The sequence below is a fragment of the Callithrix jacchus genome, chromosome 3 (genome assembly GCF_049354715.1).
Source record: "Callithrix jacchus isolate 240 chromosome 3, calJac240_pri, whole genome shotgun sequence".
Taxonomy (NCBI): domain Eukaryota; kingdom Metazoa; phylum Chordata; class Mammalia; order Primates; family Cebidae; genus Callithrix; species Callithrix jacchus.
In genome coordinates, this window is record NC_133504.1 from 163945934 (window position 1) to 164018022 (window position 72089).

Genomic DNA, 72089 nt, shown 5'->3' on the forward strand with positions numbered 1-72089 from the left:
AGGGCTGATGGTAGGAAACACCCCTACAAAACTGAGCTTCTAATAGCAATGGAGATAATAGTATCTTAAACTAATAAAGTCCAGGTGGGGGCAATTAACCACAATTACACTTTTTAAATAAACAGAAAGATTGAATTTGCAGGCAAAGGGTCTTAACCTGCAAAGAGACATGGAGATGGTAAATAGAGCACAGTATAACTAGATGCCAGATGAATAGCAGCCAACAAAAGCTGATTAAAAAGAATCACAATGTATAAAGGATGAATTATAAGGATGATGAGAAAAGTTGTTCTATTACACATTAAAATATCTTTTCCAGTTCTCAGAATTGATCCAGCTATCAGTCCCAGAATCCAGTCCCGGACCTCAAGAAGAAATCAGGTCTCCAAGAAGATGCACCTGAATTGCCCAAGAATATGTACATCTGGATGATTTTAACAGTCTACTTAAAAGTCTATAGCCATTTGTTGTAGATTGACCTTAAAAGGCTGGCTCCTTTCTCTACACCTTCTCCCACCACTCTGACGGATATCCTACGTCTCCCCCTTTTCTGTTTTTTGCACTGCCAGTTCTGTCCTGCAGACCTTGGCTGAGCGAAGGATGAAAGTAGTACTCAACACAAGTATACAGTGTAAAAGCAGCTAGGGAGCTACCAGTTCTAATGGTCAAAGAGAGCAACCTCGAACAGCTGGAGCTGCTTGCTTTTATTTAGTACAGACAGAATGCCAAAAGCCTGGAGCCAACACTATTGGTGGGTAATTAACATTAATGTTCCCCCTTACAGGGAGCAGTCTTGCGCAGGGATGATCAAAGGTCAGTTTCCAGACAACGTAAATAAACAAATCTATTTGGGTAAATTCTCCTACACTCCCTTGTACCTATTCTTCACTCTCTGCCTCAGGTTAAGAGAAAAGCTGCCTTTGGTTCATTCTCCCCCGAAGCTTTGCAGAGCCTTCTGAGCTTTTGAAAAACCTGCTCCTTTCCCTATAGCTTCTCCCACCACTCTGACTGATCTACAATTTATTAAGGTAACAAAATGCAGGGTAAAGAGCAATGCCCAGATAGTTTGAGGAAATGGGGTCTAAGTTATTGTTATCAGGCTATTTGAAGTACCATTATGACTCTCATGTGAGATTGGGGTGGGTAGTGGGAGAGGAGGATGTGCTGGTAAGGTAATAAACAAGTACCTGCCAACATTTGCCTTGTAACAGATCCTCCAGGTCAATGGCCAATATGGTAATGATTTTCTTCATTCTGAATATATATTTGAATGGATATATCTGGCACTTGGTAGAAAATTTGTATTAGTTTTTTAGCCTGTGATGTACAAAATATTGTAGTAAGATAGGCTGTAGAATTGTCCTCTGCCACTCCAGCTGCAATAGCAAATAAAATTTATTTGTGTTTGTATCTCACAAAGATTATACACTAGTCTATGTTTTATGCATAGGTATATGTATACCAATTATATACACACACATATATATATCTAAAAACATTGAGCTTGTTATGAAAATGCCTTCTGGGAACTGGTATTTGTGTATCTAAACATATCAAATTCCAGGTTAAAGCAATTCTCCTCTCTCAGCATCCAGAGTTGCTGTGATTAGAGGCACATGCCGGACAAATTTTTGTATTTTTAGTAGAGACAGAATTTCACCATGTTGGCCAGGGTGGTCCCAAACTTCTGACCTCAGGTGAGAATAAAACATATAAATGGTACAGCAAAGTAGGAATACAATATTATAATCTTTTGGAACCATCATATATGCAGTCCATCGTTGACTGAAACATGTTATATAGTGCATGATTGCCAATGTGTGCAATGCATGGCTGTCTAGGGTTTTGCCATGAGAAGAAAAAGGAGAAGGGAAACTTATTGATGTCATATTAAGCCAACTGATAATTAATGTATTTGTTCTCTGATTAAAGGGAGAGTTTAAGTTTCCTGTATTCTGGTCAGCAGTCCTAAAAGGAAGGAGACCATTACAGGCAATAGTATTTATCTTGGCACTAAGATGCTCTCTCCATTGACTGAGTTCTCAGTTCACAGTCAGGTCCCAAAAGACATTTTTCTTTATCTTTGATCTTTGTGAGTTTGATTATTAAATGTCTCAAGGTAGTCTGGTTTTGGATAAATTCACCTGTTAGTCCATAATTCTTGTACTTGGGATGTACTCTTGAAGAGGGAGACCCAGGCTTCTCAGATCAACCTCCCCTTTGACTATCATGCTGCATTTCAATAGAATAAAAGGTTTACAGACTGGTGCCTCCGGTTTTACCTGCCTATAGGTGCCAGGCTAGGCCTTGGGAAAACTCCAGAAGGCACTATTTTTACTTAAAACAAGATCAAACCAGAAATCTTTTCACATGCCAGAACCCTTTCATATGTGATTTCCAAAGCTATAAACCTAAGATTCTTCCACATGTGACATCTAAAGTATAAGCCTATATAAAGGCTGAACCTCCCTCTGTTAGAAAAGCTTGGCTGTTAGGCAACTATGCCACCTTGCTCCCTGCCAAATAAACCTTCCTCCTGTATTTGGTGTCCGAGAGATCTGTTTCCCATGGCCGCTCCTGCTACACTCTATTGTCATTCCCTTAAACAAATTTTGTATACATATCTCTCTCTCCCCTCTTTAAGACCAGTAATGAATAATTCTTAGATTTGTCCTTTTGAGGCTATTTTGTAGATTTTGAAGCCATGCTTCATTCTTTTTTACTTTTTCTTCTGTCTCCTCTGACTGTGTGTTTTCTAATAGCCTGTCTTCAAAACACTAATTTGTTCTTCTGCATGTTCAGTTCTGCTGTTGAGTCTCTGATGCATTCTTCAGCAAGACAATTGCATTTTTCAACTCCAGAATTTCTACCTGATTCTTTTTAATTATTTCAGTAACTTTAATATAGAGATGCAAGCAACTCTGTGGTCACCACTATTGGGACTATGCTGGGTCAGAACTCAGTCCAGTCCAGCAAAGCACTGGATCTCACCCAAGTCCTGTAGTAACTACTGCCCAGCTATCATCAGTGTATTGTCAACTGTTAGGGCTTTACAAACAGCAGATGATAAAATCAGCCAGCCTTGTGTCTTTCTCTTCCCAGTGGTGAGATTCCTCCTGTTCTGGCCAGGTCCTAAGATGTCATTCAGGAGCCATGGCCTGGAGTCAGAAATATTAGGAATCTACATGGTATGCTATTCTCCTGTGGCTGAGCAGGTGCTCAAGCCACAGAGTCTTTCCCACTCTTCTTTCCCTTTTCCACAAGCCAAGGAGTCTCTCTCCATATCCACCACTCCCCCACTCCAGACCCTTGGCAAGTATTGCCTGGGTACTGCTGATACTCACTCAAGGTCCAAGATCTTTCAATCAGCTTCTGGTGAATTCTGGGAAGCCTACAACTCTCCCTTCAATGCAGTATGCTACCCTCTGGGCCAGAGAATGTCCAGAAATGCCGTCCAAGAGTTAAAGCCTTGGAATTAGGGACTCCAAGATCTCACTGTGGCCAAGATAGTACCTAAGCTGATATTCGATTCTTATGAAAGAGCTTTTTGGTATATATAGTTGTTCAATTTGGTGTTCCTGCAGGGAGAATGATCTGTGGAGGCTTCTATCAGGCCATCCTGCTTTGCCTCCTCTTGATGTATTTTTTCGTTAAACACTCTAGACTTGTTAAAATACCTTGTGCTTTTCCCCACAGAGGTAAATTGCCTTCTTGATGAGCCAATAATCATTGCTTGCATGTCAAATACCATGATTGTAAAAATTTGCATATTTCCTCTTTCTCTCTGGCACCATATTATTCTGAGAGAGTCATCTGAGTAAGTGAATCTGAGGATGTAATATTTGTTTAAATAATCAATTCTTCAGGCCATACAGAAGGGCTAAAGAATCAGCATGACTATTTTGGCTCTCATGTTAACTGACATTATTTTGCCTAGATTTTATCTGTAATAAAGTTAATTTTTTACCTGTTGTCTGTTTTTCAATTTGTTCACAGCAAGTATGTAAAAGGAATGCTATTTATTGTGCTTTATAAAAATTTAATGATGTAAATTCTGCTTTGTATAACAAATTCAGAAAGGAAAATTAGCCATAATTAAGTATAAAAACACTGTTATTAATGTTGCCCAATATAATATAGAAAATCTAGTTAAATTAGAATTTCAGAAAAATAAGGCATTTTACTATAATTGTGTCATATAACATGAAGAACATCTGCTAAAAAGTACCTTTCACTGAAATTCAGATTTAATTGTATACCATATATTTTTATCTGCAAAACTGCCAATCTAAATTACCTTATATGTTATAATAATTGCTATAATTTTATAATTTCCTCAGAAAAAATCAAAATCTGAAAAAAAATTTCCTGAAAACTCTTTGGTACATTAATCTAATGAATATTATTTCTATTAAGCCCTTGCTCAAAGAGAACATTAATGTTAAAGTTTTATAAACAAAGCATAAATTCTTTTTATAAAGACAAACATCAAAATTAATATGCATTAACTGAAAATGCACTTTGCAGATAAGTTAGAGTTTTAAAAAATCAATATTAGAAAAATTACATACTTTGATAAAATACATGTCAATCATATAATTATAAAGGTTATGAGACCATATGTTAAAATGAGAAGCAAAAGATAGATAGAGCTATAAGTTGACAATAACAAGAAGTGAGAAGCAAAAAACAGAGTTGTACATTGACATTAATGAAATAGAGTGAAAAGAATTGTCAACCGCTTAGATGATACTAATTTTCTTCATCTGATTTTCAAAGTTTTTGTCTCTTTAAAATAGCATTAAAAGAGACAAAAATTTGGAAAATCTCATGAAGAAAATTAAAAATCAGAAAACAAAATTATAATGCAATTATGAAAGAGAAAATGAAATAGCTAAAATATCTTATAGACTTAAATAAAGTTAAAGACAGGTATTTGCAACTCAATTATAATACAGTAGTTTACTCTTATTTATGTGGGGAGTTATATTTAGAGACCCCCAATGAATGCCTGAAGGCACAGTTAGTACCAAACCCTATATGTACTATGTTTTCTCCTGTATATACATATCCATGTTAAAATTTAATTTATAAATTTGGCACAGTAAAAGATGAACATCAATAACTTACAGTAAAATAGAATATTAATAATTATGAAAATATGCCAGCATCACTATTCTTGCACTTTGAGGTCAAATTAAGTAAAAAAAAAAAAAAAAAAAATGTATTGCTTGAATACAAGTCTTGAGATACTGCGACAGTGGTTCTGATTACTGGTAAGTCAGCTAAGTGCCTAACGAGCAAAAGGGACAATTCACGTCCCAGGCAGAATGGAGTAAAATAGCACTAGATTTCATCATGCTACTCAGAATGGAGTGTGTTTTAAAACTTATGAATTGTTTATTCGGAATTTTTCACTTAATATGTTTAGACTGCATTTGACCAAGGGTAACTGAAATCATAAAAATGAGGGGATTACTGAATAATGCTGAAAAATTAATGACCACATACATTTCTCAGGCAATTCATAATGCCAAGATTTTCCTGAATAGTGTCAGAAAACGTTAACAAAATATTCACTCAGAATTGGCTATTTCAATTAAGTAAAAGGCACTATTTTCAGATTACTTTTATCAAACCATTTTATGTTATATTATTTCTATATTACTTTTGATATTGCAGACCATGGACATCTTTCCCTCAAATATATGAATCTAAATTCCTGAAGTTGTTAAACAAATTAACAACAAATACCACATTCAACTATATAAATCTTAGATTAAAATTAAAATATTTAAGAAATTTGAAACAAATTATTAGCAATTATTTGAAATATTTAAACTGAGAAAATGACTTCATGCAGGAAACAGAAGAAGAAAAAAGAACAATAAATACTAAAAAGAAATGTTCAATTAACCTCTCAGGAAATCCTTCCATCTGTTCTCTCATATTGAGTTCTGGATGTGGTTGATGAAAGTGATAAAACTCACAGAGCCTACTGGACATTTGAGATGCCTGCATCCTTCCACCTTTGGAGCCCTTAGTGGTAGCAAGTCTCATGGAGTTTCTTGTGCCACCACAGAATGGCAGAAGCCATCCAGAAGTGGTACTGTGGTGTGGAGAGACCATTCGAGAGAGCCTGTCACAATCCTTCACAATTTCAAAAGATCCAGCACAGTGGGAAAAACATTTTCACAGAAAGAAAACACAGAGATTTATGTTGACTCAGAGGACAAAATTTTACTCCTTACTGAATCTTCCCTATTGAGTAAACTCATAGCTACTGAAATTTATAAAAATTTCTTCCAGCTGACTGGGATCTTGATTACATTCAGTATATAAAAACAGAGAAACTTACATGTTCACACATTTTCTTTTATTTATTTTCTTAAGTTCTGGTACATGTGCAGATCTTGCAGGATTGTTACATAGGTATACACGTGCCATGGTGGTTTGTTGCCTCCATCCCCCCATCACTTACATTAGGTATTTCTCCTAATGTTATCTCTCCCCAATCTCCCCATTCCCTGCTATCCCTCCCCAGTCCCACAACCTCTGACAGACCCCAGTGTGTGACATTCCCCTCCCTGTGCCCATGTGTTCTCATTATTCAACACCCACCTATGAGTGAGAACATGCAGTGTTTGGTTTTCTGTTTTTGTGTCAGTTTGCTGAGAATAATGGTTTCCAGATTTATCCATGTCCCTGCAAAGGACATAAACTCATCTTTTTTATGGCTGCATAGTATTCCATGGTGTATATGTGCCACATTTTCTTTATCCAGTCTATCATTGATGAGCATTTCGATTGGTTCCGAGTCTTTGATATTATAAACAGTGCTACAATGAACATACATTATAGTTATAGATATAATTTGCAAAATTAGAATGAAGTAAACATGTATTATACAACTGATAATTTGCTAATTGGTACACCTCTGTTTTGTTTTATTTTTTCTTACAAGGTGCCATGTTCTCTACAATATGAAATTTAAATGCTTGCTTAAAAAGTCATTTTTATTTAGCAAAAATCTTATCACAATTTTTACTAGGATTGTTTTCATGTGTCAAAATTTCCTAAGCTCCAAATATGGTTTAACTATCTTCACATACAGTGTTCATTATCATACATTAGAAAAATTAAACACTACTATTGATAATGAAACAAATTCATGAATTAAATTAGCAATAATACAATGCTCTAAAAACAAAATGTCTTTTCATTTATAGATTGTGGTTTTGATGACAAAGGATACATTCACACTGAGTTAGATTTTCAGTTATTTTAAATGTTAGATATATACACACAAACACACACATTGAGGAGCTATAGGTGTGTGTAACTTCTTTGTAAACTGAGCTACACAAGATAGTGATGCATATTCCAAGGCACATTTTTATGTATGTAGAGGAAAGGACTATCTGTTATGCACTTTACTATTAGGTTTCCCTTTGATGTTAAACTAATAGCACACAGCTGAATCTTACCAAACATAAAATTACATCACTCACTGAGAGAGCTAGCCCTCTCCTTTCAAACCTCCTCCTCCAGAACTATAAGGTATGTGCAGACAAGTAAAACATATTCATTTCCCACTTTGTTCCAGGAACTGATACTTCTTATATATTTATGGAAAAAATTCCTTTATATAAATACAGTAAGATATTTGGGAAGCTAGATTTGATTTTAAAATATGTATTTATTGATAAAGGCTTTATTTTGTCATTTTCCTGCCTGAGATTTTATTTATATTATTTATATAGACTTTTGCATTTTCACTGAATAAAGCAAACAGTAAAAGAAACTGCATACCAACAGAGATAATTGCTTATAATATTTTCATTGCCTTTCCATATATAGTCTAAAATATTATCAATGTGAGGTACTAAATATGTGTATGTATATATCTCAAAAGGTAATCATGTATATATGTATTAACATGTAAAATATATATGAGATATATGTGCATTATGTAAAACTCGTAAAATAACTCATTGTATTGCTTTAATGAAAATAATAAAAATGCTTCAGAAGAAACATTCTACAGTTTCATACTCAATAAAGACAAAATACTTGTCTTTGGGCTACATGGCACTCCCCACTCCGGCAATTAGTTTCATTTCCCCATGAGAAAACAGAGAGAGTAAAGCAGAAGGCACCAAAGTTTCAAAATCCACAAGATAGGGCAATTGGTAAAGCAAAAATTATAGCAAATCACTTGACTTAAAAAAATAATTTTAAAAAGTAAGAATTGCTCTGTATCTCCTGGTCCTTTAATGATAGACCCAAATGCTCTATTTCTGTACTGTCTCATCTGTCAGGAAGCTTCTGCATTTATAGACATTATTTTAAAACTTTCTAAAAGACCTAGACCTGACCTAGTCCTCGCCATCTGAATAGTAAAACATGCCAACTTTGTGTCCCCTTTTTTCAGATCAGGCAATGTAATTAAAAATGAGTCACACTTTGGGAAACACAGAAAGACACCTTTTCTTGAAATTTAGGTACAGTGCTATTTCTGGTAGATTCCAGTGGTCTAATTTATTCAAATGTCCAACAATAACCCAGCAGGGACAGTGCCTGGGGTCCTATCATAAAGTTTCTGTCTCTCAAACTATTTTCTTGAAATAAAAAAAGCTATGAAAATTATTTTCCTGTGGGCTTCTTTGTCCTTCAATAGAAGCAAAAATGAAATAATCTCTTCCAGCAGTCTGTATGGCCCCATAGCTCCTCAATCCATTGTAACGCTCCTGCCTCTTTGTCTAGAATGAGACCATGCTCAAACTGCAGAAAGGTCAGCACAAAAAAATCAAAAGAGTTTGAAAATCAAAACTGTAGAATAAAAACCCTATAAATTTCCACAATTAATGTAGTACATAAACATGTTTCTGCTCGATCTGTCGAGATATGTATATATACACACACATACACCTTTATATCAGATGAATATGATATATGTAAGTAATTACCTTAACTATATCTTCATATACTATGTAAAATAAGTACTAAATACATAGCTATAGTCCCTAGAGGCATATTTGGTTTTCTTCCCAAGTATATTTTCGAAAATGTCAAGTACTGATTCTTCTTTGAAGGAACTCAACAAATAATAATGCTGAGATTAATGGGAACTCCTTAAAATATAACATGGGTGACAAAACAAAACCCCAAAACAAAGAGATTCTCAAGAACACAAAGAAAGCAAGTGTATTGATGCCTGCATTCAATTACTGTACTATAAAGCTTTCATTTCTTTGAAAGAACCTATTATTTTTCAAAATAATGCACAGTCCCAGCAGGTGCCATCATAGTGGGTTGTGCACGCTGTATCTTCGCCAAACTGCAGTAATTATTTAGACCAGTCAGACTCTGTGTATACTCTACACAGAATCACCATTCATTACATCACTTCAAATTGTTTGTTGGATCTTATTGTTGGTATCGTGACATTTATTACTAGGGACTAAACCCATCATTACACAGTTTGTCAAAGTCTTCAAGCAATGCAGTATTTGAAAAAGAAGAAGTAGAATTAGTTTCCTATTGGGAGTTCCAAGAAGAAACAAAAAAAAAAAAGAAAGGAAAAGATTTTGAAAATACATGTTAGTTTGTCACCAAATAGTGACAGCTTTACTTTCAACTGAATGTCAATCAGATTAGCAAAAGTCCACTACATTTAAGAATAATCAATCTATGCAGCTTTAGCTGTAGTATAGCTTTGAAAGTTTACTTTTCCAAAATACTATATTTTCTACAACTAAATAATACCTATTACATACAGTAGGGTTTTGTTTGTTTGCAACAGATAAATGACATTAGGAAATAAGAGGGAATGTTGAATGAGACAATACGTTACATTACATGATGAGATAATACTTTAATATAAGTCCCACATAATAACTATTTTATTTCAATGTGTCTTTCAGTAACATTGTCATAACCCTACTGAAGTTAGAAGAGTGTAAACTATTATAAACATTAGATCAACTATTGACTACTCCAACTTCCCTATTTTCAAAAGAAATTCCAGAGATTATTTCTTATTTCTTAGCCACATTCACTATACATTATAATGCAACACTTTTTGCAAACTGCATAGAACTTTGTTCATGGTTTTATTTTATTTTAGTTTAATTTGTAATAAATCCAAGTTTCTCTTCAATGGAGCAAAAATGCAAAGAAGGCTGGTGGTCTCTGCAAGTTGGAATATTTAATTCCTGTGAAATGCATTTACTATCAAGGAAACCAACCTATATTACAGACAATGGCTTAGGACTTCACTTTCTTCAGATGACCACTTACTCTTCAGTATGTCTACTTAGCTTGAACTCTCTCTGTTAGATTTACTGATTGTTGTTTCTTTTCCTTTAATTAACTTAATCCGCTGTAAGCTGAACCCAGGAATGTGAAGTGCCTTTGGTGCCCTTTTCCAGATACTGTTTATTCTTTGTAAAGATAGACTTCATCTCCTATCTTCCTTTCCAAATTTTGTTTTTTCTTGTGGGGCTATACTACTGGAGGTAATTTTTCTTAAAATTCAACTTCTCCAGTTACCTTGGCTTTTACCATTTATCTTGCTAGAATTTTGATGAAACAATGTATGTATAAATTGTGTATTATTAGTAATTCTGAGACTGACAAGAGAGAATATTAAAGTCAAGGACCTACAAATGATACCATATCTGAGACCAAATTGTGAATTTGAATTTATAAGGTCACCTGACTGTAGAATGATGTGTGCGTTGTGTGTAACAACAATGTCCTCGTCGCTGCCTTCTCCTTCTTCTTCTCCTCCTTTCCCTCCTCCTCACCTTCTTTTCTCCTCCTCCTCCTCCTTTTCCTCTTTCTTTTTCTACTTTCCTAGACATTTAAAGCCTGAGATTTCTCTAAAATAGTTATATTTTTTTCTATCCTGGTGTTATTGATTCCTGAGATTTCATTTTGAATAATATAAAATGAACCATTCTTGTTTGGGACTTGACTTTCACAATTCAGCTATTTCTGCTGCACAGGTATGTAGATTTAACAAATTGTCTTGGCTCCCTGCAGTTTTCAATTATTACCGTTTACATGTTTTAAATTAAACTGTGGGCCTCAGGCTGCTCTGGGGAGGAAGTCAGTATAGGATTCCTTGTTTGGCATTCTGAGACTACAGAAGAATGGGTCCCCAGCCCAATGAAACTTTGGAAGGGAAACACATCATCAGAGCTCAAGAAAGTTGCTTCAGCCCCAGGAGAAATCCCCTTGTAATGGAGCCAGCATTTCAACAGTAAGAATAAGCTTTAGGGAGGATGATTCTGTCTTACACTTTAAGTGGACTGTACACTATAAAGTGTCAGCAGATATGATGCAAAGCCTCAGGACAGGAATTTAAGAGTTGAACAGAAGAGACTCTCAGGCTACCTGGCATTGAGTGTCTATCTTTTATAATAAGACATAAGTATACCTGAATGTTTCAGTATAATATTTTCTATTGAAACACACTCATCTAATAATTTAACATTCTCTGCAGTTTTATTTTGGTAGTCTGATAGCAAAAAGCAGAATTCCCCTCCTGCTCACTAATCGACAAATGACATGTTTGAATTATGGTAACCGAAATTTGGAGAAATATTAAAAATGTTAAGCTTGAACACTCTTTTCTTCTGCCTTAGTTTTAATCCTTAGATCCTGTTCAGAACAATTTCAGCATGTAATTTTCCAGCTGGATCATGATGTGTACATGTATGCATATTGCCTTTTCCCTAGTGGCACATGGTAACACCAGGTGTCCTGCTCCTTCAAGAGAAGAAAGGTGGAGAAGATGTGGCTGGAAAACACCACTGATGACTTGTTTGGAATGTCTTATTATTAAAATAACTTAAAGATTGTGGTAGCTATGGGTAATAGGCTTTTCATCATTAAAAAAGTAGTCACCATTCTGATTCAGTTGAGAGTTGGAAACCTGTTTGCTCTGCCCTCACCAGTGCTCCCTTCTCTTGCCCTATCTCACTGCAAGGACAGTCTTAGAGGATATTCTTGCTTAGGGTCTGTATTAGTTTTTTCTTTGAGTTCCTACATTTTCTTTCCCAAGACAATTTATGATGAAGTTAGTGCAGTTATATTTTCCAACAACAAAATTATTTTATTTTCTTATGTAATTTAGCATCTCAGATACTCCCATATTATTGACTAACTTGTCCCCCTCCTTTTTTTGTAAACAGTCTTATCCTGTCACTCAGGTTGGAGCACAGCAGAGTGATCAAAGATCACTCCAACCTCAAACTCCTTCCAGGCTCAAGTGATCTTCCCACCTCAGCCTCCTGAGCACCTGGGACCACAGGTATAAGCCACCATAACTGGCTAATTCTTAAAAATATTAATAGAGATGAATTCTCTCTATATTGCTTAGTCTTGTCTCAAACAGGGCTGAAAACCCTCCCATCTCTGTCTTCTAAGGTGCTGGGGTTATAGGTATGAGCCACTGTGCCTTGCCTAACTATGTTTCAAAGTCACTCCTTTACAGATTGATATGTGGAAATGGTTTGACTGTTGTTTTCATCGATAGAAGATTCACAGGAAAGTGGGCAAAGATTAAGGATTAAAAGGAAGATGTTGGCATTAGTAGGTACCATATTAGACAACGTTCTGAAAGAAGTATTTCTGGCATAAGGAACTAGAGAAAAAGGTTAAAAGTATAACAAAATATGCAAAGTATAAGAAAAAAAATTAAAAGAGAAGAACCAGGGACAAGCAATCTGAAAATTTATGAATAAATGCTGCGCAAATCTCTGGCTGACTCCCAAATAAGGTAAGAACCAAGAAAGACTACATGCATCCTAGTTAAGTAAAGGAACAGTTCAGATTTTGCCTGCCATCTGATAGCGAGTACAATCAAGTTAACTCTCTGCTAAACCCAATGAACAAAGAAATAAAGGTAACACTCTTTAGAAGAAGAGAATATAGCTGGGTGTGGTGGCTCACACCTGTAATTCCAGCACTTTGGGAGGCCAAGGCAGGTTGGCTGCTTGAGCCCAGGAATTAGAGACCTGCCTACACAATATGGTGACACCTTGTTTCTACAAAAAAATACAAGAAAACAAAATGGCCAGGTGTGGTGGCACATGTCTGTAGGTCCAGCTACTTGAGGGGCTGAGGCAGAAGGATTGATTGAGCCCCAGAAGTTGAGGCTAAACTGAGCCATGATCATGCCACAGAACTCTAGCCTTGGTGACAAAGTGAGACCTTTCTTAAAATATATAAATAAGAGAATATGGAGTCTCCAATATGGTCATCACAATGTTTAGGAAATGATAAAAACAGATGGACACATCTACACAGGGAGGCGAGCATCTTACACCAGGGCCTGTTGGGGGGATGGCTAGGAGAGGGATAGCATCAGGAGAAATACCTAATGTTGATGCAGCAGACCACCATGGCATGTGTATAACTATGTAACAAACTTGCACATTCTGCACATGTACTGCAGAACTTAAAGTATAATAATAAAAAAAACTAATAATAAAAAGAAAAAAAAATGTTATGCTTTCCAAGATAAAGGACATTTAAGGAAACCAATTTTGGAATGACCCAGATGTGAAAATTGTCAAATATGGATTTTATTTAGCTCAGCCATTATAACCGTGCTTGGTGATATAAAAGGGACTATGTATAGAATGAATGAAAGTATATTTGACCAATTCACTCGAGAATAAGAATCAAGGAAAAAAATTAAACAGACTATCAAAGGAAGAAAAATATGAAGGCAGTGTGTGAACTTGAGGGATTAGATAGTGAGGAAGAATTAAATACACACGCGCACGCACACACACGCACACACACAATTCCAGTTGTATGAGACGGAAGCACAACTTGCATAGAAAAAATAGAGTAAGCTTTTGAAAAGAGAGAATATGCATTTCCTGGAAGAACAGCCAAAAATTGTATGATAAAATAAATTAATATCCCACTGTTTGACATATATATGCAAAAAGAAATCCATAGCCAAATACTTAGAAAGGTGTATAGCTCTGGGTGAAGTAAACTAAAAGAAAGAGGAGGTATATTTATATAATTTTCTCTTAGCTTTTGTATCTTGTGCCAGCTGATGGGATGGGGGCCAGGGACTGTTTTACTATGAGTTGGGTTACTAATGTAAAATATTATAAAAATAAGATAGCTATCTCATGTAGCAACTAAGACTTATATATCCTTTGATCTGCTGTGATACTTCTTTCACTGAGGGAGCAACGCTTACTGGAATTGCTTCCTACATCTTGAAAGGAACAAAGAATGGCATTATGACTGGCTCTCCAGAGATTCAATTATTATGAAAATCAATTTGAGTTTAGAAATAATCATTAGATAGTATAAGCACGTAAGTGTTGAATTGCAAAGTAAAAACAAAAAATACATCCCACTATCCCACTGTCTGTTTTTTAGTATAGAGATGAATAGATTGTCATAGCCTGTGTTCCCCCATAAGCAAAACCTGATTAAAAAATTTATTGTCACAACTTTATTAGGAATGCAATTCCAGAAACAAGAGCAAAGCAAAAGGGCAGTGAGGTAGGAATGACAACAAACAAACACAAATGTATGTTATTGAGCAGCTATCCCAAGCTTATATGACTGCTCAATTTTACAATCCTGTCCTTCAAATGAGCTTCACCTACTTTTCTGTAAATATGGCAAATTATATTGCAATTGTACAATATCTGAGTATACCTATTTTGCAAGTACATAGGCTCCCTAGAGAATGTCTACAGATGCTTAGGGAAGGATGGGGTCATGATTATCATATATAAATAATGGTGCTGTACAAACCTTCTCCAAGATGAACAGGCTTACTCTTGAAAAAATTAGTTCTGTGTCTATGAACAGTTTTAAAACTAGAAACTGAACTAGAAATCGCAGTTTTTAAAAATTATTTAAATTGACCTGCTTTCTGAATGCTATCTCACCCTTTGTAATACTATGATTTATTAGCCATAGATTTCAGAAGATCAATGTACTCTGATTACAATTTCAGGTTTGTTTTTCCCTGCTGATGATATGGTTAGGCAGACATGAGCACAACAAAAGACCCCCAGCAGGAATGTCATGGCCAGGTATTTGTTAAACTGTCTCTCTAAAATAATAATGGTTACAGCTGGGGCCAGGGAAATGCAGTCTTCCAATAGATAGAAAGCACCTGGTACTGGTGATCGCTGCTTCCCAATAAGACCTCAGGAGCCGGGCATGTGGACTCAAGCATGCACACTAACAGGCAGAATAGTGAAGTGTAGCTGGTGTATGATCTTTCTCCAGGAACACTTAACTGGTAAGGGAAGAACACCTCAAGTAAGCGTGTCACAACTTCCACAAACACACTGTGCATGTGGTCCCTTCTAAGCACTGGCAGGCCACTGCACATGTAGACAGCCCACCCCGAGAAAAGAATCAGGAGAGAAGGAACAAAATCCCCTGGAAGCAGGACAACAAATAAAATCCCAAGTCAAAGATCAAATCACACACATGAATCTCTCAAGTTCCCCACTTGGGCCTCTCCTAAGTATACTTTACTTCCTTTCATTTCTGCTCTAAAACTTTGTGTGTGTGTGCGTGTGTGTGTGTGTGTGTGTAAGAAAATCACTTTATTCTAATTAACTCACAAATAAAAAAATCATAACAGCTACTTTAAGGAGAGGCCACACCAACATTTGCTCAGGCCAAATTCTACTCCCTTCCATTTCAAATCTGAAGCAAGGAATCTAGGAATGACACGATGGGTTTAACTGATGATTACACTTTATAGCTTCCCTATCAATTATATTTTATACTAAATTAACTTGGTTATAAGAGCTGGTTTTCCATTTCTCCAGTTTGAACTTCTTGATTAGGCCAGCCTGTTTGCAAGTTAGCACTGTTTCGGCACCTCATTGAAACCCTTACAGAGCTTGATGTCACCCTGGTTCTGTCATATTCCAAAAACTTTTGATCTCATAGAAGTAAGACTGCTGCTGCTGTGCTGGCTGGGTTCCTTCAGGCTCCTGGTAAGTGATATCAGGCCTCACAGGTTCAGTGTTACTTCCTCCAAGTAATGAACTGTTTTAAAAGTATGGCACCTTGGCGTGACCCAGTGTGTGCCCCACAGCAGAGCCCACAGCCACACCAGCTGCAGTGGTCGCCATCTGGGCCATCACACCTGGCTGCTGGGTGCAGCAGCAGGAGAGCCAACTGCAGATCTGGATGCTGCTGCTGGTGGCTGAGCTGGTGCTGGCCTGGGAGCAGTTTCATCTGAGGGGCCTAGCCAGCCAGCAGGATCATGTGGGAGGTGTAGCTTTGGCTTCTATGCAGCATCCTAGGTATGCAACCGATAGACATGTGACAACCAGACTCTAAAACTTTTTAATAAATTTTCACTCCCACTTTAAAACTTGCCACTCACTCTGCCTTATGACCCCTCGTTCAAATTATTTCTTCTGATAAGGCAATAACTGAGGTTACTGCAGACCCAAAAAGTGTACATCCAAAGGATTGTGGAGCTCCAGAATAGAAGAGATAAGGTGATACTGTTACACAGAATTGTTGGGCAAATCTCAAGGATGATGTCATCCCCAAACAACCTACACAAGACTAGAAACACCAAGCTTCTTGCAGTTGCAAGTGTCATCACCAGAACACTGCTTATTGCTTTAGTGACGTGATGGCCTTTGACCCATCCCAGGGAAACTTGTTAAGTGCTGAGCTTTCATATCTTACATAATGAAAACATAAAACATCCCCACATCCTATTGCTGTTTGACTACTTTTTCCAAACTGTGCCAATAAAGCTCTGCGATCTACAAATCACTTATTTTTACATTAGGGCACTACAAGTCTAACTTTCAAGGAGCCATTCTAGAGAATATTAGAAGTTTTCTTCCCTCTTCTTCATCTTCCTGGGTTCATTATGCAAAAGATAAAACCTGAACACTCCTTCAGGCCATGATAGGAATGGGAAGTTCAGCTGTGCCTCATTATACATTCCTCCCTTTGGATTTCAGGAACCACTGACCAGCATTAACATTAAAACAGAGACCTTAAGATTGACAAAACAGATTCTTTGCAGAAATAAGATACCAACATGACAGACAACAGGCCTTGGAAGAAATCGAAGTATTTTATCCCAAAATATGTTTCTTTGACATATTTTGAAATGACCCTGCAAAGCTGTCTCTTGTTGGAAAAACCTACATTCTACAGAAAATTCCTCTCCCTTCCAGGTCTTCTTCCTGATCTAGGAGAGAATAAATTAAGAGTCTGTCACTTTTTTGGTCCAATAAAATGTATTTTTAATCTATTGTCTCTGAAGCCTGCTCCCTGGAGGCTTCATCTACATAATAAGAGCCTGGAACTCCACAACCTCTTATCTTAACCCAGACACTCCCTTCTAAGGATTCCAGGTCTTTAGATAAACTCATTCAACTAATCATCAGTCAGAAAATCGAATCCATCTATGACCTGGAAACCCCTACTTTGATTTGTCCTGCCTTTCTGGACCAAATCAAGGTACATCTTACATGTATTGATTGATGTCTTATGCACCCTTAAAATATATAAAACCAAGCTATAACCTGACCATCTTTGGCACATGTTCTCAGGATTTGCTGAAACTGTGTCATGGGCCATGGTCACTAATATTTGGCTCAGAATAAATATCTGCAAATATTGTACAGAGAGAAAAAACAGGGCAGGATGCAAAAACTTATACCACGTTCTTTGAGAGGAAACCCTATCATGGTAGTTAAGGTAAAGTGAACTGAGATAAGAAAGAAGGAAATTCAACTTGGTGCCAGGATCAAATAACTATGCAGTCTTGTGGGCTTCTCTTTCAAAAGTTTGTATAAAATACCACATCCCGGGAAGTCATTAAGATGAAGAAGGAATAATTTATTTTCTATTTCCCATTATCTGTGGATCATTTTTTTCCATTGAATTTTAATTTCTCACATTTCCTGAATGCTCATATATTCTTCTTAAGCAGTTCCCATGGGAAATCAGAGTTTAGCAACAACAGGGGTGTCCTAGTATTTTTGCAGATCTTTCACTCCTGTAGTTCACCCAGGGGAAATGTTAGAGCTCTTTCACTCTCATAGTTCTGTGAGTTCCTAAATCTTCTCTCATGACTGAGAAGAATGATGTACACAGACCCTAGAGAGTGGGTAAGTTTTATTGAGTGACAGAAAAACTTTCAGCAGCAAGAGGGGACCTGAAAGTGGACTGCCAGCCATGAGGCTGAGTTCAGGGTTTTTTATGGGCTTGGAACAGAGGAGTGCATGATGATTGGTTGCTGGGTGGTTTTGGAAAAATACCATCTTTAAAAAGGCATAACAGTGTCCGGAACCAATTCGCAGAGGGTAGGTATATGTAAACTGGGTGAAAGACAAGAACCGATTAGGAGAAAGCATGCCAAGTGAGAATGGGAATTCTTGCTTCAGTCCCTGGATTTCACCCAGAGCTGATAGCTTGGCTTTTAAGTTTGTTTGAAAACACGGTTTTTAGCTGTAGACTATATTTGGATTGAAGCATGAGTTTCACCAGGGACCCATCCCTGTCTGCCCAGGAATTTGTCTGCCTCCTGTTGTTATTAGTATCATAGTGAACTCACGCCATAACCCATAAAAAGCTGGTCCTCAAAGAACTAGCTAGGGTGAAATAACTGGACAAGAGCCCTAAAGTGAGATGGAGAGAATGTGAAATGGTGCCTCAGAAGTGTCTTAACTGACTGTACCCAAGCATACATCAAATGTAGATGAAAACTCCAAAGTACATGCAAAGGTTTTATTGCACTAAGAATGCTCAGTTGTTAAGATATCTAAAGCAACACACAACATGCAATTGTAGCCCTAAGATTCTAAAGAGAAATTCAAACTTTTCTATGGGAGGGTTTTCTATGTGTGCAGAGCAACCCCCACTCCCATTAGTGACATGAAAGTCAAACTGGCAAAACTCAACCTGAATAAATAGAAAAATGAAACAAACCAATGAAGAATAAGCATCCAAACAGAAATCAAAGATATAATTTTGCTGAGCTAAATTTCAAAACTGAAAAGACTCCAAATTATAAATAAGTTGGATGACAATATTCATTGTTGAGTTTGGCTTTAAAAAACTTAGTCTAATTTTTAAAATTCTGTAAGTAGTCAGACACATAGGGAAAAAAGTTTATCTGGAGATAAACATAGAGTGCCTGGATCCCTTAAATAGTGTATTTTGAAGACAATGAATTAAGATATACAGAAGGTGGAGCATGAAGGCGGGTAGTGGTCACATTTGGCCAGTTGTGTAAGTCAAGTGTTTACAGCAATGGCCAATGCATATCAGATGCCCAATAAATAATTTTTTGAAGAATAAATGAACATTAAAGGAGAAAACAAGTGATATGAAATTACTGATTAAATATGTGAATATGACTAAATACAATAGATTTAAAATCAGCCTGGATACATATTTTGAAAGTGATTGTAGATATTTCTTTAAAATATCAATATTTATAATATAACAGAAGTTATATCCTATATATTTATTTAAATTGATAACAAATAATTACACTTACTCCTAAAATATTTTATAATGTTACATAGTTTAGAAATTATTTGAAAGAGTACATGATCAAAAATATTTAGAGACTGCAGGCATAGAAAGTATTAATCTTTAAAACTGCAGATTAGTGGAATCTGCTAAATGTAATCCTTTGTTCATTCAGCACTGAGCCTCCCTTTTGAAGCAGGCAGCATGATACGCATTGGTTTTGCATTGATGAACAAGTAAGACTTGGTCTCTCTCTTACAGAGCTTCCAGTTTAGCAATAGACTGTTAATGATAATAAAGTAACAGTACACATGGAAGATACTAAAATTTACTATATTAAAATATTATTTTAATCTTACAGGAGTACTTAATAAATCAAATGGAATTAGACATAAATCCTTATGTATCCTTATAAAGGACTCCCAAGTTGTATTTTTTTAACCCATCTCTAGAATATTTATAAACTTATAAAATCTCAATTCATCTTATATAACTCAATCAAATCGATCTAGACTCTATCATATACAAGCTCACTGAGAATGATAACACAATTGAAAGCCTTCATTCAAAATATATAGTTAAAAAAAAGATCAAATAACTTTTTCTATTTATTGTATCAAGTTTTCATCAATGGTACTTTCTTCAGTCAATTACAATAAATAGTATTTGCCTATTGATTAAACAAATATATTAAGAAGTTTAGGGTGGTCAAAATGCACTATTATTTCTGCATATTTTTCTGTTATTTCAGGATGCATTCAAACCATTTTGATGACCCAAAGTGTATGTTTATTAAAATGTAGCTCTTTATTTAAGACTTGTAACAAGTCAGCATCCTCATTTAGTTTTGCCTACCAACTAGTAGAAAAGAACCCTGGGTTTCTTTGTGATTCTAAATAACTCAATGTGCTTGTTCTATGACATGATCATCATGAACATCACCATTACCATCATCTTCACCTTTCATAATTTTATATTATATTGCAGTTAACTGTGGGTTTTTCACTTACATTATAATTTATAAGGCAATTTATTAGGCACTTCCATATCTAGTAGTTTATGTTGCTAAACTCAACCTTTGCGATCACAACATATCTGATATTATAATTATCTATCAAATATGTGCCAATTTCCATTGATATAAAAATCTTCCAATTTCTTTTGAACTACACTAATTTGGTCATGGTATGTAGACTTTATTTCTATTACCACTGTTATGTTTGATTTTCTCTGTCATGAGGGCTAAAAAGATCAGATGAGATTTATATGGCATATTTTTAAAATAAATTCCTGTCTGAAAAAGTATCATAATCATCATGCAATATGAATTACTATAAATAGACCAGAACCTCTGCCTGTTAAGAACCATTTGTGTTATTTCACAAAGCATGATATTTGAACTCAAATATAGAGTGCTTTATAAAAAAAAAATCTTCTTAAGATGTAGCATAAGGAAAATATTTAAAAACAAAGATAAAAGCCACATGCTAATTCTATTCACAAAGTGTTATTCATGTTATAATAATTTAGATATATGATTGATTTACATTGTTTCCTAATAAAACTATTGTTTATTTTTGAGACTTCTGTCTTTCATATTAAAGGTAAATTTTGCTTCTGGGCCCTTATACTTATTGTTATTGAATATTAACAGATGCATTCTCAGGAAGATAAATTTAATAATAGGCATTTGTTAAACATAAAGTGCTTAGAAAATAAGTAGAAAAATGCCACAGAGAATAGGCATGGAGCAAACCAGGCACGTATAGTTAGACAACATTTTTCTCCTTTGAGATTCCTCAGCCTCATATTCAATGGCAAGAAATGGATTGTGTTGATTTCGTACATTGTAGATTTATAGTTGTGCTGATGCTGGCTGAAGGATAACCTATTACTCAATAAGTTTGTTCGCGCCAGGGGGAATAAAAACCATTACACAAGAAGCCCTTACCTGTTTTATACACAAACGAGGGGTTAAGTTCAGAGGCTATAATCCTATTTTGTGTGTTATGTGTGTTTTTCTTAAAATATTTTGTTGTGACCTAGTAATTGCATTGCACCTGGTCTCAATCACTCTATATTTTACATTACATCATATGTTCATGCATAAAACAGGAGATATTATACTCCTATATTCTAAAGTGTATCAGTTGGAGGGATTAAAAAAAAGATAATAATCTTACTTTTTTAAAGCTTTCAGTGTTTCCATGTACTGTGTTTTTCCTTCTCAGAAGGTAATTGAGTTCCATGAGGGATTTGGCACATTTTCAAAAAAAAAAAAAAAAAAAAATCATTAATGAGCTAGACTATTCAGAAATGATATTTATTGAAAACCCTGTTTCCTGTGGAGCTGCTGAAATTTACAAACCCTTGTTTGAAGATGTGTCTGCCATGTGGTGCTTCAGTATACAAAGCAGCTCTTCTTACTTACAATTTGAAACTATACAGAGAAATACAAAAGGAAACACTTAAGCATGCAAAAGGAACAAAATGAGATCACATTGTTTCCAATGAGTATTAATACTTCACATATTGTAAACCTGTAACAGTTTCCATATTTAGGGGTTACTTTAAATGAACCATTGCATGTAAATCACTCAAGGGCCTCCCATGCCTCACATTTGTTAGAAGATACACTTTATTTCTTTGTAGAAGTATTGACCACATCACGTTATTTTGTCTCTCTCTTAGGAAACTGATGAACAGAAGACAGAAGAAGTAACAAACCAGGGGTCAACAATACTGCAAATATTTAATTTTGAAAGTTGTAGAGCTGTGTTTTACTGTTGTTTTTCAGGCAAACCACATTTCTTTGTTTTTTTTTTTTTCTTTTCCTTTTTTAAAAATTTTTTATACTTCAAGTTCTGGGGTACATGTGCCGAACTTGCAATATTGTTGCATAGGTATGCACATGCCATGGTGGTTTGCTATCTCCAGCTCCCCCCCCCCCGCCCACCCGTCACCTGCATCAGGCATTTCTCCCAATATTATCCCTCCCCAACCTCCACACACTGCACTATCCCTCCCCTAGCCCTTCACCCCCCCAACAGAAACCACTGTGTGATGTTCCCCTCCCTGTGTCCATGTGTTCTCATTGTTCAACATCCACCTGTGAGTGAAAACCATGCTTCTTTATTGGGCTATTTCAACTCTGTACATTTTTCTTCCCTTTGAATCTTGGCTGCCCCCTTTTGGTAATGTCTCTGGAGATTTTCACTTCAATCTGCAAGTGTTCTAGGGCAGAATGCTTTACTTTATTAGAGTGGTATTGCTGTGTCTCCATATGCCATGCATAATAAAAAAGAGGCAGGCAGGCAGGAAGGAAGGAATTAAGGTAGATATGAAAGAAGGAAGAAGAGAAGGATGGCAGACAGGAAGGAAAGAAGGAAAGAAGGAAGGAAGGAAGGAAGGAAGGAAGGAAGGAAGGAAGGAAGGAAGGAAGGAGAGAAGGGATGAAAGGAGAGATGGGAGGAGGGAGAGAGAGAAAAAAATGGAAATATAGGAAAGAAAAAGGGATTGGAAAGGGAAGGCAAAGACAGGATATACTCGGGGATCTTCCACGGTATTGTGCTTTTGTGCCTTTATTAACAGTTATCCTTGAGCAGAGAAACACATTAACAAGCAATGCAACATTTCTGTGTTGGAAGCAGAAATCACTCACTAGCTACCGGCTGCATTAAAATAAATCCTGCTGCCTCGACTGAAAGCAGAAAGCATAAGTCTCACCATGTGTTTAGAAAGGTAGGTCAATTTTAGAATTATTACAGAGTTAACAGTAGTTCATCTTATTATATGGAAAGTTAAGTTAATGTATTAGTTCAGCAAGTAGAAATATAATTAAGTCTCATGACAATAGTTCTGTAAGGTTTATGCGATCTCCCCATTCACTCTTTAGTTGCATGCCATGCATTCTTAGAAACAAAAGCAAGTATTTCTGTGGACCTTCTGATAGTCATTGAAATGGAAGGTATAATTTTAACAACAGAATTAAACCATATCTGATCCAGGAACTGACACCAACCTATAACTTAACACTGGGGTAGTATTTTCATCTTTTCATAGCTATGTCTTTATTAAAGGTTTTGTTTGTTAAATTTGAAAAAGTCTCTGACACATATCCACTTATTTTCTGAATTTCTTGAAAAATATATTTTGTATAAAAGTACTATAGGAAACAATGATATAATAAGAATCATAAGACAATGTAGATTTTATTTATTGTTTTGAATAAGTTTTTGACGCTCAAATATACAAAGGTATGCACACCCTCCCAACATACACATACATGTAAGCCTATGCTCATGTCTGCAGAAAAAATGGATTAGGAAACGAAGTGACCATGGCTTATAATATGGGATCAAATTCTCATTTTTGTATTATTTTAACCATATAACCTCTGATCCTTCAGTTCTCAGTTTTCTCTAAAATAATAGATTTAAGCTACAGGTTCTTTAATATTATTTGGTTCAGTTTTAATATTCTCTTTTATTTGCTGTACACTTATCAATCTAATTTATGTAGTATTTCATTGTATCTCTTGTTCTTCTTTTTAAACTTTGTTCATACCATTTCCTTCCCCCCTTTGCATTCTCTCTGCATGTAGAGCTTAACTCTAAATGCACTCATTCACCTGTAAGACCTTCTGGGTATTCACTGATAGATTTCCATTTGTACTTTTTTGTCTATTCAGTGGTTCTCCTTAAGCTACAATAAAAGAATTCCTATACTTTTAAATAAAAAATTGAAACTATTTTAAGGGAAAATAACATATATATCAGAATACAGTTAATTCTATTAAGCCCTCACTCTTCAAATCCTCACCTGGGCCTAATAACACCAATTTTTCTTACCCCAGTTTATGCTTACCAATCATAAGTTATTTGTCAGAAGTCAAATAACTAACATCAATTGCTAATCACATTAACTATTTCAAAACCATAGATACTACCTTTATTTCTCCCTGCAGAAATAATAATGAAACTTAATATTGTGGCAAAAATGATGGTGCTAAAAATCTTACTATGTTTCTATTTTTTGTGTGTACTTTTTCTACTCATCACCTAAAATCCAAGAAGCACTGTTACCTGATCTCTCCTTTTCACATGTATTTATTTTTTTCCTTTAAAGTAGTATACCCATCTTTCCTTTTCCCTGTAATGCCAGGACCTACAATTCTATTGTACATAAAATACAACCTCCAACTTTTCCCTTTCTCTTCAATCTTAAATGCTAATGCACTCTTTCTCTGCTAAATGTACTAGTAAAGTTATAGATTATCATTTGCTATCTATCACCAAGGGAAGTCAACATTTAGGGGCCTAAATAAGACTGAATTGCATTTCTCTGAGAAGAAACAGCTCAGAACTAAGTGGAAAAGAAATATTAGGGGTGTCATGACTCCTTAGCACTGGGTTCACACTTATGTGTCCAAAGCAGTTGCTTCCAATCTCATCATATCTCTGCTATCAAGAAAGAAGAAATCTGAAGCAGTGGGCAATCTGCAAATTGGCAGTTTCATTTCTACTCACAGTCCTTAAGTCAAAACATGGCTATACGAAGTTGTGAAAGAATATAGTATATGTTTTTGCAGCTGAGCAGCCATAGGACCAGCTAAATTTCTGAGGGATCTATAACTAAATGGAAAAAAGTGGTAATGGCTATTAGTGACAATTATTTTTTTCCTGCTATAATTATTTATCTGAAAACTTCTCATTTTCCACTCACTACAAATGTTAAAATGGGTTTTCTATTTCTCAACCAGTATTTTTGGTTCTGGTTGAGAAATAGAAAACCCATTGTAACCTTTATAGTTAATGAAAAGTCTCAAAACATTTTTGTTAAAGCTCTCAATTTACTCGATAGGACATGTGGATTGTGTTACCAAAGGAGCTAGTCATTTTCTTTTGTCTTTTCCTTTCTTTTTTTTCTTTTTTTTTTTTTTTTTTGAGACGGAGTTTCTCTCTTGTTACCCAGTCTGGACTGCAATGGCGCGATCTCCGCTCACCGCAACCTCTGCTTCCTGGGATCAGGCAATTCTCCTGCCTCAGCCTCCTGAGTAGCTGGGATTACAGGCACGCGCCACCAAGCCAGCTAATTTTTTGTATTTTTAGGAGAGATGGGGTTTCACCATGTTGACCAGGATGGTCTCCATCTCTTGACCTTGTGATCCACCTGCCTCGGCCTCCTAAAGTGCTGGGGTTACAGGCTTGAGCCATGGTGCCCGGCCCCAAGAGATAGCCATTTTTCATGTTTTATCCTTAACTTATAAATATTTGACACTGCTATATTCTTTCCCTTCTCAAATCACTGATTTTTTTTCAACTAAATTTATGTAATGATTTTCTGTCTATGAACGCTCTTAATAAAGTTTTTTTATTTCTCAATCTACTTCATAAATAACGATGTTAGTGGGAATATTGCCTCACTAAAAGTAACTTAGAATAAAGTAAATGGTGGGCATTGAATAATCTTGTGGCCATTATTGTCTTATTTATTTAAAAGCACGAAATCCTGAAAACTAATTATTGCAGCTGATTATTCAAATGCTTAACTCAAGGGCATCTTTGATATGTAATTTCTGATTTTAGAAGCTTCATATGTAGTGAAACACCTCATGCCTAGTGGCTATCTTTTGATCTGGCTACAAAGCTTATAATGGCCTTTCTTTTTGTACCATCTTCCCCCCATTTATAGTAACAGTCCCTTCCAACCATTATGAACAATGTAATTCTGCTCACTTCCTCCTTCCAAACTGGGCCAGGGACTGTAACCTAATTTAAGTTGGAACAATCAGCACACAATACTTGGATTTAGAATAAAAAGTGGTAGAAAAAAGAGTCAAAGAGAGACAAGGAAGATAGAGAGCTAGGGAGTACAAATGAGCCAGCACCCTTGTGCAACAAAGAAGAAAGTTTGCAGAAGAGTTAAGTCATGGCAAGGGAAGCAGAGAGAATGAAGCAAAGTCACACTTCTTGGTTGCCTGTCTGCCTTCTAGTTCTGTGTTCCAGAAGTCTCTCAGCCCTAATCCTGGCTATACATTGAGAACTCTGTGAAAGAATCCTTCCTTCTTACAGCAGACTGCTTCCTATATTTGTTTTGCTCAAATCAAGTTTTGTAACCTGCAAGTAGAGAGGTATATAGGCCGCCAAAAGTATGTGTTTAAATTTGTAGCTATACATCTCTACCTATGCTCTAGAAACAAAATAGATGCTTCAATGGGAATTTCCATATGTTGTTTGGGGTGGCTTTCTATAAAAAAAAAAAAAAAAGCTTTTCAAATTTTCTGAATAATTAAAACAACTTGTGAATAATATGAGGCAATTTATAGCAACTGAGTATGTTAGCAACAAGAAAATGTAATGTTTTTAAGTGAATATTTTGATAATATAATTGGAGATCAGCTATATACTAGCATAATTATAATAAGTTGAGAAGTACATCTCAAAACATATATCATAGATTTGTTCAAACTGTTGACAAATGAAAATGATGCAAAACATTTTTGTTTTTCTTTTTCTTTTTTTTTTTTTTGCCACTTGTTTGGGGAACATATAAGATAGATTCTGCTTTTCCTCTTTCACATAGTTTAGCCTAACTTCATTCCACTCAACACCTCAGTATTTTATTAAAATCAGGTCTAATAGTTATAAGACAAGTTTTGCATCAAAGCCATTCAAAGAATTCAAATTACAATGCAATAACAAACTTTTTTTTGGCTTTTGTATGGCCTTCCAGCAATATGGACTTTGTAATGTCAAATAAATCATAAAGTATGTAAATTAGAAACAAATGGCAAAGAGATGGTAGTAGTAAACTCTGTGATTGGGCAACTGAGTGTATGTGTGTGTGTCAGAGAGAGAAAAAAAGAAATATCACTTAGGATTAAAAAATACGATAACAAAAAGGAAACAATACCTTAGTGGCAAATTAAAGAGTAGAAACATTCTATAAGCCCACGTGTAAAAATTACAAATGGGAAACTGGCTTTAAATAACAGAGTATTAAAATAAGTCTGTGTCACTTAGAATGTAGCTTTAATAAAAACAAATTTGGCATAAATAAATTGAGTGAAATTTACCAGACCATACAACTGACATATTATAATTTTGAATAATTAAGGGAATGATTTATTTGAATGCGATGATAGCAATTTATTGTAAAACTTGAAGTATATATTGGTTATAGGGTTTCTTGAACAAGCACCTTTTTTGAAATAAAAATTAATGGTCATTTCTTTTGTTTCTGTTGTGCTATATAAAGTGTATATTATGTCTATTTTGTTCTTTGTAACTCTATGTTACAGAAACTTCATTGATCATACTAACTATTTTTCTGTTTTGCTGACGTTTTGTAGTCATAACTTCTTTGTAGTTCAACCTTTAACCTATGACACTGATTTAAAATTTGGATAATATAAAAATCAGTATCAATTGTGACTTTGCAGTGAATGCAATACTGCAATAATAGCCATAATACTCTTCTTTAAACCATAAGTCTAGAAATAGGAATCTGGATTAAATAAAAATGTATTCAAAGTTTATGATGTTCAAAGGTATGAAATCCAAGACTTAAATATAATAGTGTCCTTCAAGTGAAGGCAAATTGTAGAAGCATATTACCTTAGAATACCAAATGATATAAAATAAATTACTTAGTTCTGCCTAGTATGTTAAGCAAATGGCACAATGCCAACTGCCTGACCTCTGGTATAGTGGAATATGGTATGCCTTCCACTGGGTATGCTGATTGCACTTGCTAGAAAATTTAAAGGCACTCTGGAGCCCACATTCCCATAAATTACTCCCTTGAGGACACTGTGGTAGAGTAAAAGCATGGAAAATGAGAATCTTCCTTCCTTCTTAGATAAGAATGATGAATCTAGTGGGAAAAGGTAGGAAAGTTAGAAAGATGTGGGAAATGATCTCACACCCTCAAAGCTCTTTACTGTTCCTACAAAGAGCTCTGGGGAATACACTGGTGGAAGTTCCAAATCACTTTCCTGCTGTAAATCTATGGGGAAATTCCAGATGATTCTGAGGACTGCAAATGAAAAGAAACTTTTCTCTCTTTGTCACATTCAGGAAGAAGTTTGGAACCTCATTTTCTATCTTTAGGAACAGACCATTGCTGTGTTTGCTACCTGAGGCTAGAGGAGCTTGGGTGGTTTAATAAGAGTGAGAATCTGTCAACAGTATCTAAGACAGGTAGGCAATAAAGAGGATCTATTAGAAGAGAGAAATTGGAACATGTTCGAAGAAGAAAATATATAAACGTAATCTTTAGAGAAACAGTTGCTGAAAACATGCAGAACAAATAAATCAAGATATCAGTTAGGTAATTGGAAAATCGAAGTAGAAAGAAAAAGAGGAGGAAAGCTCTTTAAATGTTAGCAATGTACTGTAATACATTTTTCCTAGTTATCTTTAAAAAAACTCCATTTTGCCTATTGAGTGTTTTAAATTTATAAGCTGTTAAATTTCATGGATGTTCATTTTCATTTTAAAGGATAGATTGAATATAGTCAATATTCAAGAGTATTTGCTCGTATTCAATAATACATTTAGCTAAAAAAAATAAGCAATAATAATGGTTAGAGGTTTCCGAGAATGGAAAGTGAGAAATTGATGAAGTTTGGTGGGTTTCCAGGAAGTTATAAGAGAGTCACATAATCAAGGTCATGGCCAACAGACATATCAACATGTGATCTAAGAGGCAACAACTGGAATTATTTCAGCAATTATCCACTACCTCGTAACCAAAATTTTCTTCCACTTATTTAAATCTCGAGTTTAGAAAGTATAATACATAGAATTAAAATGTAATATTTATTATTTTATTTCTATCTATTCATCAATTCATTTATTCAATGTATATCATTAACAACTTACCATGTACCAAGCACTCTAGTAAATACTGGAGATCAGGGTGAACAGAACACACAGAATTTCTGTCTTTCTAGAGTTAACAGTACAGTAGGAAAGGCATAGATATTCTATTGCTAATCACAAATGTGATTATTGTTGAAAAGGAGAAAAAATAAAGATATATTCTTTTTTAAATATATATTTTATTGTGTTTTAGATTTGGGAGTACATGTGAAGAACATGCAAGATTGTTGCATAGGTACATACATTTATGTAAGTTTTGCTGGTTCAATTGTTCAGCTTTAAAAATGCATCTTTCTTTGTTTACAAGTGATCAATTTTCTGACTTTTTTTTAATCTTTCTTACTGTTATATTGCAACACCTCTGTATCAGGTAAGATGGTCCTACAATTTCCACTTTTGGGACTAAGCAAGCAACCCTATGGAGCATAAGTGGCACATCTGAAAACACAACAGGGTCGGGAAAGCCACATGAATGGGGCAAATCCAGGTTGCTTTTGTACAACCCCAAATCTCTGTATGGTTTCTACATTTTGAAATGGCTGAAACATACCCAATTGAAGAACATTTTTATGGAACATAAATTACATGAAATTCAAATTGTAGTGTCCATATATAAAGCTTCATTGTTAAAGTCATCTTTCATTCACATATTTTCTAGGTCTCCTTTCACAATGCACGGGCAGATTTGAATAGTTGGGAAAGACATTATATGGCCGGCGAAGCTTAAAACATTGGTTACCTATCTGGTCCTTCTCAGAAAATGTTTACTATTTCTGGCAAGAAGAGCAGCAATTCTTAAAATTTTCATCATACCTAAGTTTGTTGAGTGTTTTATTATGTGTGAGCCAATATCACTCACTCTTTGCAATACTAAATTAAGAAGTAAATGAATCTATGGTAAAAGGACCTCCTTCCTTTTATAAATATGAAAATAACAGTGAGGTTTTTTCCTAAGGTCAGAGAATAAGAGTTTGAGCAGGGATTTGAACCTTGACAGTTTGGCTCTAAAGCCTCAAATCTTTTCCAACTGGTCTATACTTATACTACGAGTAGACTGGGCATGAATATTTTTCAAGTTGCCCTCAAACTAGAAGTTGCTACAATCTGAAGCCCAAAGTATTTTGTATAAATGGGTCACATGTTTCTGATAACTATCTGTTTGGTAATTTAACTGTTTATGGGAAACTCCACCAGCTATAATTGTTGCTCCATTGTTTAAAACTGAAAATTAATTCAGTGTCATGAAAAAGTCTCCTCTTTGTAGGATTTACATTATTATCGGGTCCATTGTCTATAATGATGAAGGTCACTCATCCTTCACTGGCCATGCATGTGATTGAATTTAAGGATGTGTAGTAAACTCCTAATTTCTAATAAGGCCACTTATCATTTTTACTTTCAGTAATCTATGACAGAGTTTGGAATAAAGTAGGTGTATATTTTTAACTAAGAATAAAAAACATATTCTTTTTGTTGAATTAAAATATTTTACAAATGTATGGAGTACAGGTAAAATATTTGTTACATGCACAGAATGTGTAATGATCAAGTCATAGTATTTGGATTATCTGTCACCTGGAGTATTTATCATTTCTATGTGTCAGTAACATTTTTCAAGTTCTCTCTTCTAATGACTTTCATATATACTATATAGTGTAATTAACTACAGTCACCCTATTCTGCTATTGGAGCTTATTTGTTCTATTTAACCATATGTTTTTATTCACTAATCAACCTCTTTTTATCCCCCTTTCTACCCATGCACTGTTCCCAACCTCTGGTGTGTACCATTCTCTTCTTTGCCTCCATGAGATCATTTTTTTAGCTTCCACATATGTGTGAGAACATGAATATCTGTCTTCCTGTGCCTGGCTAACACAGATACCTAATCCACATTTGTGTTATGACCTTGTGTTATGACTATTCAAGAGGTTAGTCCTGCAAGTTCAAGACTCATAATCAAATGATAAATAAATGATTGGACAAAAGTAAGTTAGATTCATTATGACATATAATATGGTCTCTATGCCAGAATCATTGGTAGAATAATGAACACAAATAATCCTACTTGCTTCTCTTCTGAATGAGTTTAAAAGAGAAGAAGCAAGACCTAGGATTCAAGTAGCTTACTTTCTAGTTTCATTATAAACTGCAAAGGGCTGCTCAATACTACCCTTTGCAACCTTTTAATGAAATGGAGCAAAATAATAGAACAGTCCATCTAATCCCCACGCATATTAATATAGATACCTCAGATTCTTTAGTCCTGTGCCCAGTAAGAGATATGAAACCAACAAACTTCATCAATGGTGTTTTTGAAATGCACTTTTTGTCATGTTTTAACAGTGAGGTGTTTTTTAAGGCCAGAGACTAAGAGTCAGACACTTTTCTAAGTTTTTCTGTTTGTGTGAATAGAACTTTACAGTGAGCACTAAGTCTCTAGTTAAAAACGGTACTGAGGTTCACTTCTTCAAGAAGTCACCTGTCTTGATCAATTCTTCATTATCTTTTAAGTCATTTAAAAAATTATTATTATTATGTATTTGCCTTTAATGCTAGTTTTCTTTGCATGGGTTTATGTATATAATTCATTAATTACTGAATTATAACTAACTAGCTTAAAAGAGTCAAATATTTATTTTTTTGCCTTTTGACATTTATGATAGTACCTATATATTCTGCAGTTTTTAAATAAGAGCTTTGGAATAATAAATAACATACACAATGATTTTTAACATTGTATTTTATCTTGAAATTTTAATGAGAATATAATCATTCAGTGGTATTCATGATATTTACAAAGGAATTCAGTATAAACCTCCAGTTCTTATGAATCATAACTTTATGTGCATAAGCGAAAGCTGAAACTTTCAAATAAGTCAGACATAGGAAACTAAGATTACAATAAGAAATGCCTGAATCAAGAGACCAAGTTCATTTCTTGTACACTGTTCATAGGAATGTAAGCCACTTTAGCACACAGTATGGAGATTCCTCAAAAAACTGAAAATAGAACTTTCATATGATCCAGCAATCCATTGCTGGGTATATGTTCAAAAGAAAGGAAAACAGTATATTAAAGATGTATCTGACTCCTGTATTTATTGCAGCCCTATTCGCAATTGCCAAGATACCAAATAAGTCTTTGTTCATCAATGAATGAATGAACGAATGAATGAATGAATGAAGAAAATGTGTTGATTTGGAATATATATGGAATATTCTTAGTCATAGAAAGAATGAAATCCTGTTATTTGCAACAACATGGCAGAACTGGAGGATGTTATATTAAGTGAAATATGCCAGACACAGAAAGTAAAATATTGCACGTTCTCACTCACATGTGGGAGATAAATACAAATGCTGATCTCATGGCTCTAACACTGTTCAGTTCTATTGAGTAATGCTAAACATACTATACTAATTTTAGCAAGAGGGAATACCGGCATTAGTATACTTGAATTGATTTTCTATTTTTAATTTGAAATTTTATAAACCCTTGCATGCAAAGCAAAAACATTCTTAAATGATGCAAAGTAGGTTGAGATTTGGTATAGGGACAGTAAACAAGATAGGAATTCATGGAAGCTTGTAAAATGTGAATCTTCAACTTTGGACCCAGAGGCAAGTGTGATTCCAATGAAAGAAAGAATTTTAATACTACTTCAGCTCCTCAGAACTCTAATAAGCTCATCAGACTGTTCAGTTGTTACCTCCTATTTTATTATGCAGCAATAAGACACAATAGGATAACCAAGTCAAAAAGATTATAGCATGCCTCTGGTGAAGTTGCAAGACAAAATTCAGAAGAAAAGATGACTGCTTCTTATAGGAATTGCAAAAATGGCTTAAGAATTTACTGTCTAGAGCAGCTCCTTGCTGTCGTTATACAAATAAAAAGTAAATCAGTGGACCTGTTTGGAGTTCTAGTACAATGACTAACATGACTGACAACCAATTATAAAGTTTGAATTGTTTATTGTGAGTATAATCTCAGCTCTTACTTCCTGTGTCTATTATGGTTAAAAAATACATGCTAAAATTTTCTCATGGAACAGAGTTTGGTATTCTTTCATCATATAAATACTTCTTCTTTTTCCCTTTGTTCACCTTTTTAGTGTGTAATTCCTGAGGCTACAAGAAAAAGAAAATGCAAAATACTATTACTGAATATAACTCCCATTTGGCCTGGTAAATCCCTGGCTACCCAGAAGGAAACTGAGATGAACTAAGGTTAACAGACTCTTCTTACATTTGAGCACCAGATGAATAGAATATATAAAAAAATGAGCAAGAAGATGAGACATAATACTATTCAAATAAAATTACTATAGGGACATAAGGCAAAAGAATATAATTATCTAGTCTATATCCTATTCAGGAAACTGGGTTTAGATTCACTAATCCCAATACAAATTGTCACTACATTTTCAAAATCATGCAATTTGCCTCCGGTGATGGACGGATATCAACATTAGTGTATTTCCTTTATCCCCTTAATAGCACATTTTATCTACCTCCCTGGCTTTACTTAATGATTCTGAATAACTTCATTGCAGTTAAGAAAATTCAAAATAAATTGATTCTTTCTTCTAAAATAAAATAACTCTTTATCATATAACATTGAGTGAGTTTGGGGAATGTTTTTACAAATTCAATAGTGAAGAGATAGACTGGTTTTAGCTAATAACATTATCATAACATAAAAATTATTCCTTGTCTGTGTATGATAGCCTAAAAGTTTACTTAGAAAGATTATATTAAAAACACATTTATAAAGTAAAGAAAATGTGTTTTTTTCTATTTTATTGTTAAAATTGCATCTTAACTAATACTGTAATAACTCATTATTATGAAAATGTAAACATTTAGGGTTTACAGCAAAGTATTTGGTATGATATCAACATGATTTTGTTGGAGCAAACCACTAAAATAATTATAACAATTTGGAGTTATCCTAAATTTAGTCAGAATAATTGGTCAATAGATTGAGTAGAAATATCAAAATCCATGATTCTTATTTCTTACAGTCTTTGAACTCTGAATCTTATTTTATCATGTGTTTTTATTTCATCATCTAAAAAGTTCATGGTAATTTTCTTCTTTTCTGATCAGAAATCTATTCTGAATGTCCAAGTTTGTCAGAAAATACTTGGCCACATGTGACTCTCTGATTATTCTCTTTAATAGTCTATTTAGGACAATAAAAAATATTGGAATGAATGATTATGAGTCTTGCATTAAAAAGCAGATTTAATAATTACTAACACCTTGCAGATGGAGGCGGTGAGGTTTAGGCAAAACTTAAATGGTGATCCTTTTGAGTGATTCTTCTGAGATCCACAGTGGTTCTCATTAAGAAAATAAGAAATTCGATGATTATAACGGCATTGTGCAAAGAGGGATTCCAGAATATGAAAAACAATTTGTCTGTGAAATTTAATTGATTTTATATTGAACAAGGAGCAATTGTGCATTTTATGAAACAAGATCATGTATTAGAGAGCACCTAGGTCTCAAAGAAGTGCAGAAACCATACATGTTGCTTGGCTGTATGATTTTTGAGATAGATATTACTCCCATTCTGGGTTTTATGGGAGCCTGAAGTTTTTTTGACTTGAACTACTTAGGAGCCACATCTCTGAGACAGACAAAAATGAGTTATCTGTAGTTTCAGGTGAGAAAAGTAAGACCCTTATCTGTTAAATGAGGCAGTGCTTTTCAATGACAACTCAAAGAAAAGAGTCAGAAACAAGTCCAAGTAAAAAGTGAAGTTCTTAATCAATATGAATATATTTAAACTTAGCCAATTTTTCTATTTTAGTTATTTAACAAACACTTATGAGGACTTACAAGCATCAGGAACTCTCATAAGTAATATATAAACTCATGAAATGACGAGTTCAAGGGCTTAAATGATTAAGTAGCCAAAGCACCAAGCACACACCTCTAATGAGTGGCAGAGTTGGGAACTCAGCAGATGTAACCTCAGTTCAGGTCAGTAAGTTACTACTATGCCATGCTGCCTCTCTTCTGAAGAAAGAAATTTCAAAATACATTTTTCTAACTTTTTATTTCCTAATAAGTAAATCGAGTATAAAACCCCATGCGTTAGGTTTCCCTCTCAGTTAGAACAGCATGTGTAAAAGTACCACATAATGAACAGTGTATTGTTCATAATGACAATTAATTACAATGGAAAATAATTATTAATCCGTCATACTACACTAGATACTTTGAAAAGAATTATATATTAATTATTTCATTTAATAAAGCAATACTTTGAGCTTGAGAGCATATGCTATCATGCTGTTTTACAGACAGTAAAACTTTGCTCTGTTTACAGTTAGTTTTTATAATACTTATAATTCTTTTGATATTAAACAGAAGGTATTCGAAGATAGATATTTTCAAGAGTGGTATTATTACACACTTATCTGTCACCATTTCTTCTTCAGAGTTGTAATTAATTTGTTAGGACTAATAATTAAATTTCCAAATTTCTCTAGAGATGTAGTTTAACAATATAAATTACATCATAAATGGCATTATTCTTATAATAACCTGAAACTTCTTCATCTGCATTCTAACATGCTTTGTTGGGTGGAAGAAAAATAATAGAGTAACAACTAGAATTCCAGAAATGAAATACACTAATATGTCATATTAGGTGAATTATTCTGTCAAATTTGTGCTGACAAATTTTTTAAAAGCATAAGAATACAAACATATCCCATAATCTTCTTTTAGAAATTAATACTCATAGGCAGCATTGTATTTGGGAGTCACTGCTGCTTCTCTGGTGTTTATGTACCTATAATCTACCTGGTCCTTTAACCAATTCTTAATAAGCTTCAATATGTTTGATAAGAATAAACGTCTGACAGCTTGTAGCCATATCAATAATGTCATAATAGCAAAGCAGTGAGTGTATCACAATTTGATTTTATTAAAATAATTGTAATTTATTTTCAACCAATATTTTAAGGGACAACTTTTTTAATGTGTCATGATAGGTTTTGAGAATGTTTTAACACTGTTTATATTATGATTGGGAACACTAGTCTATATTTTAGTATGATGTGATAAGTATTAAAAAAGATGGAAGTTTATATACAGAGTCAAGTCTTCAAAGAGGTTGGAAAACTCAATTTGGAAAGATCATGACATGTTTCCCTCAGGTAGTGATAGTAGACTGATATTCAGTAAGTGGACAGTAATTTCACATACAGATAAAAATACAACAGTAATAACAAACATATTTTATAGTATGTTGTATTTTTGAATAAAATTGATGTTACACAATGTTATCCAGATTTTCGTTTGGGTCATAAAATCTTTGGATAATCTTATAAATGATAAGAATTTTTCCCTAAAATTTACACATGCCTACCTGAATTCACAGTTGTGCACTCACATTTAAAGGGTTCATGCCCAACTAGGACTGTCTTCTCAGGTATGAAGTCCTTATAATTAAAAAAAAAGGTCATGAAAGAGTAAATGAGAGGGAAAATAATAGGATTTTTATCTTTATAAATCTTGATATAACTATATGTCTAAAGAACGGAATAAAATACAATTTAAAAATATCTCAAGCTCGGATTATTTTTTCTCTCACTGCATTCAAAGATTATTTTAAAAACATCAAATCAGTTAATGCTGCTTCTCTGTAGGAAGATGTCTACCAGCTTCATAATGTCCCCAATTTGGAGACCATGGTATATGGAACTATTACAGCCTGATTCTCAGCATCGTTTTTGGCTCTTCTCACACATTTTGTCAGTAGTCACATTAAACTTTAAATTTCTCCCTGAATATGCTATATTTTTCCAAATTCCATGTTTTTTGCATGCATGATATCACTCTGTCTAGAATGTTCTACGTTTTGCTTGATAATTTTACAGGACAAAACTTCAAGTTTTCATTTTACATCTTTTTTATATTGTCCCACAGTTTTGCACATTCTACTCTGTAGTTTTTGAATTTTATTGATTTTGCTGATTTATTTTATTAAGTTCTGAAAAAAAATATTTTGACCTATCTTCGAGTTCACTGATTTCTTGTCTTGTCACATTTACTGATAAGCCCGTAGAAAGAATTCTTCATTTCTGTTACTGTGTATTTAATTCCTAGCATTTCCTTTGAATCCTTTCTTAGGATTTTAATTCTCTGCTTACATTGCCCATCTGTTTTGCATACTGTCACCTTTTTTTTAGGGGCTTTAACATATTAACCATAGTCATTTAAAGTTCTTTGCGTGATAATCTCAATATTTGTGTTATATCTGAGTCTAGATTTGATAATTGTTTTGTCTCTTCTGACTTGATTTATCTTGCCTTTTGTTATGTCAGTTTTTGTTGAAAGCTGTTATGTCAGGTAATAGGAAATATGATAAGTAGAACTTTGATTTATTTTAATCATGCTAGGTGCTTATCTATATTTAATATTGCTGTAATCATAGGAACTAGAGGCTTCAAATTCCTCAAATATTCTTAGTTTTGTTTGCTCTCTTAGGTGTAGTGCTTCCCTGTGTACTGCTGTCCAAATAGTCTGTGTCTTACATCTCTTTTTTTTTCCCATCATCAAGTGATGTTATGATGTTTCACACCTGAAGGTGTGAAAAAGTGTGGGGATACCATTCTAGATTTTAGTTTTTTTCCTGAGCCTTTATCTTCAGATTATGGCCCTTATAAGCATTTCTGTCCCTCTTCATGTATTATGGATAGATGTTTTTCCACCCGCTGCTTCTTCATTTCCTGGATGCAACAGTTCTACTTATTTTCTAGAAACCCTGATGTTGGTTAACTCTCTCTCTCTCTTTTTTCTTTCTTTTTCTTAGGTAGGACAGGAAGGCGAAGTGAGGAGCCAAGTGAGGAGAAATACCCCCTGCACTAGCTGAGATAAAGTTCTTTCGTAGTTTTGTGTTTAGGCAAAGCCCTTTCTGCTGAAAAGTAAGCATTTGTTATGAAGAAACATGCTTTACAAAGGTTATTTTTCCCTTCTCTCCCAGGATTACAAACAGATCTTTGTTGACTTCCAAACATGAGAATGTGGTGGAATTCTAAGACTATGGGTTCCCAAAACTTTTTGCCTCTGAAGATAGTCCACACAAAAGTTCCAACAATTTATCAAAATTACATTCACGTTTCCCTCCAAATTTTGGAGATGGTGATTTTCCCTCTGATGAATCCAAGAAAAGTTATTCATTTTCAATTTGTGATTTTTGTTGTTGTTGTTGTTCTTGTAAAAGTGAGACTGACAACTACTAAGCTTTTTTGATGTTGGAGTTTGATATGGTTTGGCTCTCTGTCTCCACGCAAATCTCATTTTATGGCTCCCATAATTCCCACATGTTGTGGGAGGGACCCAGTGGGAGACGATCGAATCATAGGGCAGATCTTTCCCATGTTGTTCTCGTGACAGTGAATGGGTCGTATGAAATCTTATGGTTTTAATAAAGGGAGTTTCTCAGCACAAGATCTCTCTTTTTGCCTGCTGCCATCCATGTAAGCTGTGACTTGCTTCTCCTTGCCTTCCCCTGTGATTGTGAGCCCTCCCCAGGCATGTGGAACTGAAATCCAATAAATGTTTTTTTTTGTTGTTGTTGTTATACATTTCCCAGTTAGAGTATGTCTTTATCAGCAGAATGAAAATGAACAAATACAGTAAATTGGTACCAGAATTGGGGTGCTGCTGAAAAGATACCTGAAAATGTGTGACTTTGGAACTGGGTGAGAGGCAGAGGTTGGAACAGTTTTGAGGGCTCAGAAGAAGACAGAAAATGTGAGTAAGTTTGGAACTTTCAAGAAAATTGGTGAATGGCTTTGACCAAATCCTGATAGTGATAGGGACAATAAGGGGAAGGCTGAGTTGGTTTCAGATAAAGATGAGAAACTTGTTGGAAACTGGAACAAAGGTGACTCTTACTATGTTTTAGCAAAGAGACTGGTGGCATTTTGCCACATCCCTAAAGATTTGTGAAATTTTGAGCTTGGGAGAGATGACTTAGGGTATCTGGTGGAATAAATTTCTAAGCAGCAAAGTATTGAAGAGGTGACTTAGGTGTCGTCAAAGACATTCCATTTTAAAAGAAAAATAGAGCATAAAAGTTTGGAAAATTTGCTGCCTGAAAATGTGATAGAAAAGAAAATCCCATTTTCTGAGGAGAAACCCAAGCCAGCTGAAGAAATATGCATAAGTAATAAGGGACCAAATGTTAATCCCCAAGCAAATAGGGAAAATGACTTCAAGGCATGTCAGAGGTTGCATGGCAACCTCTCACATCAAAGGCCTGGAAGTCTAGGAGGAAAAAGTGGTTTTATGGGATGGGCTCAGGGTCCCTGTGTTGTTTGCAGCCTAGGGACTTGGTGTCCTGCATCCCAGCCACACCAACTGTGGCTGTACGGAGTCCACACAGAGCTCAGGATGTGGCTTCAGAGGGTGCAAGCCCCAAGCACTGGAAATTTCCACATGGTGTTGAACTTGCCAGTGCACAGAAGTCAATAACTGAGGTTTGAAAACCTCCTTCTAGATTTTGGAAGAAGTATGGCAATGCCTGGATGCCCAGAAAGAAGTTTGTCACAGGGGCAGGATCCTTGTGGAAAACCTCTGCTAGGCAGTGTAGAAGGGAAATGTGGGGTTGGAGCCACCACACAGAGTCCCTACTGGGGCCCAGCCTAGTGGAGCTGTGAGAAAATGTCTACTGTCCTCTACTGTCCTCTAGACCCCTCAATGATAGAGCCACCGACAAGGCACTGTGTGACTGGAAAAGCCACAGACACTCAAAGTCAGCCTGTGAAGGCAGCCGGGAGGGAGGCTGTACCCTGCAAAGCCACAGGGGTGGGATTGCCCAAGACTATGGGAACCAACCTCTTGTATCACTGTGACTTGGATGTGAGACATGGAGTCAAAGGAGATTATTTTAGAGCTTTAATATTTGACTGCCCCACTGGATTTTGGACTTGCATAGGACCTATAGTATCTTTGTTTTGGCCATTTTTTCCTATTTGGAACAGCTGTATTTACCCATTGTATCTGTGAAGTAACTAACTTGCTTTTGATTTTACAGGCTCATAGGTAAAAGGGACTTGCCTTCTTGTGGATGAGATTTTGGACTATGGACTTTTCAGTGAATGCTGAAATTAGTTAAGACTTTGGGGGACTTTTGGGAAGTCATGATTGGTTTCAAAATGTAAAGATATGAGATTTGGGAGGGGCCAGTGGTGGAATGATATGGTTAGGCCCTGTGTCCCCACCCAAATCTCATTTTGTAGTTCCCATAATTCCCATGTGTATGGGGCAGCTGCATCATTATAGCCCCTTTCTAGGACATCCCTGAAGGACAGCAGTAAACGGAAATTTTCCCAGTGGGAAGAACTTCAAGCAGTGTACCTGGTTGTATAATTTGCATGAAAGGAGAAATGGCTAGATGTGCAATTATATACCGATTCATGTGCAATAGCCAATAGTTTGTCTGGTTTCTCAGGGACTTGGAAGAAGTGTGATTACAAAATTGGTAACAAATAAATTTGGGGAAGAGGTATGTGTAGGGACCTCGCTGAGTGGTCGTCAACAACTGTGAAGATATGTGTATCTCATGTGAGTTCTCACCAATGGGTGACCTCAGTAGAGAAAGATTTTAATAATCAAGTGGGTAGGATGACTTGTTCTGTGGACACCACTCAGCCTCTTTCCGCAGCTACCACATCATCACCCAATGTGTTCATGAACAAAGTGGCCATGGTGGCAGGGATGGAGGTTATGCATGGGCTCAGCAGCACGGACTTCCACTCACCAAGGCTGACCTGGTTACAGCCACTGCTGAGTGCCCAATTTGCCAGCAGCAGAGACCAACCCTGAGCCTTTGATATGGCACCATTCCTCAGGGTGATCAGCCAGTTATCTTGTGGCATGTTTATTATATTTGACCCTTTCCATCCTGGAAAGTACAAAGGTTTGTCCTCAATGGAATAGACACTTACTCTGGATATGGGTTTGCCTATCATGCATGCAATACTTCTGCCAAGACTACCATCCATGGACTCATGGAATGCCTTATCCATGGTCACGGTATTCCACACAGCATTGCCTCTTAATGGCATTCCATGAGGGCACTCACTTTATGGCTACAGAAGTACAGCAGTTTCCCATCATCCTGAAGCAGGATTGATAGAACTATGGAGTGGTCTTTTGAAGTCACTATTACAATGCCAACTGGGTGCCAAAACTTTGCAAGGCTGGGACAAAGTTCTTCAGAAGGCCATGTATGCTCTGAATTAGCATACAATATATGATACTATTTCTCCCGTAGCCAGGATTCACCAGTCCAGGAATCCAGGTGTGGAAGTGACAGTGGCCACTATCACCCCTAGTGATCCACTAGCAAAATGTTTGCTTCATTTTCCTGTGAAATTATGTTATGCTGGCCTAGAGATTTTAGCTCCAGAGGAAGGAACACTGCCACCAGGAGACACAACAATGATTCCATTAAACTGGAAGTTAAGATTGCCACCTGGACACTTTAGGCTCCTTCTACCTTTAAGTCAGCAGACTAAGAAGGGAGTTACAGTGTTGGCAGGGGTAATTGACCTGGACTATCAAGATGAAATCAGTCTACTATTCCACAATGGAGGTAAGGAAGATTATGCATGGAATACAGGAGATCTTTTAGGGCATCTCTTAGTATTACCAGGCCCTGTGATTATGGTCAATGGGAAACTACAACAGCCCAATTCAGGTAGGAATGCAAATGGCTCAGGCCCTTCAGAATTGAAGGTTTGGGTCACTTCACCAGGAAAAAAACATGACCTGCTGAGGTGCTTGCTGCGGCAAAGGGAATAGTAGATAGTAGATAATAGAAGAAGGCAGTCATCAATACCAGTTACAACCATGTGAACAATTGCAGAAACGAGGACTGTAGTTGTCATCAGTATTTCTTCCTCCTTTTGTTAAAAATATGTTTGTGCATGTTTACACTTGTACTAAAAAAAATCTTAGTTATGGTCCTCCAGAGGGACAAAACTAGTTGTATAGATATATAAATAAAGGGAAACTTATTAAATAGCAAGAACACACTATCACCAGGTCCAAGCATAGGCTGTCTCCAAGCTGAGGTGCAAGAAAGCCAGTCTGAGTCCCAAAATACCTTCACTTTATTTCCTTTTTTCTATATCATGTGACAAATGATTTATTGACTTTATATTACCATTTACACTATTATTAACTTCGTGTAATAGCATTTGGGTTGGGAATTGGTGCATTTTCAGTTGTACAAAGGATAGCTGTATTATAGGTTAGTCATAATTATGACCTTATTATTGTCTTTATTTGAAGATTATATACGATCTTGGGAGATGTGTATGGGTTAAAGTTGACAAGGGGTGGACTTGTGATGCTTAATACTATCAAGATAGTTAACTTCATCGAATCAAAGCATGCAAACTTTTTATCCTAGGTGTTTCTGTAAGGTGCCAAATATGATTAAAATTTGAGTTAATGGGCCGTGAGCGTGATTTTTTAATCCTGGGTGTGTCTGTGAGGGTGCCAAAGGTGATTAATATTTGAGTCAATAGGCTGTGAAAGGCAGACCCGCTCTTAATCTGGGTGGGCACCAACTAAGATTGGTCTGCAAGCCCAGACAGGATATAAAGCATGCAGAAAAATGTGAAAGGAGGAGACAGGACTAGCCTCTCAGCCTACATCTTTTTCCCGTGATGGATGCTTCCCGCCCTCAAACACAGATTCTGAGTTCTTCAGCTTTGGGACTCAAACGGGTGGGACTTTGTATTCTTACTGTTTAATAAACTCCCTTTTATTTTATATATCTATCTAATTAGTTCTGTCCCTCTGGAGACTCATGACTAATACAGAGTTGAAATTGAAAGTCCAAGGTTACCTTTTAAATTTTCTTACTTTTCTAATAAAAGTCACCATCCACTATGTCTTCTGAACAATTCATACCAACAAATTATCCCTTAACAGAATTTATTACACTTCTCAGTTGTTGATATATGTCTGTTTATATAATCTGGAAATTATCAAAGGCCAATCAAATGAAAATCAACAGGGGTTATTATTTATTCAGAGCTAGCAAGATAATCAGTGCCCCTCACCTGAGTATGATAGCAATTCAAAATAGGCAGGGGAGTATAAAACTTTATAGTTTAAAAAACCAACAAAAACAAAAAAAATGAAAGCTTTGGCATACCTCTGATTGGAGGTGGTTGGCATAGGAAAGCTGGAGCTAGTTTAACAAGAACCCAGGCTCTGCTGTGATTTTCTGGGAGCATATCTGACTTTCTCTGATTGGTCCTAGATCGGAACTAAAGGAATAAGTTAGAGAAGTTGGCCCGCATTGACTAAGTACTGGCCATTTGGGGCCATTTGCTGCAGTGGTTGTAGTTTGGCTTTCTAGATGAGTTTCTGCAGAGATTATGGACCAGAGTTTTCTTTTTATACCTGTTCTGGTCATTGTCCATTTTAATATTTAGTCTCTCAGCAAACATCATCCCTCTCTTAAAGGGCAGTATTCTTATCTTCTCAGCGACTAGTCTAGAGCTAGAACAAGGTACTTATATACTGGATATATATTTGTTGAAGGAATTAATTCATAAATTAATAATTTATTTTATTGTCACAATAGCTTTACAAGGTTTTCAAGATTAATACTAATGTGCTAATTTATTTTAGATTGGCAAACTGGAGTTCATGAATTCCAAAATGGAACTATAATAAAATTTTTGGTTTATATTGAAAATGAGTTTGCTTTCATGTGTTATCTGTAGTATTTATCCCAGAAACATCCATATTATAATTATTACATATCTACTATGTGCCAGTCTCAGCAATACATGTATCCACTTTTATTATTTAACATTCTCTCATAAAATATTAATGAAGTTTATATACAAATGTCATTTATATAGAAATCAAAGGATCTTTTAATTTTGCTAGATGTTATATCCATATATAATTACAAAGAATATCTGATTATTCAGTTAAACATTTGTAAGGATTAATGAAAAGCAGGATTTCATTTTATTCCTTATCTCAATTTTTGAGTAAAATTTTAATTGAACTTTTACTGTGGAAAACACTGTATTTATTCCAGTGTGCTTCCATAATCCACCTACTCCTTTTATAGAGTATGTTTCCCTTTTTATCACATGCATTATTCCTTTTTCTCCTTAGTTTTTCTCCTTGTCTTTCTCTACGTCCTCTGCTAAATATATCTTTCTCTATTCTTTTATTAGTACAAAGATATGACAGATTGAGAAAACCTTTACACCACAACAAGCTTAAAAACAACAGTAACAACAATAGCAAAAGCAACACGCTAGTTAAGATTACGTGGGCTTTACTAGTGCTTCTGAATCTCCAAACACTCCAAACACAAGTATTAACAGAAACCGAGTATTATATAGAGTACTTTAGATTAGGCATAATTACTCTCCTCAGTGTATACATTAAGAGACACAAAATGCTGAAGGTAGTGTATGAGTATGTGATGATGATAGAGACCAAGTGTGAACCATATTAAGGAGAGAAAAGAGGATGTAAAGCTAGTAAATTATATAACAAAGGGCAGAAGAAAATGTGATTTATTAAATTAAATTGTCTTATTAAAAAGACAGATATAAGGTAGTTGGGCCTATTTATTTATCTGTAGCCTAACCATGACTTAAAACACTACAATTACTTCCTTTATGAATTGAGTTTGTAGATGATGTCCCAAGAGAGAAGAGGTTGTAATAGTAGCAGCAAATACAGACCAACAAATCTCATATCGACGGAATTTTTGGATCTGTTAAAATCCATACATTCAATGGAGCCCCTGTGGCAAACAAGGGATAAAAAAATGCAAACATTTTAAGTCAAAGGAAATAAAAACCAGACTTGCAGCTCCATTTCATTCAAAAAGCTTCCCTATAAATTAGAGCAATCTGGTCTCGAGGAAAGTTGTTCTCTACTCTCAGAGGCTAAATGACATTACATTTTAACAAATAGGAGAAATTATAAGTCCTGAGGACTATCCTTGATCAAATATCCAATATTACTTTCATTTATTGTAAACAGGCAAATTCTGGTTAATCCTAGATGGACTGAAAGCAGCAGGAAACTTAAATATGCAATTCATGCTGAAAAGACACTTCCTGCAGGCACACTCAGAAAGAACAAATGGTATTTATTTTCAGCAGCCTCAATATTGGTTCTGTGGCAGCAGAGGGGGAAATATACATATGGATAAACCACAGATAGAATATCTGAAAATATCTGCTTTTTTTTCAAAAAGGTTGACATTTTAAGGACAACATTTTGAAAAAATGTGGAAATTTTGTTCCCAGATAGTCAAAAATCCCAAGAGTGACTGAGTCTACTGCTGCTGATAGAGAAATCTGACAGCCTTTACTCAGCCTATTCTTTAGGAGTGAGCAGTGGGAATGGTGGGGCATTGGCAATCTTAGGGTAGACCCTCTGGGCTGTAAGGAAAAACTTGAGTGCATACATCAAAGGGTAGAAATAAAGTATATATAGCAGATATAATGTCAAATAAAAACTCTGAAATTTTGTCATAGCAACAATAACATACACTATTTAAAAAGTATCAGTAGATGCCAGGTATAATCCTGAGCACTTTAGGTTAGGTATCATGACTCTCCTCAGTTTATAGATGAAGAGGTACCATTTGCTGAATATTTTACACTCAGTATGTAATGATTAGAGAGACCAAGCATGAACCATATGATGCAGAGAAGATGTTCTGATCTGTGAGATTATGTAATAAAGGGCAGAAGAAAATGTGATAAATCTGCAGCAATTCTGGAAGCAGAATATAGGAACTTAGAAGACTATGAGCATCTAGACTGAGAAAGATAGAATAGGAAAAAAATTGTTAAGTAACATATTTCATTTTCCACTGATGTAATTTCCATATATGATCCATTAAGGAATATGTGTGTGTGCATGCACACACACACACCCACACACAGACACACACAGAGCCATCTCTCATTATCCATGGGGGGGGGGGAAATAGTTTCAGGATCCTCCATGGATATTCGAATCCACAAATGCTCAATTTCTTTATTTAAAATTATGTGGTATTTGAATGTAACCTAAACACACTCTCATATACTTTAAATTATCTCTAACTTACTTATAATACCTAATACAATGTGAAAGATTGTACAGAAATAGTTGTTTTACTGCATTTTTAGGGAAAAGGATGAGAAAAAAATCTGCACATGTTCTGTACAAATGCAACTATGCATTTTTTCAAGTATTGTTGATTCACACTTGGTTTAGTCCATGGAGTACCAACAAATGCTGAAGGCTGACTGAATATACATTAATGCTGCTAAAGACAAATCAGAGTCACAGATAAAACGCTCTACACCATTTGTTTGAATAGACTGTATACTTCTTCAGGGTGTCAAAATAGTTGCTCTGGCAGGTGAGAGTCAGCACATCTGTCCTGCTTAAATTCATGGGCAACAACAACCAAAACGTTAGCTAATTCATTCTCAAAGTAGAATGGCCCCAAGATCTGTAGTTATTCCAAGCTTCTTTTTATTCAGTGTGATGGGCTTCCAAGTTCTTGTTTATAGTTTAAGGATATGTGAATCCATGAAGATTGAAAAAAAAATGTAAATTTTCATGTAATATTTTCTAAAGAACATTTGAAAAATGTGTTTTGAATTTTTGTTCCAGATCTAGTTTAGATGCTTATTAGCTGTTTGAATTTGAACAAGATATGTGATGTATTTGAGTTTCATTTTCTGTACTAGTGTACAGAAGATGGGGATGCTTCCTAGAACATGGGGATGCTGTTAGAATTAAATGATTTGAGTCTAGTTAAAAACACTTGTATACTTTATATAATAGGTACATAGTGAAAATCTTTACAAATGTTAAGAACTGCACAAAGCCAGGATTTTAAGAAAAAAATTAATTAAACAGAAAAGACATAAGAGAAAACATATAAAATATTGTTATGTAGCTAAAGATTCTATACATAAGATATTCCAGTAATCTGCTTTCTCTGAACTGAAATTCAGTTGGCCACATGTGGATTTTCAAAGATCTTACAGGTATAAAGTCCTCTTGAGCACCTGCCTTGGCATAATTTTAAAAATCCTTCTGTAGAAAAAACTGAATAAGCATAGAAAGTGAAAAATTACAAAGAGGAGATAATAAAATAAGAAATGCGTACAAATAAAGGTAGATATTGACTCAATATTTATTTTAAAAAGGCAAAAATGAGGGATGCAGAAGGTCTATCCAAAATCTCCTTGTGACTGATTATTACTTTAATATGAGAGAAATAATCTATTAAAGTTTGTAAATATTAGAATAAGCAGTAAGCAATAGAATAAATTTGAAATACTAGACAGGTAGCTGATTCTTAGTGCTCAAGGTCTAGCTTTCTATTCAGTCACTGGTGAATAGTGGAGAAGAATTTGTTCTTTCAATTACAAAGAAGCAAACATCCTTCTCAACCTTGTTGTTTTTTAAGCTACATCTTGTGCTCAATTATTACTTACAAATTTTAAAAGAGTTAGCTGGAAGTGAAAAAACTTTTTTCTCTGGCAGCTGTAGTCATCCAGAAAAAATTAAAATGTTCACTTAGTCTTAGAGACAAAGTCCATGTTGATATTAAATTAGGATTTTCAAATCAAGAGAAAAATTTTTGACTGAAACTTGAGCAGCGAAATTATGTTGACCTTCATTGAGAAGAAATATTGAGTCCAAACTCCCTAAATGTTAACTTTTGAACCAAATTAGTGTTCAGAATGATTATAATAATTTGATGCTTCTGCTAATAGTTTTTGTATAACAGCAGCATATTTGACCTTTTAAAAATGTCAGAAATAATATTTAATATTAATACGCTCTTCAGCCACTTTAAACACTCAGGTAATATTTAATATTAAAAATAATAATCTTGATATTTGTACTCAAAATGTCATCATATATTGCTGAAGGATGATTCAATGTCTCTCTAAAATTGATGAATTCAAATATTTCTTCCACAAAGTGGTTTTGGATTGGATAAAAAGTAATTTATTTTTGTAGAAATCAAGAAGACTGTAGTCAACATAAAGTGAAGTGGAATGAAGCCCACTTATATTAAGGCAGAGTTTATTGTGGGGCTAACAGTACTTTCGAATATGAATGGTTGGAAAGAAAAATCTATCCTAGTGTTGACATCAGAGCCCCTAAGTAAAAATTTCAGGGAATGGTTGTAACAATGAAGCTTAGGACAGTATTAGTTGTCTTAGCCCATTTTCTGTGGCCTTAGCAGAATACCACAGATGAGGTAGTTTATAAACAATAGAAGTTTAATTTGACTTAGGGTTAAGGAGGCAGAGAGGGTCAACAAGATTGGACAGCTACTTCTAGTCTGCTTCAGCTGAGAGCCTTGTGCTGAGTCATAACATGGAAGAGAAATGGAAGAGAAAGCACTCATGCAACAGGATCAAAACACAAGCAACAGCCTGGCTTTATAATACTCTGCTTTCTAGGTCACTAATCCAGTCCCATGAGAGTAAGAACGCAAACCTCTGCAGAATTTACCCAGTCCTGTGAGAGTGGCATTATTCCCTCTCAACAACCTAATCACCTCCCTACACCAACGCACAAAGGAATGAGTTTGTATCACATGAATTCTGGAGGCACACTCAAACCATGACACTAGTTAAAATAAAATTTCAAGTAATTTTTGTCTTTATATAAATAATTTATTGAATTTTCATTTCACAAATTATTACCATAAACTGAAGTTATACATCTATAGCTAGAATCAGTTGGATAATTTTTACAATATGGTTCATTTGAACACCCATCTTTAACTTGTTTTAATACTACTTTAAATGGCAAGCAACTTACATGAACATTCTTTAAGTGATTCTTGCAAAATAAATTCAAATATTTCTCTCAGATACCTGGCATATAAACATATATATATATATATATATATATATTTTTTTTTTTTAAGGAAACAGCCTATGCTCTATTCTGCCTACTACTATAACTCTTATATCAGGAAATATCTATGTGGTATGTACCTCTTTTGAGGCCTTGTGGGGTAATAGTATTAACTACTCTCTCTTGAGTGTTTGTGAAGATTAAATGAAGACATTCATAATCAACCCTTTATATATGGCTTGGTCAATAATAGGTACTCCATAAAGAGCAAGCAAAAATTTTTTTGAGAAGCAGTGTTGACTACTTAAAAGAATTTAAGCATGGAGTGACAGACAGCTGGTATTTGCAGCCATCTTTAAAAATTACTGATGGTATGACTTAAGTAACAAAGTAGGATTGTATTTTACTAAAAATAATGTTTTCGATTGTATGAAAAACTGTGCTGAAGAAGGCTTTGTGATCATTAGTGTTGTTCACTATTATTTTGGGTTCTCCTTCCTCTGGGAGTATTATAGTGCTACACTTTTCTATTCATGAAATGTGAGTGGAATGATGCCAGCCACTTCTAAAAGAAGACGTTAAGAACAAATGCACAGGCGAACACTTCCCCTTCCCTTTTATTGATTGCAATGCTTCTTACTTTTGGAGATTTTATGAGTGTGAATTTCTCAGTAAAGAATACATGTAAGAAGTTAATTCCTTTTTTTTTTTTTTTTTTTTTGAGAGGAAATTTTACTCTTGTTGCTAGGGCTGGAGTGCAATGGTATGAACTCAGCTCACCACAACCCCCGCCTTTTGGGTTCAAGTGATTCTCCTGCCTCAGCCTCCTGAGTACCTGGGACTACAGGAATGCACCAACATGCCTAATTTTGCATTTTTAGTAGTGATGGGGTTTCTCCATGTTGGTCAGGCTGGTCTCGAACTCCTGACTATGCGATCCACCTGCCTTTGCCTCCCAAAGTGCTGAAATTACAGGAGTGAGCCACCATGCTCAGCAGGAAGTTAGTTTCTATTAGCATACTGGCACAGACATTTGTGGGGTTCTCATAAGACCTGGATGGTAGGCAGCAAGAAAACTGATATTGAAGATAAGAAAAATGACAAGCATTGCTGTGAGTGGAAACTATTCTATGATGTGGATACAGAAACTCCTGGTTGTGATGATTACCTTCAGAAACAAATTTGGTGTTCCACAGGATGAATTCCAAAACAAATGCTTAAAAATGGAGATGGTTTCTGTTAGCTGCAGTTGGCAAGTAATTCAAGTAAATGTTAGTTGCTAAAAGTAATAGCTAATTAGCAAGCAGAAATAAAAAAGAATCGAGAGATTCCATGAATCCAGGGATCTTTAGCGTTCAATAAGGCAGCAGATTCTTAACTCTAAAAGACAAATAATTAAAGTATTAGAATTAGAAAAAATAATTTAAGTTTAGCTTTCAGATTAATAGCTAAATTAAGGGTATTAGATAAACCTACTTGTAGGAAGCAGAATCAGGATCATTTATTAAATTGTCAGCACATCTGGATTTTTAGAATGTCTACTTTCCCATGCCCATTATGCATTAACCATTGTTTTTTTTTCTTTTATGAATCACAAAGGGTTGAATATTATATTAATCATTAAATATTCTGTTCTGTTCTACCACTGTAATTTGTATGCTGGGAGAGGCAAGCAAACATGGAAACATGCAAACGTTTTAGTTTATTGGTTTCTATGTTCCCTAGAAATCTTGAAATTTCAACTTGATCCTGTGAATTAGTAGGGATTTGGATTATTACTCCTATGTTTGGTAAGAATTAATTTTATTGTATGAAGAAATGAGACCCAAATAATTGTTGAAAAATAAGATTCACATTAGAAAATTGCACTTTTTCACAGAGTAGTTGGTGACCTGGGCCAAAAAAGTATGAGCAGAAGTGGTATAAATTATTGCCAGGCAGAAGCTGATTGTGCATGGTTTTTTATGGTCCTACCTTCATTCTACAGAGTGGTGATAGGCCAATGTTGAAGCCTTTCTACTTTGGTGATCTGAAGTGAGGTTTATCGAGACGAGGATGAACCACAAATACAACATGGACAGAACGTATACATGAGACCTAAACTCTTATTTATTCATATAATTGAAATATCAGGTTATATCTTACAATAACATAACCTATCTCATTCTGTCTCAAAGTGGGGTAAGAAAGGAGACAAAACAAAAACAAAACGTATTTATAAAAATGTTAAAATAAATAAGCTGGAGATAGGGTAGCTAACTAGAATGATGGCTATATAAAAAGCAGCGGAGTTATCTAAGATTCAAAAATCTAATAAAATGAAGTCATCTGTTGGGGATAGGAGAAGAGAGCATGGAGTCAAATGCAATATTTGAATTTATTGCTCAGTATAGTTGCATGTTAAAACTATCTCTAGGAAAAAAACATAGAAAACATTTGAGGCATAGAAGGTAAGTGAGTGGAGGTTAGTGTATTTCTAATTTAGCTATTCAAGTAGAGAAATATTTAGAAGACAGTTGGATATATATAAACATCAAGAGGAACAACTGTGTTAATAATACATACCTGAAAATCAATTTTTTTTATCATGGTAGTTAAGATGCAGTAATTTATCCAGGAAAACTGTGTAGGAGAAGATAAGAGGCAGATAGCCAGGAGGGAAAAAGAAGCATTTATAAGGAAGCCGAAGAGCAAGCTCAGTGGTAGGAGAAAAAGCGTAATAATCTGGGCCACAGAAACAAACAATAAAAATATTTCATAAAAGCAGGTTAAGTTCACAGTTGGATGCTCCTGCGGGTTAAACAATATAAGATGAGGCAGACTTTGTAGTTTGCCTCCTGGAGATCATAAATGCCCTTAATGGGAGCTCTTTTAATAGAGTGTTGATGTTAATTGTGTTTAAAGAGTAACAGGAAATAGAAGAAAATACAAACAGTAAGTGGTGGGCAACTATCTCAAACAGATAAGCAAGGTATATAGCATGCTAGGTGGATTGAGTTACAGGTCAGGAGTAAGATTTTGTAATAAATTCCTTTTTATCTTTTATAAGAAGAGAGGTTTAAACATGTTTAAATAATAGGATGAAGTGACCATAAGTGAGGCATTGAAGACAGCACAAATAGGTACTAAGGGTTTCTAGAAAGAAGGATCTGGAGCCCTGGAAAAATTTTTTATTTTATATAATAGCAAGACTATATCTTTCCTCTAAACAGAAACGAAGGACAAAAGATGAATGCCTAAACTTTTTATGTTTCTTGGGAAGGTGAACATAATTTGAAAGATTATTTTCAGTTTCTACTTTCTATTTGAAGTAAAAAGCGAGTACATTGGTTCAGATTGAGTCAATAATGGCCAAGTGGCATGTTTTGGTAGAAGTGTAATTGGTTTAAAACAGGGAGTAGGAAATCTAGAAAAATGTCTAGGCCATCATGAGGGATTATTTAAGGTGGAAACAATTTGATATTTTTCCATAGCAGTTCTAGGACTCCTGAGTATTAATGCAAATGTTATAGTTAATTTTTACTACAGTTATGACTATACTAGACCAATAAGACATGAGGCCACCAGGAGAAGGGATTCTATTATACTAGATATTGAGCTTCAGAAGTGATAAATTAAGGGGTCTAAACAGGTTATAAAAGAAAGGAGTGAGTAACAGAAAGTACAAAAGTGCAGTTATTGAATAACTGATTACAGTTACAACCATGCTTATGAGGGAAATATTTAAAAATACAGGAGGCTGTGGTACAGATGGGTTTTTTTGTTTGAAACTTTTAGAGATATATTAGTACTTTTATGTTTTTGTGTAGATTCAGAATGTGTAATTTAGAATTGTATCTGCGGTACCATCAGAGAAGATCAGACACAGAAATTTAGGTAACTTGATGAAGATATTTGTGAATTGCCAATAAAGAAATTGGATTTGGAGTTGGGGCCATCTGTTTTTAATTACTATCTCAAACTTTCTATCCATAAGTTTAGTCATGGTTAAACTGTCCCTAAAATATATTTGTGAAAATCTAGCAAGGTGTTCAGAGAAAGAAATAATTGAAGTTAGCAAATATGTAGAATCATAGGAAATAAACTAGAAATTTATATATATATATATATATAATTGCACTTTATATTCTGGGATACATTTGCAGATCATGCAGCATTGTTGCATAGGTACATACATGGCAATTAGGTTTGCTGTCTTCATCCCCCTGTCACCTATATTTGGCATTTCTTCCCATGTTATCCCTCCCCAATCTCCCTACTCCATGCTGTCCCTCCTCTAGTCTTCCCCAACAGACCCTGGTGTGTGAAGCTCCCCTCCTTGTTTCCATGTGTTCTCATTGTTCAACACCCACCTATGAGTGAGAACATGTGGTGTTTGATTTTCTGTACTTGTGTCAGTTTGCTGAAAATTATGGTTTCCAGATTTATCCATGTCCCTACAAAGAACATGAACTCATCGTTTTTTATGGCTGCCTAATATTCGATGGTGTACATGTGCCAGATTTTCCTTGTCCAGACTATCAATGATGGGCATTTGGGTTGGTTCCAGGTCTTTGCTATTATAAACAGTGCTGCAATGAACATACATATGCATGTGTCTTTAAAACAGAATGATTTATAATACTTTGGATATATACCCAGTAATGGGATTGCTCAGTCAAATGAAATTTCTATTTCTAGGTCCTTGAGGAATTGTCACACTGTCTTCCACAATGGTTGAACTAATTTACACTCCCACCAACAGTGTAAAAGTGTTCCTATTTCTCCACATCCTCTCCAGCATCTGTTGTCTCCAGATTTTTTAAGGACCTCCATTCTAACTGGCGTGAGATGGTATCTCAATGTGGTTTTGATTTGCATTTCTCTAATGACCAGTGATGATGAGCATTTTTTCATATGTTTGTTGGCCTCATATATCTCTTCTTTTGAAAAGTGTCTGTTTGGCTGGGCACAGTGGCTCACACCTGTAATCCTAGCACTTTGGGAGACCGAGGAGGGTGGATCACGAGGTCAAAAGTTTGAGACCATCTTGGTGAAACCCTGTCTCTATGAAAAATACAAAGATTAGCTGGGCGTGGTGGCTGTGGTCCCAGCTACTTGGGAGGCTGAGGCAGAAGAATCGCTTGAACCTAGGAGGCGGAGGTGCAGAGATTGGGCCACTGCACTCTAGCCTGGCAACAGAGCAAGACTCATCTTAAAAAAATAAAGAAAGAAAGAAAAGTGTCTGTTTATGTCCTTCGCCCACTTTTGAATAGGTTTGTTTTTTTTCCTGTAAATCTGTTTTAGTTCTTTGTAGAATCTTTGTCTGATGGGTAGATTGCAAATTATTTTTCCCATTCTGTTGGTCGCTCTTTCACTCTAATGATTGTTTCTTTTGCTGTGTAGAAGCTCTGGAGTTTAATTAGATCCCATTTGTCTATTTTGGCTGTTGTTGCCAATGCTTTTGGTGTTTTATTCATGAAGTCCTTGCCTACTCCTATGTCCTGAATGGTTTTGCCTAGGTTTTCTTCTAGGGTTTTTATGATGTTAGGTCTCATGATTAAGCCTTTAAAATTTGAAGGATGATTCTATACTCATAAGAAAAATAGCAGTAACAGAGTATTTATTCTGGGAATTACATACAATTAAAGCAATTTCAAAGACCATCTTTCTGCATACTTTTTTTTTTTTTTTTTCCTGAGGTAGAGTTGCTCTCAGTAGCCCAGGCTGGAGTGCAATGGTGCAATCTCAGCTCACTGCAACCTCTGCCTCCCAGGATCAAGCAATTATCCCGCCTCAGCCTCCTGAGTAGCCAGGATTACAGGCACCCACCTTCATGCCCAGCTGCATTTTTTGTATTTTTGTGGAGATGGGGTTTCACCATGTTAACCAGGCTGATCTTAAACTCCTGACATCAGGTGATCCACCCACCTTGTCCTCCTAAAGTGCTGGGATTACAAACATGAGCCATTATGCCTGACCATTCAGCATACTTTTAATTCCATATATTTCTGTCAAATCTTTCACTATTTTTTCTTTTGTGTCCATTACTTTAGTAATCTCTTTTCCCTTAAGTTATAGATAATATTTCTCTTAATTCTCTGGAAAAATACCAGACTCTATACAGAGATAGAGTTTTAAAAATGGTATTTTATTTTTCACTATAAGTAAATTTGGGCTTTGGTAAGTTGCAAAATATCACTCAAAATATTGCCAAATTCTGAATATCAGGTATAATAACAGCAATCACTTTTATCAGAAAACTTAAATAATTTATTTAGTCTGCCAAAATAAAATGTTAGCATTTAAGAAAATGAAGAGTTCAAACCTATTTTATAACATCATTCCATCACTATTAGACTAAAAATGGTCTAATATCTAATGGTACTTTTAACATAGAAATGGTTCAGTCTGAAATAAAAACAACCTTGTACTTTTTCCTTACAGAAAGTAAATTTTTATTAACTCACAAGAAGTATAGAAAATTAAATCTTTTTCTGTATTATTTTGCACCTGCTTGATAGACATAAAGTTAAAAGTAAAAACTTGTATTATTTCATTTTTTATATCCATCGAGCTAATATGCCACCTGTTGCAAAATACTGTATATAAAAGTTTACTTTTATCATTAATTATACCTTAATAGATTATTTATATCTTAATAACTTAATAGTGTAAAGAGAAATATATACAACCTTCCTAAAATACATTGTATTATTTGTATAGTGAATTTGGTACAAAGATATTTCATCATGGATATGTTTCTAGGTTTTTATTTTGAATAGTATTAACAATATCTTGATATTATATTATATCCTTTTGGAGAATTTTAGTATAGCTGTGGGATATGCTTCAACTTTTTAAATGCATGGTGTTTATCAATGATGTACAAATATAATACTTGTACATTCTAAACTACAAGTCATGCTAATTATCATTATGTACATACTAAGAATCATAGATTCTCATTTATAATTACTGCTAATGAAAACAAATTGTTCTCCCATCACCCAACTGGAAATTTTATTCAATCTGTTTTCAGCACAAAGATTACAAATGACAGATGACAGTGACCGTCAGAGGGCAAATTGAATAAAATTATTAGATGTGAAGTGTTGGAAAAGGAAAGTGCATAGGGAGAGACCTGTGTATTTAGCATAGCAAGCCTGGGACAGTAAGACTGATGTCCAAACATGAAAAGGCAAACTGGGGAGATAATCATCATCAGCAAATTTAATGACAGTAAGGGTTATACATAAACTTCTCAATGAAAACAATTTTCAAAGAAGTGAAATTCATTAAATAGTTTGCTATTTGGAAACTGAAATCCAAATCATGGTCAAATAAAAACTCATTTTATTCAATCAATGAGTGCAGTAATTAGTATGCTATAAAATGTATTTTTTTAAAAATTTTTTTATTGCATTTTAGGTTTTGGGGTACATGTGCAGAACATACAAGACAGTTGCATAGGTACACACATGGCAGTGTGTTTTGCATTTAATTTTGTTTATTGAGCATGTGAGACCTGGAGACAGTCAGCTTCATATAAGCAGAGATATTTCTTTCTTTAAGGCATCACTTAATATCCTGTTTGTCTCATCTGTCTCCCAGTTTCTGGTGACTTATCTGTTGCCTGCTGTAACCAATTCTGTATGGTCACTAACAAACTTCACTTGTACACACCCCTGGTATAATCATCTCATGTCTTACAACAGATATTCCCTATTGATAGATAGATTCATTCCAGGCATGAATGTTTGTGGTTTGACATGGGGATGCTATGTGTTTAGATGGAGTGATGAAGTGGAGGGATGGAATCTGGTTTCAGAGGTAGATGTGATCCTGTGGAGAAATTCCTCTTCCTTTGTAACCTAGCGGGGAAGTACTGAGAAGCAGCTGTTTGTATGGTTTATTAAATACCACGAAAAACGTGAGAGTCATCCTCCCTTGGCTCTTTTATCTGTCTTCTTCCTGTCTCCACTCTCTGAAATTACATTCCCTAAAACACATTTAACATTTGCTTTAGGTTCTGCCCTGAAACTGGGCTGAAATGTGTGATGACCTGAAAATTAGAAAAGTGCAACGAGTTTATTTCTCTTTTTCAGGAAAAGAACTTTGGGTAGGCCTGTCTTCATGCCCTTCCTTAGTGAAGACTAAATGACTGAATTCATACCAATCAATGAATTATGCCTCTTGACACACAGCAACAACATATTTTATCTTAAGACTTATAACTCCCTGACATAATGACATTCACACATGCTCTTGCTCTCTCTATCTCATATTACTGCCACTAGAATTTATATTCAATGAGGCCAGAATATTTTATATATTCTTCACGGTTATAACTCTAACACCCAGAATACAGTACAAAATATATAAATAAATGAATTCATTCACTGAGAAGATACTATGTGCCAGGTACTCTTCTAGGTTTGAGAAAAAATATAAGTAAGTAAATAAAACACACAAATACAGTTTTCTCTTGGACTTTATGTTCTGTTTAGGTAAAATGTACAATAAACAAATAAATGTGTGTGTGTGTATGTGTGTATGTGTGTATTTACATCTGTATATGTAAGTTACATAGATATAAAATTTATGAATATATAATAATTATATATATGATAGCAAGAAATACAATATGGAATAAATAAAGCAGGAAGGGGATAAGGAGTATCTGATAAGGAAGGATTAGATATTAATAAGTAAATTTGAATAAATAGATGAGTAAATAAATTATTGACTCCAGGATGGTCCAGCTATGCATTGTACTGTCTTACCACTGGTCTTGAATTTGAGTAGATATGATGTAATCATGGAACTGCTGGCCATCGGCCTGATTCTTCCAGGGAAATCTATCTGAGGGCTGACCCACAATCAAGGGAAATGGAAATGGAGATAGCAATCATAAGTCTCGATAATATAATATCAATCACTAGACCTAGAACCAGTTATTATTTTTATGATACTCTTTGGTATATGATACTTTTAGTTATATGAACCAATAAATATCATTTGTTTTTAAAGAGACTGGAGTTGAATTTTCTTTCATTTATGACTGAAAAATTTCAACTAAAAGACAAATAAAAGAAGTTCTAATCTGAATGCTTATTTCTTAAATCTTTAAGTGTACCATTTATAAAGAGGCAGACACACCTAAAATGGTATTGTTGCTACAAATTTTAATTTATAAAAAAGAGTGAAGTTAAGAAAATTAAATTCTACTATATTTTTTGCATCATTGAAGTTCCATTATTTCCTTTACTTTTTATGCTCTCTACTATCTTTCTTAGTATTTATCTTTATGTCAATTTTTAGTTTTCTGCATCTATCCATCCATCTGTATAATTAATCATAGTTGCAATATCTTTCTTAAAAAACAAAATACATAATATCTTTTCAAGATTTTACAGATTTTTTTTACCAAACAGAAAAAATTTGAAAAATATCAGTTTATTTAAAACAGAAATATAAAGATAACAAATATAAATTATTTCAAAATAAATATAATACATGCAAACTTTTATTAAAAATGTGTCAAAGTAAAAGCAGTCTCAGAAAATAAGATACTTTCAGAGGGTGGTCAACACAATGGTGAAATAAGAAGGCCCAGTCTTATTTGTCCACAGGAATACAATGCGAAAATAATATAAAGCCCAAAATACCTTTATGATAAGTCCAGAATCTACCTAAGAACTGTTATAACCCAGGATAAACATAAAACCAAGAATAGCAGCATTTAAACAGATAAGAAGAGCATTTTTCCTTTACCTGCATCAATGCAAACTGGCACAGATAAATGCTTATTGCTTCAGCTTGTGACTTCCTCTGCTGGAAGAAAGAGAGAATGGAGCATGTGTCCAACCTTCCAGCCTTTCAGAGCACTCCTTGAAGAGTCAGTTTCTCACCTCTTTCTGAGCATTGACAGAAACCATGCATTCCAGACACTTGGGAAAGTTAGAAACAAAGGAAATGGGTCAGGTGGCTTTTAACAGATATCCTATCTGTGAGAGTGAAAGAAGACTCAAAACTGTGGTTCTTCCTCAGGAGGGTGCAAGAGAATAAGAATGTGTCTTTAATGTTTTTGATGGTTCAGTGCAGTTATTAAAAGGACGAGTTTCTGTACTGCATCACATTAAGTTCTCCTGAGACTGTCATAGTCAGAGACCAGAGAAAACAAGAGATTATTAACCGGAGAGAGAGAGAGAGAGAGAGAGAGAGAGAGAGAGTGAGAAAGAGAAACTGAATGCCTGGAACACCTAGGAATCTTTGGCCTGGCTAATCATAAAAAGTTTTCTTGTCAAAGCCAGTCTACAATGACTGGGAAAGTTGGTTGTTTATTTAGATATGCAGACACCAACACAAATGTATAAACAATTGAAGAATTCAGAAAAAAAAGTGACAAAAGCAAAGGAACGAAACAAATCTCTAGTAATTGGCCATAAAAAAGGGAAATATATGAAATGACTGACAAGTAATTCAAAATATTACCTTCAAGAAGCTCAGTGAGTTACAACAGGACACAGATAATAAAATAAACTTAGAAAAATTAATAAATGAAAATTTGGAATATGAACAGATACAGACATAATTATAAAGAACAATATATAAGTTCTGGAGCTGAACAATATAACTAAACTGAAAAATTCACTAGTGGGTTTCGGCAATAGACTGATCAAGCAGAAAAAACAAACAAGCAGAAAACTTATTTGAAAATATTCAGTAACATAAATAAATGAGAACAAAGAAAGCTTGAGGACTTACAGAACTCTGCCAAGTAAAACAAAATATTTATTATGAAATTCAATAAAGCAGAAGAGAGAAAGTGAGGGGAAATTATTTAAAGAAATTATGTTTGAAAATTTTTCAAAACTGTGGATGGAGATGGACATTCAGAATCATAAAGCCAGAAGAAATCAGGGAGAAAGAATCCACAGAAATATATATTAAAACAAAATCATTAAATTAAAAAAAGAGATATTTTTGAAAGCAGCAAGAGAAAAGTGACTTATCAACATTTAAAGAGCAGATTTCCAGGCAGAAACCTGCAGGCCAGAGAAGAGGGAGATATTATATTAAAAATACTAAAACAAAAACAAAAGCTGCCAAACAAGTACACTATATTCAGCAAACATGTTCAGAAATGAAAAAGTGAAAATTTCTCAGATAAATAAAGACTGATGAAGTTTATTACCGGAAGGTACAAGAACAAGAAGTGGAACAAGAGGTTCATCAAGTTAAAATGAAAGTATGCTACACAGCAATATTAAAGCACAAAAAAGTATAAAATTCACTGGTAAAGGTAATTATTTAATATACAGAGAAATGCAAAATACTTTAATACTCTATGACATGCAATCCTGTTTAACTTCAGTGTAAAAGTTAAAATTAAAAAAAAATAAGAATCAGCAACTAAAAAAAATTCATGGACACTCAGTATAAAACATGTAAATTGTCCAAACAATAATTTAAAATATGAGGGAAGAGAGAAGTAAAAGTGCAGTGTTTTTGTATGTGACTAAAATTAACTGGTTATCAGCTTAAAATAGAGTGTGATAAAATGTTTTATACAAGCCTCATGCTAAGAGAAGGAAAAAAACTATTGTTATATGGGGGAAAAAGGAAGGTAATTAAAGTATATCACTACATAAAATCATTAAATCAAATAAGAAGACAAAAAGAGGCTGGGCACGGTGGCTCAAGCCTGTAATCCCAGCACTTTGGGAGGCCAAGGCTGGTGGATCACGAGGTCAAGAGATCGAGACCATCCTGGTCAACATGGTGAAACCCCGTCTCTATTAAAAATACAAAAAATTAGCTGGGCATGGTGGCGCGTTCCTGTAATCCCAGCTACTCAGGAGGCTGAGGCAGAAGAATTGCCTGAACCCAGGAGGCGGAAGTTGCGGTGAGCCAAGATCGTGCCATTGCACTCCAGCCTTGGTAACAAGAGTGAAACTCCATCTCAAAAAAAAAAAAAAAGAAAAAAAAAAGAAGAAGACAAAAAGAGAGAAGGAGAAGGAAACTTAACAGAAAAAGGACAAAAAAATTAACAAAATTATGCAATAAGTTTTTACCTACAAATAATTACCTTAAATGTGAATGAATCAAATTCCCCCAACAAAAAGAATCGAGTGGCTGAATTATAAAAACAAAAGATCCAATATTACTGATTACAAGAAATTTGTTTTAGATTTAAGAATATATATAGGCCAAAACTGAAGGGATGGAAAAAATATATTCCATGCAAATGACAAGCCAAAGAGAACAATTGTGACTATATCAAACAAGATAGACATTAAATCAAAAACTGTAAAAAAGATATAAAGTCTTTCGATACTGATAAGAGAATGAATTATCAAAAAGAGAAAACTGTATGTCTAAATATTATAGATTATAATTATAGTAATTATATATTATATGCTAATATAATTACATACACTATATAATATATGCATTACATCATAGATAATATAATTTATATTGTACAGTATAAAATAAATTATATATAATTTAATGCAAATTATTTATAATTATATTTAATATATAATGTTATAAATATTACATATTCTATATACTCCATATGTTATATTTAAAACTAATTTAAATAACATTTAAATTAAAAGCATACCTTTTTAAATTTTTTAATATTATATACATAAAGATATATTAATTATAAATTCATAATTACATATATAATATATAAAGCAAACATTTACAGATGTGAAGGGAGGGGAAAAAAGTAATATCAAAGAATACTTCAGTACTCAAATTTCAAAAATGGATGGAACATTCAGATGTAAAATAAATAAGGAAATAGTATTCTTGTACAATGCTATAGACCAAATGGACCTCAATGACATATAAAGAATATTTATTATTAAACAGAAGAAAATTACAAGTTCTTCTTAATTGTGCATAGAATATTCTCCAAGATAAATCACGTTTGGTCATAAAACAAGTTTTAACATATTTGTGCAAATTACAATCATACAAAATAATTTTTCTAGCCACACTAGAAATCAATAAGAGAAGTAAAACTGGAAAATATTACAATTATCTGAAATTAAAAATCACACACTATTGAACAACCATTCAGTCAAATAGGAAATAAGAAGTGATGTTAGAAAATCTCTCAAGATAAATTTCTTTTACTTGCTTAATTGCTCTGGCTAGAACTTTCAATACTATTTTGAATAGCAATGGTGAGAGAGGACATAGAGGGTATTCAATTAGGAAAGGAGGAAGTCAAATTTACTTTATTTGCAGACGACATGATTGTATATTTAGAAGACCCCATCATCTCAGCCCAAAATCTTCTTAAGCTGATAAGCACTTCAGCAAAGTCTCTGGATACAAAATCAATGTGCAGAAATCACAAGCACTCCTATACACCAATAACAGACTAACAGAGAGCCAAATCATGAGCAAATTCCCATTCACAATTGCTACAAAGAACATAAAATGCCTAGGAATACAACAAACAAAGGAAAGGAAGGACCTCTTCAAGGAGAACTACAAACCACAGCTCGAGGAAATAAGATAGGTCACAAACAAATGGAGAAACATTCCATGCTCATGGTTAGGAAGAATCAATATCATGAAAATGGCCATATTGCCCAAAGAAATTTATAGATCCAACATTATCCCCATGAAGTTACCATTGACCTTCTTCACAGAACTGGAGAAAAACCACTTTAAACTTCACATGTAACCAAAAGAGAGCCAACATAGCCAAGGCAATCTTAAGCAAAAAGAACAAAGCTGGAGGCATCATGATACCTGACTTCAAACTATACTACAAGGCTACTGTAATCAAAACAGCATGGTACTGATGCCAAAACAGAGATATAGACCAATGGAACAGAACAGAGGCCTCGGAAAAAATGTCACGCATCTACAACCATCTGATCTTTGACAAACCTGACAGAAACAAGCAATGGGGAAAGGATTCCCTGTTTAATAAATGGTGTTGGGAAAACTGGCAGCCAGCTGCAGAGAGCTGAAACTGGACCCATTCTTGACACCTTACACTAAGATTAACTCCCGATTGATTAAAAATCTAAACATAAAACCTAACACCATAAGAATCCTAGAAGAAAACCTAGGAAAAACCATTCAGAACATAGTCACAGGCAAGAACGTCATGACTAAAACACCAAAGGCAATGGCAACAAAAGCCAAAATAGACAAATGGGATCTAATTAAACTTAAGAGTTTCTGCACAGCAAAAGAAACAATCATCAGAGTGAACCAGCAACCCAAAGAATGGGAAAAAATTTTGCAGTCTACCCATCTCACAAAGGACTAATATTGAGAATCACAAAGAGCTAAAGCAGATCTACAAGAAAAAAAAAACAAACAAACCCATTCAAAGTGGACAAAGGATATGAACAGACACTTTTCAAAAGAAGACATTTACAAGGGCAACAAACATATGAAAAAATGTTCATCATCACTGGTCATCAGAGATATGAAAATGAAAACCACATTGAGATACACCAACTCATGACAGTTAAAATAGTGATCATTAAAAAATCAGGAAACAACAGATGCTAGAGAGGATGTGTAGAAAAAGGAACACTTTTACACCATTGGTGGCAGTGTAAATTAGTTCAACCATTGTGGAAGACAGTGTGGCGCTTCCTCAAAGACCTAGAAATAGAAATTCCGTTTGACCCAGCAATCCCACTTACTTGGCATATAGCCAAACAATTATAAATTACATAAGAGTAATTATAATATGTAAGACACATGCATACATATGTTCATTGTGGCACTGTTTACAATAACAAAGACCTGGAACCAACCCAAATGCCCATCAATGATAAACTAGACAAGGAAAATGTGGCACATATACACCAGAGAATACTGGGAGGCCATACCAAACAATGAGTTCATGTCCTTTGTAGGGACATGGATGAATCTAGAAACCATTATTCCCAGCAAACTGACACAAGAATAGAAAATCAAATACTGCATGTTCTCACTGCAGTACTGCATGTACACACACATATAATGGTAAATCATTTGCTCTTTAAAAGAACAAAATTCTATCATATGTGACAAGATGGGAGTGGACATAGACAACTTTATGCTAAGTGAGATAATCTAGTAACAGAAGAAAAATACTCCACAGTTTTGCTTATATGAGGTATCACATATAGTTAAACTCATAGAAACAGGGAAGAATTGTTGTTGCCAGAAACTGCGGGGACAGAGAAATGGAAGTTACTTTTCCAAAAGGTGTGAAGTTTCAGGTATGTAAATGATAAATTCTAGAGATTAGCTGTACAATATTGTTCCTATACTAACAGTATTGTATTGTGAACTTAATTGTTTTTTTTTTTTTTGAGACAGTTTCACTCTTGTTACCCAGGCTGGAGTGCAATGGCATGACCTCAGCTCACCACAACCTCCACCTCCTGGGTTCAGGCAATTCTCCTGCCTCAGCCTCCTGAGTAGCTGGGATTACAGGCACGCACCACCATGCCCAACTAAATTTTTGTATTTTTAGTAGAGACAGGGTTTCACCATGTTGACCAGAATGGTCTCCATCTCTTGACCTCATGATCCACCTGCCTTGACCTCCCAAAGTGCTGGGATTACAGGCGTGAGCCACTGTGTCTGGCCCGTGAACTTAAATTTTTAAGAGGGTAAATCTAAAATTGTTGTTACCAGAAGTTAAAATAAGAAAATGAAATAATAAAGCAAATAGAATTTGTGGAGAACGTTAATATAAATTATAAATTAATATAAAAAATTAGATGAACATTGGACCAACAAAGGGCTTGAATTCTTTCTATGCTATTTTGTAGCTCAATGTGATGTTAGGTTTCAAATTCCTCACAGGTTAGAGAGTTGATAAGTCAATGAATGTAAAGTAATATCTGTAGAGAACCAGCCCCACATCACACATTTGGGTAGCCTGAGTTTGGTGGTGACAAAGGAATGTGAAAAAGACAAATTAAGAGAAAGTGGGACCAGGGGGCCATTGCTTACTACTGGAGGAGACAGTGAAGGCCCCAAGCTCTAATCATCCACATGATTTATTGGGTACAATCACTTTGATCTATAGGGTAGGGGTGGAGTGATGGTGGGGAGAGGGTGACATAATGATGGAGTGAATCAGTGAGCTGGAACTGAATCAGTGAGCCGGAAGTGGTGTGTCATTCTAAAGACTGATAACAGTGGTGGTTTTGGGAGGTTCACAAAACAAGAACATGTGGTTATCTTTAGCCTGTTATCTATGTGCAGATGATGGAACACAGGCCTTACAAGGAGCCTGCAAGTCTGGCTATGTCACAGTGCTATGAAGGGGTTTTACATCCTTGATCACAATATTTATGGTAACAAAGCCTAGGTCACCCTGCACTGGAACATGAGGCATGGAGAGGCCTTCCTCCTCAGAGGCCTCCTGTGACCTTCTGCAGTTTGTTGTTCCTTGTTTATATGTTACTCATAACCAGTTTATGTAGGTACTCTGTAAGTCCTTTCTCCTTTGCTGCTTCCCCCAACATCTTGTTAACAAATTCCTGTTTCTTAGACTTTAAAACTGGTTGCATTGTTGAAATTATGCTTTGGTGGTTTTCCTCCACTGGTAAACATTTTCTCCATCGCTCATCACTTTTGTGTTTATTTTCTTCCTTTTTAATTTTTTTCTCAACTTTTATTTTTCGTTCAGGGCAAATGTGTAGATTTGTTCTGTGGGTAAATTATTTTGTTACCCAGATAGTGAACATAGTACCTTTTAGGTAGTTTTTGACCCTCACCCTATGGACTCAGGTAGGCCTTGCTGTCTCTTATTCCCATCTTTCTGTCCATGTGTGCACAAGGTTTATTCCCGCTTACAAGTGAGGACATGGGCATTTGGTTTTCTGAGCCTGTATTAATACACTTAAAATAATGGCCTCCAGTTGCATCCATGTTGCTTCAAATTATATATTTTTTCCTTTTTTCTTATGGACTATTCCATGGTGTATATGTGCCACCTTTTCTTTATCTAGTTCACTATTAATGGACATCTAGGTTGAATTCATGTCCTTGCTATTGTGAATAGTACTGCAATGAACATGTGGGTGCATTAGCTTTCTGATAACAACACTATATTTCTTTGGCTATATACCCAATAATGGGACTACTGAGTTGAATGGTAGGTTTTTTTCTTGTTGTTGTTAAATAACTTTGTTGAGATATATTTGACATAGAACAAATACCACATATTTAAATTATACACTTTGATATATTGTGATGTATGCATACACCTATGAAACAATCACCACAATTAAGGTAATGAGCATATCCATTACTTCCAAAAGGTTCCTCCTGTCCCTTGTTGTCCTTCCCTATGCCATTCCCCGTGTCTGTTGCCCCACCCCATCTGAAGGCAATCACTGATCTCTTCCCTTTCACTATGGATTAGTTTTCATTTTCTAGAGCTTCATGTAAATGCCATCATACACTGTTTTCTCTTTTTTTTTTTTGGCTTTTTAAACTCATCATAATTAAATGTATCGATATTTATTTGTTTTTATTTCTGTGTAGTATTTCTTGTATAGAAAAACAAACAAAATTTATTTTTCTGTTCACTTATTGGTGTACTTTCAGGTTCTTTTATTACAAATAGAGCAGGTATAAACCCTCATGCATTGACCTTAGCCTGGGCACTTATTTCTCTTGGGTAAATACCTAGAAATTGAATGACTAGATCATATGGTAAGCAAATGCTTAATTAAAAAAAATCTTTCAGCCAATATTTCAGAGTAGATATACCATTTAACATTCTCACTAGCATTGTATGAAAGTTTAAGTTTCTTCACATCCTTGCCAACATTTGTGTCAGTCTTTTTCCTTTTTTCTATTTTTTTTCTGTCTCTTTTTAAAATTATTGTTATACCTTAAGTTCAGGGATACATGTGCAGAATGTTTAGGTTTGTTACATAAGTATACATGTATCATAGTGGTTTGCTGTACCCATCAACCCATCATCTACATTATGTATTTCTCCTAATGCTATGTCTCCCCTAGCCCTCCACCTCCTCCAAGAGGCCCCAGTGTGTGATGGACACATTCCTGTGTCCATGTCTTCTCATCCTTCAATTCCCACTTATGAGTAATAACATGAGGTGTTTGGTTTCCTGTTTCTGTGTCAGTTTGCTGAGAATGATGGTTTCCAGTTTTATCTATGTCCCTGCAAATGACATGAACTTATACTTTTTTATGGCTGTATAGTACTTTATCCAGCCTGTCATTGATGGGCATTTTGGTTGTTTCTAAGTCTTTGCTATTGTGAACAGTGCTGCAATAAACATAAGTGTGCATGTGTCTTTATAGTATAATGATTTATAATCCTTTGGGTATTTACTCAGTAATGGGATTACTGGGTCAAATGGTATTTCTGGTTCTAGACCCTTGAGGAATTGCCACACTGTCTTCCACAATGGAGGAACTAATTTACCCTCCCACCAAAAGTGTTCCTATTTCTCCACATCCTCTCTAGCATCTGTTGTTTCCTGACTTTTTAATGAATGCCATTCTAACTGGCATGAGATGGTGTCTCATTGTGGTTTTGATTTACATTTCTCTAATGATCAATGATGATGACATTCTTTTCATATATTTGTTGGCTGCATAAATGTCTTCTTTTGATTAGTGTCTGTTAATATCCTTTGCCTATTTTTGATAAGGTTGTTTCTTTGTTTCTTGTAAATTTGTTTAAGTTCTCTATAGATTCTGGATATTAGCCCTTTGTCAGATTGATAGATTGCAACAATTTTCTCTCATTCTGTAGGTTGCCTGTTTACTCTGCTGATACTTTCTTTTGCTGTGCAGAAGCTCTTTAGTTTAATTAGATCCCATTTGTCAGTTTTAGCTTTTGTTGCCATTGCTTTGGTGTTTAGTCATGAAGTCTTTATCCATGCCTATGTCCTATAAGGTATTGCCTAGGTTTTCTTCTAGGGTTTTTATGGTTTTAGGTCTTACATTTAAGTCTTTAATGTATTTTGAGTTAATTTTTGTACAAGGTGTAAGAAAGCTCTTCAATTTCAGTTTCTGCATATGGCTAGCCAGTTTTCCCAACATCATTTATTAAATAGGGAATCCTTTCCCTATTGATAATTTTTGTCAAGTTTGTCAAAGATCAAATGATTGTAGATATGTGGCATTATTTCTGAGGTTTCTGTTCTGTTCCACTGGTCTATATATCTGTTTTGGTACCAGTACCATTCTGGTTTGGTTACTGCAGATTTATAGTATAGTTTGAAGTCAGGTAGTGTGATGCCTCCAGCTTTGGTGTTTTTTTTTTCTTTTTTTTCTCTCTTTTATTTTTTTTTTTTTTTTGCTTAGAATTGTCTGGGTTATATGGACATTTTTGGTTCCATATGAAATTTAAAGTAGTTTTTTCTATTTCTGTGAAGAAAGTCAATGGTAGCATGGTGGGGTAGCATTGAATCTATAATTTACTTTGGGTAGTATGGCCATTTTCACAATATTGATTCTTCCTATCCATGAACATGAAATGTTTTTCCATTTCTTTGTTTCCTTTCTTATTTTCTTGAGCAGTGGTTTGTAGTTCTCCTTGAAGTGGTCCTTCACATCCCTTGTAAGTTGTATTGCTAGGTCCTTCACATCCCTTGTAAGTTTTATTCTGTTTGTAGCAATTTTGATTGGGAGTTTGCTCATGATTTGGATGATTGTCTATTATTGGTGTATAGTAATGCTTATAATTTTGCACATTGATTTTGTATCCTGAGACTTTGCTGAAGTTGCTTGTCAGATTTTGGGCTGAGACAATGGAGTCTTCTAAATATACAATCATGTCATCTACAAACAGACAATTAGACTTCGTCTTTCCCTATTTAAATAACCTTTATTTTTTTCTCTTGCCTATTGCCCTGGCCAGAATTTCCGATATTATGCTGAGTAGAAGTGATGAGAGAAGACATCCTTGTCTTGTGCCGGTTTTTAAAGGAAGTGCTTCCAGATTTTGCCCATTCAGTACGATATTTGCTGTGGGTTTGTCATAAATAGCTCTTATTATTTTGAGATGCATTCCATCAATATCTAGTTTATTGAGAGTTTTTAGCGTAAAGAGGCATTGAATTTAATCAAAGGCCTTTTCAGCATCTATTGAGATAATCATGTGGTTTTAGTCATTGGTTCTGTTTATGTGATAGATTACATTTATTGATTTGCATATGTTGAATCAGCCTTGCATCCCAGGGATTAAGCTAACTTGACCGTGGTGGGTAAGCTTTTGATGTGCTGCTGGATTCAGTTTGCCAGTATATTGTTGAGCATTTTTACATCGATGTTTTCAGGGATATTGTCCTGAAGTTTTCTTTTTTAGTTGTGTCTCTGCTAGATTTTGCTATCAGGATGATTCTGGCCTCATAAAATGAGTTAGGGAAGATGCCCTCTTTTTCTATTGTTTGGAATAGTTTCAGAAGGAATGGTACCAGCTCTTCTTCATACCTCTGGTGGAATTCGGTTGTGAATCTGTCTGGTCCTAGCCTTTTTTGTTGGTAGGTTCAACATTATCCCCATGAAGTTACCATTGACCTTCTTCACAGAACTCGAGAGAAACTACTTTAAACTTCATATGGAACCAAAAGAGAGCCTGCATAGCCAATATGATTCAAAGATTTACAGCTTATCTTTATTCAAGATTTCTAAAATAAAGGAAGGTTTCTTCTTTAGAATAATATATTCTAAAATCCTCTGCTTGAATAGAATATTAATTTTTCCCATCCAAATGAAATATCAGTTCTGGTAAAAATACACAAAGCATGCCAAATCAAAGATTTTGCTTATGCCAACTGTGTATATTAAACAAAGGAGAAAAAATGTACATTTATAAAAGTTGTACAATGTAACAAAAACTTTTAAAATGCAAAATATTCTTTCTGAAATTACTTAATACAGTTTGATTGACAAACAAAAATGACATTTAAGTTATAAAATACCATTTGCATGTTATGATGGTAAGAAGCTGTGGATTAAGGTGCACTCGACTCTGCCTGAAGAGTCTCAGGAAGAGGAATATCCTCTGACCTAAATACATATGGAACATAGTAAAAATTTCAAATGGGTGCTCTGGCTCACTGAGCTCTCCTCAATTCTCTTCACCAACCACTGTTGCACCAGCATAGGTCTGTCTGGAGTGATTATTTCTCTATTTGTTCAGTAAATTATTAAAGAGATTTCAGATTAGAATGACAGGTTATGTCATTTGGTGGTAGGTAAAAATAAAGGTAATAGTATGAATTAACTGACTCTTAGAATAGTCTACACAATGGTTGTTGGTGCAATACCATTGCAGTACAAATAGTGACCAGATGAAAAATATAAAAAGCCAGAATTGATGTGATATAAGGGAAAATAGAACGCTAGTATAGAGAATGAGAAAGAATACAGATGGTCTCCCAGGTTTTTGTATTGGCCAACTTGATGGCTACGGTATTAAACACAGTGTGCTTGCGACTGTGGAGGATTTGGCCTTTCTTTTTTTAATTTACAAAATCAAAATCTTAATTTTTTTATGGTCAATTTGATGTTTAAATATGACAGTAGATTATTGGATGTGTGGCTTATATTTACGGCAAAATTTAGATATTTCTAAGACCAACTGATTGCCTTATTTAGATCAAGCTTCAGCCTTCCTGGTAAAGAAACTAGAAAGGGAGCATCATTTGTACTGTTGGCTTAATCTTTCTTTCCTATCAGAAAAATTTCTTCATAAGACATTTGGCTCTACTGATACATTTTTGTTTAAGAAATGTGTATGTATCTCAATTTGACCAAAATAAAACGTTTTCATACTTGTGGAGAAAATGGTGCTGTATTTACTGTTTCATTTCCATGTCTTAAAAATGTAATGCCTTTCTAGACTGTGCTACAGATTTTATATGGAATTTTACCTTTACCTAGTGGATATTCAAGTTTATTACTATTTTTAATTCTACTATTGGAATTAAAATTTTCTATGATGTCATTGAAACCTAGGTAAATTATTATAAGTAGGAAGGTCACATGTTTGACTTCCAGCTTGAGAACAGCATTGGTGATAAGCATGTTTTGTCTACAAGAGTTGACAAAATTTCAAAAGAGGAACTGATGAAGAAGATTTATAGTCTAGAAAATAAAATAAAATCGGGACATAGATAGGGGAATGCTTAGTAAAATGCACCTCAGGTAGAAAGTTTGAAATCTACTTAGAAGCTGGAATGGAGAGATGCTGATGTCTAAGATAAGGGAATGGAGCAGAAGTGCCAAGTGTCCGGCTGGAAAACTCAGTGAACACGGATGCCAGTGAATTAAAATAAGGGAGCCCTTCAAGACTGAAGGTGTTTTTTGAAAACTCATCAGTGGAAAGTAGAATTAAACACCATCTAATTGGATAAGGTCATCTGTACAGACATACAGAATGTGAGAAAAGAGGATCATGTGCGTGTCTTTGCATGTGTGTAACCCTAGATAAGAACGAGAAGAGTACTGCCAAATAAATCTCCAAAACTAAGAACTTCAAGAAAAATGTAAACTGAGTTGAGAATACCAACTATACATGGAGAATCATGTAAGATAAAAACATGGAAACGTGTTTAATTTTTAGAAATTAGATATTGGTTGATAACTAATAAAAATGCTGGTTTTCTTTTTTAATGTATGTGTGGAAATCTGACTGCAAAAAGTTGAGTAGGTTGGAAAACATTTATAAGTGCAAAATATAACCCCTGAATCCCGGCAATAAAAAAGAGAAATCTA